Source organism: Cygnus olor, chromosome 1, assembly GCF_009769625.2.
Source record: "Cygnus olor isolate bCygOlo1 chromosome 1, bCygOlo1.pri.v2, whole genome shotgun sequence".
In the NCBI taxonomy this organism is placed as follows: Eukaryota; Metazoa; Chordata; class Aves; order Anseriformes; family Anatidae; genus Cygnus; species Cygnus olor.
Genome location: NC_049169.1, coordinates 174489730 through 174561818, shown reverse-complemented (window position 1 = coordinate 174561818; position 72089 = coordinate 174489730). Strand labels below are relative to the sequence as shown.

Below are 72089 nucleotides of genomic sequence, written 5' to 3'. Positions count from 1 at the left end.
GTTATCCAGAGAGGGGATTGCATGCTCTAGATTTATTTTTATACGATTAGTGTCCCAAGATGACTTTAGCAGTTTTCACAATGTTTTCAGTCTTGTATGAGATAGTTGACAGGGAAACAATCTTTTTCACAGAAATCCATTTCTGTATACAGGCAAGATTTTTTTTTTGACAAAATTGTTGTTATGTATTTTATATTGTAGAGGAAACTTCAGATGAAATCACAGTGATTTTACATTAGCTACACAATAAACACAAGTAAACTATTGATGTTGCATAACAACCTCTGCTATGTTTTAATGAACACAGCTGGAAAAACAAAAACAAACAAACAAAAACCCATTAGCTCCAAGCAAAAGAGTAAGAATGGTCAGTCAAAAACTGTTTTACAAACACTAGCATGGAGATTCTTAGGGTTACCTGGAAAGCTTACATCATTTTTAGCTGAATGTCTAGATTCTATGAATTCCATTGTTTTTGTTTGCTGATCTTGATGAGGTCATAATATCACATTTGTATTTTGCATAAACATATCATGGGTGTGTTTGTTCTAACTGAGCTAAAACAAATTTTATATGTGAGAAGGCACTTTCAGTTAAACGCGTATTTTTTGCAAACTGAATGACAAGTTCCAGCATTTAAGGAACAAGTTTTATAAGTTGAATTCAAGAAGAAATCTTACTCACTAGTATTCCAACTAAGTTCAGTTTTATTTCTGGTTAATATTGTATTGAAAAAGAAAAACGGAATACTGAGAGTCATTTAATGATTATGACGGATGTCACAGAACTGGAATATTTCTCCCAGAACGATCACCATGGCCTTGATTTATGATTTTCATTTAGATGGTCTCAATGGGAGTACCGAATTAAACTGCAATTTCAAATTCAATAACTTTAGATCTTTTCAGAAGATTTGCTAAGAACAGAAGTATTTCTGTGTTAGAGGGCAAACATCTTAGCCCTAATCAGCTCTTATCATATCTTTTCCTTCTCCTATCCTATCTGACTCAAGGCAGTTAGAAATTGAAGGATAGATACGGAAAAACTGAGGAAATAATTACCAGCAGCAGAATCTACAGCTTCTCTCTTCTCTGTGTTTTTATTATTTATTTTTACAAATTTAGTGATATATATCTCTAAGAAGAGATTTGAAGTATGGTTCAAGAAAGTAAACCCAGCTTTTAAATCTTGTGTCACTGATTATATCAAGAGTATCATTTCATTTTTCATGCATCATTTCAATTCAAAGGTGTTTCGATAGTGAATTACAATGATCACGTTTCAATTTGGATATGTGAACTTAATTTACCTGGAGAGGAGATAACCAGCAGCTGTGTGGACATGGAAGAATTTCAAAGGCTATATGTATACCTCTAGATTAAAGGAGATCATGGATGAATCCCTGGCCCATTCAGTGCTCTAGAAAAAATCATCCAAACTGCAGAATCAGATAATAAAAATAATTTGAAATAACTATAATCAGTCATTTGATAGAATCATAGAATTGTAGAATGGTTTGGATTGGAAGGGACCTTAAAGATCATCTAATTTCAACCGCCCTACCAAAGCATGGATGCCACCCACTGGATCAGGGTGGTCAAGGCCCCATCCAACCTGGCTTTGAACACCTCCAGGGATGGGGCATCCACAACTTCTCTGGGCAACCTGTTCCAGTTCCTCACCAACCTCACAGTGAAGAATTTCCTCCTAACATCTAACCTAAACTTCCCCTCTTTTAGTTTATAACCATTCCCTCTTGTCCTATCACTACCCTCCCTGACAAAGAGTCCCTCCTCAGCTTTCCCGTAGGCCCTCTTAGGTACTGGAAAGTCGCTATAAGGTCTCCCTGGAGCCTTCAGTTCTCCAGGATGAACAACCCCAACTCTCAGCCTTTCTTCATTGGAGAGGTGCTCCAGCCCTCTGATCATCCTCATGGCTCTTCTCTGGACTAATTCTAATACTTCTATTTCCTTCCTGTGCTGGGGGACCCAGAGCTGAACACAGCACTCCATGTGGAGTCTCACAGGAGCAGAGCAGAGAGGGACAATCACCTCCCTTGCCCTGCTGGCCATGCTTCTTTTGATGTAGCCCAGGATATGGTTGGCTTTCTGGGCTGAAAGCACACATTGCTGGCTTATGTCAAGCTTCTCATCAACCAACACCCCCAAACCCTTCTCCTGAGGGCTGCTTTCAATCTATTCTTCATCCAGCCTGTCTTTGTGCTTGGGATTGCCCTGGCCCAGATGCACAGTCTTGCACTTGGACTTGTTGAACTTCACAGGCCCATCTCTCAAGCCTGTCAAGGATGCCCTCCAGCATGTTGACTGCACCACACAGCTTGGTGTCATCAGAAAACTTGCTGAGGGCGCACTCAATCTCACTGTCCATGTCACCAACAAAGATGTTAAATAATGCCAGTCCCAATACTGACCCCTAAGGAACACCACTTGTTACTGATTTCCATTTGGACATTGAGCCATTGACTCCAACCCTTTTAGTGCAACCATCCAGCCAATTCCTTATGCACCAAGTGGTCCATCTGCCAAATCTGTGTCTTCAATTTAGGAACAAGGTTACCGTGGGGGACAGTGTCAAATGCTTTGTACAAGTTCAACTAGATGATGCCAGCTGCTCTTCCCCTATCCACCAGTGCTGTAACACGTTGTAGAAGGCCACCAGATTTGTCAGGCAAAATCCGCCCTTATTTAAGCTTTGTTGGCTGTCATCAAGCACCTCCTTATTTTCCATGTTCCTTAGCATAGTTTTCAGGAGGATATGCTCCATGATCTTGCCAGGCACAGAGGGGAAACTGACTGGCCTGCAGTTCCCTGGGTCTTCCTTTTCTCCCTTTTTAAAAATGGGGGTTACGTTTCCCTTCTTCCAGTCAGTGGACTGTCATGACTTCTCAAATATGATTGATAGTGGCTTAGCAACTACTTCTGTCTGTTCCCTCAGGATCCTCAGATATATCTCATCAGGTCCCATGGACGTGTGAACCTTTAGGTTCCTTAGCTGGTCCAGAACCTGATCTTCTCCTACAGTGGGCATGTCATCATTCTCCCAGTCCCTGCTTTTGCCTTCTGGGACTTGATCAGTGTGGCTAGAGCTCTTGCCAGTGAAGACAGGCAAAAAAAGTAATTGAGTACCTCACAGGTAAACAGGTCTCCCATTGCCTTCCAAATAGCGCCCACAATTTCCCTTGTCTTGCTTTTATCTCTGATGGACTTAGAGAAGCCTTTCTTGTTGCCCTTGACATCATTTGCCCTGAAAAGTCCTGGGTAGTGAGTTTGTTGTGCTCCCTCCTTGCTGCCCTCAGGATCCTAAACTGCACCACTTCATGGTCACTGCAGGCAAGGCTGCACTTGAGCTTCACATTCCTTCACATTCCTCACCAGCCCCTCCTTGTTGGTGAGAATGATATCTAGCATAGGACCTGTCTTTCTTGGCTTCTCTATCACTTGGAGAAATAATTTATCATCAGTGCATTCCAAGAACCTTCTGGATTGCCTATGCCTTTCTCTGCTGTCCCTCTAACAGATTTCAGGGTGGCTGAAGTTCCCCATGAAGACCAGAGCTTGTGAACATGAGACTGTTTTTATCTGTATATAGAGGGCCTCATCTTCTTGGTCTTCTTGATCAGGTGGCCTGTAGCAGACTCCCACTGTAATCTCACCTCTCCCTGCCCTCCCCTTAATCCTGACCCATAAATTCTCAATTGGCTCCTCATCCATCCCCGGATATAGCTCCATGTACTCCAGCTGCTCACTGACATAGAGGGTGATGCCCCCTCCTCACCTCCCCTGCCTGTCCTTCCTAAAGAACCTGTACCCTTCCATTCCAACACTCCAGTCATGGGAGTTATACCACCACATATCTGTAATAATAATGAAGTCATAGCCCTGCAGGCATGTGTACATCTTTGACTCCTCTTTCTTTATTCTCCATGCTACATGCACTAGAATAAAGACATTTAAGTTGGGCCCCTGATGAATCTGACTTACTGGCTGGAGCGTCTGGCATTCCTTTGTGCTGCTCTCCTGCTGACATGTGACCCTTCTCCAGGCTGGGTCATTTTAATGATATATAATATTTTGTATTGTCTTTTTATATATGTCATATTAAAGGACCTTAACCTGATTTAGAATCAGTATTAAATCTCATAGACTACCTTCATTTTGTAAAGTAAAATAAAATTATTTTAACTGGACCAACTTCAAAAGGGAAAATATGTCCTGTTACAGAGTAGACACTTTTTCACAGAATCACAAATGGTTAAGGTTGGAAAGGATCTCTGGAGGTCATCTTGTCCAACCCCCCTTCGTCAAGCAGGAACACCTACAGCAAGCTACTCAGGACCATGCCCAGACAGCTTTTGAAGATTTCAAAGTAGAGAGACCCCACAACCTCTATGGGCAACCTGTTCTGGTGCTTCATCACTGGCACAGTAAAAAAGTGCTTCTCAATGTTCAGACAGAACCTCTTGTGTTCCAGTTTGTGCCCATTGCCTTTTATCCTGGTGCTAGGCACCACTGAAAAGATCATGTCTCCATCTTCTTTGTACCTTTCCTTCAGGTATTGATATACATTGATAAGATCCACCCTCAGCCTCCTCTTTTCCAGGCTGAGCAGTCCCAACTCTCTCAGCTTCTCCTCATAAGAGAGTTGCTCCAGACCCTTGATCATCTTGGTGGCCTTCCACTGGACTTTTTCCAGTACATCCATAAGACTATAATCTTGCAGAAGAGTTTAACAGAGGAAATGAGGAATGCAGGTACTGTGAAATGTCAGCAAGTTGTGCATATAAAATATAGGAATCACGGTGACATTTTTTCTCCAAAATTCTTTTTATCTAAAATGAAAATCTGTGTTAAATAAATTCATAGACTCTTAATGTTGGACGTGACTATTAAAATAATGTCATCAAACCTCTTACATAAAACAGGTCATAGACTTTTGCATATGGTCTTTCCATCAAGCCCATAGTTCTGGTTTAGGTAGACTATTACTCAGGTAGACTTCAAGCATCTGAGCTTAATACAGAAATAAGGAATGGCAATGGAACTAGCTGAGTTTTTCAACAGTTTTGCCCATCATGCTAATTTGAATCTGTCTGACTCCAGCTTCTGTCTACCTGACCTCGCTACATGCATGTGAACAAGATTTAAAACTACTGCTTTCTGAAAATTCATCATGTAGACAATTGATGAGTAAAATCATGTAACTTTTTTTTTTGATAAACTATCTAGAAAGACAATGGAATGCACTTCACCTCACTTCTGACAAAACAGATATCTGGTTTCTTCTATGATCAAAGGAAATCATTACATATGCTAAGAAGGTATTTTGTCTCATCCTAAAATCAGTGTCAAAGGAAGTAACATTTTCACTAAAGTGGTAATCTGTAGGCCAGATGTTTAACTTTTAAAAGAGTAAAGATCAGTGAGACAATTTAAAACTGTTGGAAAATCGAAGATGTTTCAAAAACATCTGCACTATTATTCAGATCATATTTGAACTCCTACAAAATAAGCTTTTCTTGTTGATCAGTATCTTTAGAGTGACAACATCAAAATGGAAGATCCTTGTAATGAGCTCATTATCATGCTTTATTTGTAAGAACACCACCTGTTTTATTCGGTGTATTTGTTATGCATCAAAAGATCAGCTTACAGGCTTAGCCACCATATCTTATTTGGATCCTATTTTCTTGTAACAGAATAGTGATATTTCTACCATAAAAAAGGGTTTTGTAAGTGACTTAATCCTTGGGGTTCACTAGCCAAAGAGGAAGAAGAAATGTTGCCTTACAAATTAATCCCCTCCTGCAACAAAGGGAGAGGAGATCTCTAAAACAAACCCACATACACAAGTTACTTACTCAATTCTACTAAGCTTGTGACATTTGAAATGGTTTCAGCCTAAGGTGATCACACTGCCATGTTCCTGACGGGAGTGCTCTGTACATCTGGAAGGTATGTTGTCAGCCAGAAACAGAAAAAATCTAGCATTAAGACAACTGCTGTAAGCAAGAAGTTTCAGTTTCAGACTTAAGTCAGAGTGACAGAGTTAAGTCTGTGATGCCTACATTACACTTCCAAATATCAGTGTCTTACAGAAAGACTTCTACACCTTCATCCAGCAGTCCCCCTGTGCTGATATTCATTGACTCTTTCTAGCATATTTGTTTTCCATTAATCTGTCCAAACCAAAGAGAAAAAGGGCTACTAATTCTTTTTCTTTCTCTCCGTCCAGGATATGAATTTCAACATTTATCTTAATGACTCAACTCTTGTTTCTAGACTTCAATATTATAATGTCATATGCTTTCAAGAGAGATCAGATATTTTAATCAGATATTTAAATCAGACATTTTAACCACAGAGAGGTTTAAAAGTATGGAGTTAAAAAGGGGGAAAGTGAATGAAATCCAGATCCGTGAAAAAAATTAAAGAAGAACTTATCTTCAAGCACTTGAAAGGTTGTGGAATTATTAATTTACTTTATTAGCTTGTATTTCAGGTACCTAGGCACTTGAGTAAAGCCTTGGTGTGTCAGGATCTAATAATTTTGGTAAATAGCAGAATTTTGTCCCCAAAACACAAAATAACATGTGTTTGTAATTCAACTGTAATTCATACTTGCATTCCTAATTCAATACATATAGTGCCTCTAGAAGAAGGGTTCTCTTAGGGCTAATGCAACTTAGTATCTGCTAGGCAAATGATCACATGGCTTAATGACTGATATAGCAGTGAGAAGTTCACAATCTGTGTCTTTAGCAAAACATATGCACATATACATACATATTATGTATGGGATTATATCAATATACGTAATTGGACTTCATTTTCTAGCACAAGTATTTCTTACAGCAAAGTTTCTGTTGCTGAATATATTCAATTACTTCTTATACACCCTTTTTGCTTTAGCTTTCTTAATACATGGGATATATTTTATTCTAAAGTGAATGATATAAAGTGAATGAACATCATAAAGATGAGACATCCTTCATCCTGGAAGAAATGTGTGGATTTCAAGAGATGTCTATGAGATAAAAGTAATGGTTTCAAAATTCTAGATGTTCTCTACAGGAGGTAAGAGTCAGAATGTACAGCATTATAATTATATTCCCCAGGACAAGTAGGATTCACAAAAGTAGCCATCAGGTGGCTATTCTGAGAATGGCTTCTGTTTGCTGTGACATTTAACTTGGATGGTTAACACCATATAGCACACCTGTACAGAAGAGAAACCACCATATACTGTTTTCTTGAAAACAAGGCAAAAATTCTTAGAATGCTATAGTTTGCAGTTACAAGCTATAAAATATATTAAAAAGTCATAGAGCAACATTTCAAGTTTAGTAAAAACAAATGTAACAATTTATGGACAATTAGGAGCCAGTATACTAAGTTCTCGCCAAGTAGATCTAATTAATCCTTCTGGTAAGTATTTACAGATCTTCGTTAATATGTATATATTCAGGAGGGTACTATTCAAACAAGCATTTTGACATTTGTCTGTTGAAAATTCTTTTCAGAAAACATACAAAAATGCCTACAAGGACTTTTAAATACATATTTTCACACATAAGGGAAAACCTGACTGGCATTCTCTTAAAATAAATATTTAAAATAGTCTACAGGCATGAACATTCATGTCCCTTACTTTAGACTCTGACTGTATTTTTCTTTCCTAATTTATCCGTTTCTTTCTTCATTTGTCCCATCATTTGTCCTCAAATACAAAATAATATATATTTGCTCAACCCTGTGCTTCTCTTTTGCTTTACGTCGAGTATGAAATATTTTTCTTCATTTACTGTTTTCCTTTCAGTTTAAAGAGCAAATAAAAACATCACTATCAAAATGTTTGTTTCTCAAAATGTTTGTTTCTCAAAGCAAAATATTTAGACTCTTTTCACACTAAAGTTCTGTCAGAAAGTTTTGCTGAAACTGACACATTCTTGTAGACGTTAAAATTTCAGCTAAATTGCATTTTTGACAGCCCAAAAGAAAATATCCATTGTCTAGTATTTCTCAGCAGCTTGTATTTGTAACCCTGTATATAGAAGACATCACTGGAGATGGAGATCAAACCATATGATTAAGCGTCGTCAGAGATGTCCTTCTCACTATCAAATTTGCTTTTCTTTTGGCTATTTTTTTCTCTCTCTGATCTCAAAAATCTTTCATCCTAACTTCATCTTTCATCCCAACTGTGCCTCACTTCAGCAGAGTGGACAAGAGGACTGTCTGTTGCTTTGCTCCAGCATGTGTCGCATCCTGTAAAACGAAAACAAACAAAACCAAAACCAAACAAACAAAAAAAACAACAGAGCAACCTGTATAGATATAATATTATGTGGCACCAAGTCTTCTCAACTGATAAAAAAAGGATGGGCTCCTCTGTGTAGATCTGTATTAGTAAATTATGTCACAAACATTTGGGATATAGAGAAGATGATCGTCTGTCCATTTTATGTGTTAGTTATATGTCTAGAATTGTTTTGGCTTACACCAGTTCTTCCTCTCCCAAACTATTCCCAGGATGGTTGGCTGGTTCACATGGAAGGGGTGTGGCTATTCCACCTATGCATCCCATCTCCTGTTTCGGAAAAAAAAGAAGAAAAAAAAAAAAAAAGTAATAGTTTGGCATGTCCAGACAGGTTATGCCAGTTCATCTCTGGCACTGGTTAGTTATTAACTTCTGATTCGACCTCCTAGGACACCTAGGAGGTAGAAAAGTGTGTACTTTTTCTTTGGTATTTCACAGACTTAATTAGATATCATAGTTCATCTGCTCTGATGTTTGTAATTGTTTTCAGACCAACTCAAAGCCAGTAACTGGAGCTGCATCAAGGTACAGAGAGAGGTACAGAGATAAAGGAAAATTAGCCCACAGGAAGTGTTGGTCTGTTAGACAAAATGAGTTTTGGGAATCAGAAATATATGTATACCCAGCCGCATACCCAGTTCTTAGTTTTTGTTTATTTTTTCAAAGGTGTTTGTACTTCCAGAGCCCAAGTTTGGAGTAACTGTTTTTGTAGACTAATGAATTCAGTAGAAGTAGCATAAAATACAGGTGCTAAATCAGTCCTATTTCTGCAATATTGATGTGTTCCCTTAGAAAAAGAAAAAAAAATCAGCTTAAAAAATTACAGTTAGCAGTTGCACATTGTCTCACCCTTATTTATTTATTTATTTATTTATTTTATTTATTTATTTCAGAATATGACTGAGTTATATATAAATCTACAGCAAATGTCATTCTGGATCTTCATAATAAAATTTGAAAAGTCAAAATACAGACAAGCATCATGTTTTGTCTGTAATGGAAGAGAATACTTCATCAGCAACCTTTAAAGCAGCATACTAACAATATCTCATAAAATAACTTTAAAGATGCCTTTCTAAAGTATATTGCTTACTCTAAGCTAGACTCTCATTAGAACACATATGATCCTATGGAAAATAGATCTGCATTGCCCAAAGTGAGAAAAATTTGACTCTTTAGATTTCATTTCTTAGTACTAACAGTCTTACCTCATATATTAAACTTATTGTAAGATATAGTTTGTCCTGTTTTATTTTGTTTAAGCACATTCTAGCTACCTAAAGCTTTTAGCTTTATATGTTTATACATTAACCTTCAAATAAATAACCAACACAAGGGAAATTCACTCAGTCCTGCAAGAATGTCATTTTGCCTTACTTAAAATATTTTATAAACACTTTATTTTTTTCCTCCTCCTTTCTCTTGTCTTGTAAATATTTATCATCATGCTGTTTATTGCCAGATATTACAAGTAGTTCTTAGCAAACAAGGCTGTTAACATGTTAACAGCTGACATATACAAATATGTATGTATGTCTTTATCAAACGAGGTCCCTAATACACATACATTAACATTATTAGGGTCACTAGCACCAAGGAAATATGGGATCATTTAGGGAAACAAAACTGTTTTTTATTGAAATGTTCAAAATGTAATCAGAACATACAAATTTATTTTCTTAATATGAAGCAGATTAACTAAATATCATTTCAAATTTCTCTTCTGTCAGAGAAAAAAGTACAGCTGTTTTGTTTCCCCTCCTGCCAGCAATATACACAGAGTCTCAGCTACCCTCCAGATGTATAAGAAAAACACTAAGTCCAGTCCTCCACTCTCTAATGGGTACATTGCGATGAAAAATTATATGGAGAATTCATACCATCTTTATATATTCTTTATCCGTGCTAGTTATCTAAAGCCCTTTAATGAACTTCTTTACCGAAAGGGTTGTTAGGCATTGAAATGGGCTGCCCAGGGAAGTGGTTGAGTCATCATCCCTGGAGGTCTTTAAAAGACGTTTAGATGTAGAGCTTAGTGATATGCTTTAGTGGAGGACTTGTTAGTGTTAGGTCAGAGGTTGGACTAGGTGATCTTGGAGGTCTCTTCCAACCTAGACGATTCTGTGATTCTGTGATTCTGTCATTCTGTGATTCTGTGAAGAGAAATAGGCACTTATTTTCTTATGATGGCACAAATTGCATCTACAGGCACCTAATTCTGTGTGTTTTTTATAAAATTGCTCTCAATAACTAACTCCAGTATACATGTCTACACAACAGATGGTAAATGCCAGGTGAAATGAATCCCATTTGGGACATAAGACAGACATTTATGCCCAAAGTAAAAATGTGAACTTCTACAAAAAGTATTAATCCATATAAAATTTAACCTTTCTACAGTTATTACAATCTGAAGTAGAAATATGATTATCCAGCTGTGGTGGTTTTATCCTTCTGGGCAGCTGAACTCCACCACAACTGCTCTCTCACTCCCCCTTCTCATAGAAAAAAATGGGAGAAAATACGATGGAAAGGGCTCAAGGGTTGAGATAAGGACAGGAAGATTGCTCAACAATTATCATAATGGGCAAAACAGACTCAGCATAGGGAGATTAATAAAATTTATTGCATATTACTAGCAGATTAGAACAGTGAAAAACTAAAAGCAAACTAAAAACACCTTCCCCATCATCCACTCACTTCTACTTCCTACCCCCAAGCGGCACAGGGGAATGAGGTAATGGGGGCTGTGGTCAGTCCCTAACGTTTCGTCTCCGACGCCCCTACACAGTCACTCTCTGCCCTGCTCCATGTGGGGTCCCTCCCACGGGATGCCGTCCTTCCCAAAGTGATCCTGTGGGGGCTTCCCACAGGCAGCAGCTCTTCAGGAACTGATCCAACAAGGGTCCGTACCACAGGGTCCATCTGTCAGGAGCAAACTGCTTCAGCATGGGTCCCCCACGGGTGGCAGCTCCCCCCAGGCCCTCTGCTCCTATGTGGGCTCCTCTCCACGGGCTGCAGCTCCGGCTCGGGGCCTGCTCCTGCGGGGGCTCTCCATGGGCCGCAGCCTCCTCCAGGCCACATGCACCTGCTCCACCGGGGGCTCCTCCACGGGCTGCAGCGTGGAGATCTGCTCCATGTGGGACCCATGGGCTGCAGGGGGACAGCCTGCTCCACGAGGAGCCTCTCCACAGGCCGCAGGGGAACTGCTGCTGCGTGACTGGAGCACCTCCTGCCCTCCTTTTGCACTGACCCTGGGGTATGCAGGGCTGGTTCTCACTCCTCTCTCTCCCAGCTTCTGTTCCACCACAGTCTTTTTACCCCCTTTCTTAAATCTGCTCTCACAGAGGCACAGACAACATTGCTTATTGGCTCAGCTCTGGCCAGTTGTGGGCTCCTTATCTACAAGGGGCAGATGCTGGACTCTTCTCACAGAGGCCAGCTCTGCAGCCCCCCATTACTAAAACCTTGCCATATAAACCCAATACACGAGCTTTGAAATCACTGGTGTGCTGTTTTACCTCTGTAATTAGTATATAATTTTACCTCTTTACAATTAGTATATAATATATTTACCTCTACAATTAGTATATAAATAGCAGTCTGGAATGGGACTCAAGAAGCGTTTGGTGTGTTCCACTATTATATTCATTATTCTTTAATTTTACTTTTGTGCATTGTATAATGAGGAAGAAGTAAAGGACAACTCCTGACTTTTGCTATATCTTTAGAAGCCAAGCTTCTAAGGTATTTGGGTCAGGAACGTTCTTTGTCAGTGGAGTCTACTACCTAAATGCTACTAGTTACTAATTATACCCATTTTATTCCCCTTTCTCTTCTGACAACAGCAAATACATACCCGGAATTCAGCAAGGACTTGTTTCTGTTAAAAATGTCTTATAAATTAATTTTATTATTTTTATACTACAGTGAAGGAGAACAGATTTCTGTATTTTAAGTTTAGATAGACTATCCTTTTGAGACCTTAACTGCCTAAATCTCATCTTAGTTGCAATTATTTTATATGTCACAGATGTGTGAGTGTTAAGGCCTGCATTTATAACTGGGAATATCTAAGCAGAAACAGAATTAGTGTTGTTAAGTGCAAAACCCATGGTTGCTTCTGTGCTGAATTTTAATCTGGCCAAATTCATTGAAGAAGTGTATGAAAGGTACATGAAATGTCTTTTCCATAGGTGAAGCCTACCCAGTTTCCCTATTTTGTTCACATATGGTTACGATTTATATGAGAAAAAAAAAAAAAAAAAAAAAAAAAGAACCAAATTACCATCTTGTTGAAAACTAACATTTAACAGCACTGATGTAACAGGATTCCCAGACTGGAACAGAATATAATTTCTACCCCAAAATTAGATAAATAAACCACTTGTGTCTTAAAATTTACATCAGCTACAAACTCGTGTCTTTTGAAAATTGTCACTTCATTTGTTGCTAGTAGCAAAGTTTTCACTATTGTGCTTAATTTTCTCAGACATGAACACTCCTTTACTCTTCATATAGTTTTGTATTGTTCTCTTTCAAGTTAATTGTCTAATTTCTAGTTTGCATTTATATTAATAAGTGAACTATTTCTTGAAATGTATATGCCTTAGTTCAGTTTTCAATTTAAGGTCTGGTGTGGGAAAATATCTCAAAGGTTCTGAAATTAGATTGAGGAATCTGAGTCATAACAGTCAAAGAACACCCTTTTCATCATATCAATATTTTTCTTTGTTGCAGACAAAAATAAAATATTTAAGGGCTGAAAAAAGACAAAAAGACTAAGTGGAAATGATGATCATGGACATTACTTCCTGGTAGTTTTGTGGAAGACATGAAAAAAAAAAAAAAAAAAAAGGAAAACGAATGTTAATTTACAGATACTTCCATAGAGTTTCTTTTCATAATTAATATTAGGAGAATTTCACAATGAAAATAATGTGAATTTAGGTTATTATTATACTGAGAGTCCTACTTTATGGTTTGTTAGTTGAACATTCTCCTGGTCTTATGTGCAATAATATCAGAATAATTTCAATTTATTTGGCCTTGCACCCATCTTGATTTTAGTCTTATTTTCACTTGGTGATTCATTATGTTTATGCTGTTACCATAAAAACTTAACATCAATAAATTGCAATGGTGTCACTATGATATTTTATTTACATCAAGAAGTTTTCTACTACCTTTAGCTTTTGCTATCCTAAAATACCAAAAGTTTACATAATAGTTGATGATAAATATAACTTCTTTAGTATATATGTGTTGTAACTGCTTATATATCAATCTCATTAAAAAAATATCTTTTACTTATACCTATAATTAGAAATTCAAGGGAGGTTTAGGCCTACTTACACAAAGTAAGTCTGTTTACTTAGTAGAGACTACCTAGTATGTTGGTTCACATCTTTCAGTAGAAAGGGTATATTCCTGTCCTAACTAGAATCAGAACACATTGCTACTGTATCAAGACTTCTTCCCTTAGGACTCCTTCACATGACCACTTATAATTTTGTTGGTTTTGTTTTGTTTTGTTTTTGTCTTCAAGCCATTTATCTTCCTTTTTGATGTCGTTGTTGGTTGGTGTTTTTTTTTTGTTGGTTTGTTGGTTTGTCTTTTTTGTTTGTTTGTTTTTTGTTTTCTACTTTCTACCTTAAACTTATATTTGAAATTTTGTTGTTAGGGAACATATTTTTTTTCCTGTTTATACAGTACTCACCTGGTCCTTTCTCATGATTAGAGCTTTCAGGCACTTAGAGATAATGTCTCCTTTTAGCTGCCAGCAGAGCAATTTCTATGGTAAATATAATTTTTAGACATTGCTTAACAAGAAGACATCAGTTACATTTTGTTCTTCTAGCCTGTTATTAATGAGCAATTATTCACTTGCTATAGGATACAAATGGTAGAACATTCATACTGGAGATAAAAATTAAATCTATTTGAAAGCATCTAATACTAAAGAGAACTCTGTCTTTGCTGGAATATACAACTTAGGTCACAAATAACACTTTTGTGAGGGTGAAAAAATACCTTTTTTTTTTTTTTTTTTAATACATTTGCTTTTACCAAACTGTGTCAAGTACATACTCACCTATGAAGTTTTTGACAAAACTTGAGTCTGACTTCTGCAGTCCTGAAAAAGCACAGATTATTGAGTCTAAAGTAATTGTTCATAGATCCATCATGATAAGGTATGTCCTTGTCCAGTTGGAGAATAGATAACTTTTCTTTCTGTAAATGATATTTCATCACAGAAAAATAATCAGTAAATGCCCCATTTACAGGAGTTATTTTGTTTTATCCTCAGCTGACACTAGTACTCTCATTGGATTTGTATTTTGTTCTCCACAAATATAACTATAATGGACAGGCTTGGTTAAAAGTTTATATTCTGATTTTTTCAGACACCATGCCATTGGATTTCCAGTATCTTTCCAACAAAGCTAAAATGGGATATATTTATCTCCTTTTAATTTATTTTTCCTACATATCTCTCAGTCTTCATTGATATGACATTCTTTGAATGAAAAAGTCTATGATTGTTATCATGAGCTCCAGTGTAATTCAGGTAGAAATTAAAGCTTTCATATTTCTTTCATCACTTCCTTCCCAATTCAGACTCAGAACTGGATTTTAACGATCAGAAAAATGATCATGCATAAGGAAGAGAAATTTTGTTCGCATACCACTGAGTTGGACTAGATGGTCCATATCTTTGAAGGTCCCTTTCAACGGAACTATTCTATTCCTGAAGCTGAGACAAAAATGCAAAACATAAAGTTTCTATGTGTTTTATTCCTATGGAAATTTCTAGATATTATTTTAAAATCTCACTGTCTCCATTAGTGCTTCTCATCCTTCTGTCTCTATATGTCCATGTCTTCTTCTTGTTCAAATGCAAAAAAAGCATCTCACAGATTCAGAACAAATTTTATCTTTTCCTTCTATTGGTTAAAGTTAACTTAGAAATGAAGAGGAACTTCATCTGATTATGAATACTTCTAACTTAAAAAAAAAAAAAAGTGCTATTTTCTCTGCTACATACACATTCCAGAAGTCTTTCTTGAAAATAAGTAATGGTTCTAATTTAACAGTGTATTATTGAGCCAATATTGTTAAAGCAAAAGAAAAGTAGGATGAAGATTAAAAAAATAATAATTAATATTTTGAAGTAATTATAATAACAGCTTACTGGTAACATAGATTTCAGTTATATAAGTAAAACAGTTTCTTGCTAGGCAACAAACTACCCACAGAGCTCTAACTCATGAAAATTTCACAGAATACACACGGGTATTTTCAAATGCCTTATTGAAATGGAACTTTCTAACCACTTAAATGCCAGATGTGTCAGAGTGCACATAGTGAGAAAGAGAGAGAAATAATACACCTGGACAAGATTCTCTTATGCTTTGCACCTTGTTACAATCATCTACTTCATTGTAAATAGTATGTAAACTTCTGCCGATATGAATGGCAAAACCATTCTGGCTCATGCATGCACATTGAAAATACTGCATAAAAGAGCAAGGTACTAAAAAATTTAATTTCCAGTCATTTGGTGTTGATAGATTACATGCAGCAGAAAGAAAAACATTTCAGTGGAATTTAAGTATTGTACTCATGAACTGGGCCTGTGCTGAATAACAAATGCTAGTTCACATCTTAGCATTGCAGCAAGTTCTCTTAGTTTGCTATACAAGCCTGAGTGTCAGTAAACAATCATCTGTCTTCATGATTATGTGGTTCTTCATGGTTAACTGTATATATATAGCTACTAGTCTACAACACTTTTAAGTTGCATTAGCGCAGGGTTCACATTCTGATGCTGAACTTGAAGCCAGAGATGCTTATAGAATTATCCTCCATCAGATTTTACTATTATTACAAATCTGATCACTAATATGGGTGAAAAGGAACTTTTCTTTAGTGATATTTTGCACTCTGAGTCTATTTATGCGAATACCAGTGGCTACAGTCACTGATGAACCAGCTCCTCCGCATGAGTTCCTTAAACTAAAAGGGAAGAGAATTTACTCTTCCAAAACACATAAATTCTCACTATGTGTAAATAACTTAAAAATTAGCAAGTGCAAAGGATACAGAAAGATGAATACTAAAAGTTAAATCCTGTTAATTATCATTTCTTATGAACATCAGACTAGAGCTTGTTACTTGATCACTGTCAGAAGATATTTTATTACATACCATGACTAATACATGCTTTTATTTTCCTAAAAATATAGTTTGTGTGAAAATAGTACTTAATAGCAGAGATTATAATGACAGTAACTTTTTGTCCTCTCATATTGACTATTAAGGTTTCTTATCATTTAATGTTACCCTCCTCCCCTTGACTTCTGGACATCCTTGAGGAAAAAGAATGTTTCTTGTCATCTGTCATATAAACAAAATAAATCTTGAAGTTTTTGGGCACAAAGGGAGAAAAAAAAATACATTATATGTCTTAATACCTTTAAACCCTTTTTATCCTGGTGTTTTCCAAGTTAAATAGATAACACTAAAATAAGGTATCTATGTTCTTTTATTGATATTTAAATTTAGAATGTTAGAAATATATCAGATTCTTCATCAGATTAAATGAAACAATATATTTTCTAAGAAGAATCAAGCATATCTATGGAGATCTTTTCTTAACAAGCCAGAGATTTTTTTTTTCAATTGTTCTAATTGTTCTATTAAAATTCTACATGAGATTAAATATTTTCCAACATTTAATTAAACTGGCAGACCCTATCAGGCCAGTGTAGCAAGAAAGTACAGATATCTCAGTACACAAACTGCTTAATTCTGTGCTCCCCCCCCCCCCCCCCCCCCTCCACACACACTTTTATGCACTTAGAAAATTCTAGAGCATAAAACTGAGGTTTTATGCAGCCCCAGATGAGATTCCAGTTCCTAGGGAAGGATCTATGCCATCTATTAATATTGCCTGCTGTAATATGTAACAGAATAAATATACAGTCATTATGCTGTACAAGCATCCTTCCCGCTACAGAAACACAGAAAGGTTGAAGTTGGAAGGGACCTCCAGAGATCAACTTGTCCACCCCCCCTGCTCAAGCAGGGTCACCTAGAGCGTGTTACACAGGATCGCATCCAGGTGAGTTTTGAATATCTCCAAAGAGGAGACTCCACAACCTCTCTGTGCTACCTTCATAACGTGATTACAATAGAACAAAATTAGCATGTTCCTCCACACTGTCATTTTCATTACACAAAGCAGGTATTTCATATGTCAAACAGAGAAAACATGCAGTTTAGTGTCCTTTCCATATGCTTTAATCAATCTGAATTACAATTACTTGACTAAATCTCAAACTGTCTAGCATGGACTACTAATATAGACAAGAATATTCTTTCAACAGAGTGCTTAATGAATGTTGAGAATCTGATATACCTTAAATACTATCTCTCACCAGCTCTGAATGTAGGACTAAATAATGGACATTTAACACATTCACAGAAATTGGCTCAATGACATGATTGCCAGAGGTAAATGAAAGCTTCAGAATATGGCTTGCAGTAAACAGGGTAAGAAAGATCATTTTCCTCTCAGCAATGTTGAGGGAACAGCATTAAGGTAGCATTTCCAAGCTCCTAGGATTTTAAACCAGGCTCTTGGGTCTAAAGAAGAAGATTTATAACAATGACACATAAGGGACCTGAAAAGCTTATGATTCTAGCAGCCACTGAAACATTATGTTGCAGAATAGAGCCTGTAGAGACTTTTGTTCTCCTCCTCTTTAATCAGGTCTCTGTTTTTCTCTAATACAAAATAAATAAAGGAAGCACTTGCATTTCATTCTGTCCCTTCCAGGTAAGTCACATATGATATAAAAGTGGCAGAGGGACACTAAGAATTATTTTCTTCTTATAAGGAATATACTGGTCTAAGAAATTTACCAGAACAGGGTAAACAATATTATCCTCAAAGTTATATTTTCTTTCTCTCTACATCATGGCAACATGAATTCCATTGTCTTTAGTCTCTTTGTCTTCCACTGTAATATACTTTTAGAGGAACTGGGAAAAACATCTATTCTGAGACATAATACAGACTTACATGAATTAGCTGTAAACATGGTTCTTAGTCAGAGGACATAAAAAGAAATATCCTGTGAAGTTTTTTGCTGCTGTGGCTACTGTTTTCAGTGACTAAACTAGCTTATTTAGACTGTTTAAGTCTGATGAAAGGGACATTTTTCTGAATGATTACTAAGTTAGATGGCATTTGCAAATGAAGTGAAGGCAAAGGCCACTGAAGGGCCCATCACCCAATCACATGGAAGTCAGAAAGAAATCAGAAGTTGTTAATACAATCGACAACTAACAGAACAGACCAGTATTCATTTCCATGCTTGGGGACACTGACACTTGAAAAGACCAGTGATGTTGAACTCATGATAGGAAGCAAGTTTGGTCTGTGAAAAAGAAACAGTGCTGAAAGTTATAAAATGTGTACCGAAGAGATTATGTAGACTACTGCTAATCATCAGCCAGGTAGCACAGGCAACAGAAAATATCCATCACAAACAGAATTAGGGAGGGCAGCTCTTGTATATTAATAGATATTTATGACAAATGATATAATAATGTTGCATTGAGAGTGAATTTCACTGAGAGGTAATTAAAAATATATATGTTATATGAAGAAGTATACATGAACAATATTGAAATACTTCTAATGACTGGGTATGAGGAAATTAAGATTATTGTAATCATAAAGATATTTCCTATGGTTACTATATGAATGAATGAGATGAATTACTCCTCTTTCAACTAAGTATGATCAGAGAATCACAGAATCATCTAGGTTGGAAGAGACCTCCAAGATCACCTAGTCCAACCTCTGACCTAACACTAACAAGTCCTCCACTAAACCATATCACTAAGCTCTACATCTAAACGTCTTTTAAAGACCTCCGGGGATGGTGACTCAACCACTTCCCTGGGCAGCCCATTCCAATGCCTAACAACCCTTTTGGTAAAGAATTTCTTCCTAATATCCAACCTAAACCTCCCCTGGCGCAACTTTAGCCCATTCCCCCTTGTCCTGTCACTGGGCATGTGGGAGAATCCCCACCTCACTACAGCCTCCTTTAAGGTACCTGTAGAGTGCGATAAGGTCACCCCTGAGCCTCCTTTTCTCCAGGCTAAACAGCCCCAGCTCTCTCAGCAGCTCCTCGTAAGACTTGTTCTCCAGACCCCTCACCAGCTTGGTCGCCCTTCTCTGGACTCTCTCGAGCACCTCGACGTCCTTCCTGTAGTGAGGGGCCCAAAACTGAACACAGTACTCGAGGTGCGGCCTCACCAGAGATGAGTACAGGGGGACAATCACTTCCCTAGACCTGCTGGCCACACTGCTTCTTATACAAGCCAGGATGCTGTTGGCCTTCTTGGCCACCTGAGCACACTGTTGGCTCATATTCAGCCGACTATCAACCAATACCCCAAGGTCCTTCTCTGCCTTCTCTGCCAGGCAGCTTTCTAACCACTCATCTCCCAGCCTGTAGCTCTGCTTGTGGTTGTTGTGCCCCAGGTGCAGGACCTGGCACTTGGCCTTGCTGAACTTCATACAGTTGGCCTCAGCCCATTGGTCCAGCCTATCCAGATCATCCTGCAGAGCCTTTCTACCCTCGAGCAGATCGACACATGCACCTAACTTGGTGTCGTCTGCAAACTTACTGAGGGTGCACTTGATCCCCTCATCCAGATTATCGATAAAGATATTAAAGAGAACTGGCCCCAGTACTGAGCCCTGGGGGACTCCACTAATGACCGGCACCATTCACCATGGTTCCATTCATGGACCAGTTCCATTCACCACGACTCTTTGGACCCGGCTACCCAGCTGGTTTTTAACCCAATGAAGTGTACGCCAGTCCAAGCCATGAGCAGCCAGTTTCTTGAGGAGAATGTTGTGGGAAACAGTGTCAAAAGCCTTACTGAAATCAAGGTAGACCACATCCACAGCCTTTCCCTCATCCACTAAGTGTGTCACTTTGTCATAGAAGGAGATCAGGCTCGTCAAGCAGGCCCTGCCTTTCATAAACCCATGCTGACTGGGCCTGATCGCCTGGTTGCCCTGTAAGTGCCGCATGATGACACTCAAGATAATCTGCTCCATGAACTTCCCTGGCACTGAGGTCAAACTAACAAGCCTATAGTTTCCCGGGTTCTACCCTTCCAGGTTTCCTGGGTCTACCCTCCAGCCCAAATAATATGTAGAATTGTTGAATTGTTTGAAACCAGGAAAAAATAAAATAAATAAATATAATATAATATAACATAATATGATATAATATAATAATATAATATAATATAATATAATATAATATAATATAATATAATATAATATAACAAAATAAAATAAAATAAAATAAAATAAAATAAAATAAAATATTGGGGACTTTTGTTTCAACCTTGATGAAAACTGGATTTCTGTGTAAAAGCAACCAGTTTGATTGCACAAGATGTATAAGTAATTAGAAATAAGTTCATAGGATAGCGTCCAACGTTACTGATGCCTTTAAAACATCAGTAAACATTTGCTTTAACACTTTTGCTGATGTAACAATAAGTAGAGATTATGACAGGTAATGTAGCCTTTGATTTCTATCATTTTTCCCCACTATAAGCTTGAGAAAAATGTTTTTTAATGCATGGACTGTGCTCCTAGAGTATTTCTTTGAAGAAGCTGTCACTACATAGCATAATGGTAAAAAAGAAATTAATTACATTCTGAAAATTGACCCAGCTCAGTAATCTACATAATGTTTGAATGTCTCAATAGTAATTAAAAAATAAAGAAATCTAATGGTAAGTAAATAATTGTGCTGACTACAGAAAACTTCAGCCAATTGAAAGAAGCTATCCATTCTCACACTTAGCTGGTGAACTCGTTAAAGTGTCAGGAGAAAAATGTTTCAATAGTTTGGTTCTGGCATTTGGATGTCGCCAGATTAAAATAACACTTGCAGATGAAGAAAGAACTATTTTTGTGACACCCACAGGGGTTTCAGTTCCATGGAATACCTTTGTGACTCATGAGTGCCCTAGGGATGTTTCAGTAGGTAGTAAATGATCTTTTCCAAACTTTTGAGATGTGAAGATAACTTCACAACTTAGATGACTTCATTTGTTTCTATGAAACCTGGAAAGAACATCTGTTAGGAGTGAAAAGGAATTTTAAAGTGAAGAAAATTAGCTTTGTTTTGTAAGAAAGGTACTTCATTTTTTTCAGATACATAGCTGATGAAGATGGGCTTTTCAAACATCAGAAGGTCAGTATTATGAGAGCATGTGAATGGCAATGTGATTGCAACTTTCAGAGAATATCTGTGTGAAAAATTACGTTGCAAGCCAAAATTATTGTATTTACTGAATGACTCTGAGAACCATTTATACTTTCTGGAATCATTGAAAGAGAAAGAAAGTATCTGTAAGCCATACTGTGTCAGGTATTTCAGCTAGTTTAAGTTGGTCACCTACGCTATTTCTTTTATCAAGCAAGTGATAACTTGCAACAAGACTGCAAGCTCTTGTTTAGAAAGACACATGACTACCTGGAAGGAAAGATTTTCCTATTCCCTAATTTCAGATATCTATAGGTATTTTTGGACATCTAAATATTCACTTTCTAGAACGTAACTTCGGTCTCATGCCTTTCAACAGTGTTGTTTCTCTGTTTTCTCTACAGAGGGAGATGGAACTACTCAACTTTGCGTTTAACTTTTTGATGGTTAAATTTAGATGAGATGAATCTCACGCTTGTATTTCTTATTGTACATATGTATTAGGTATGGATTTGGATTCCACACAGTACTGAGACCATACTGAGATATTATAACTCCTTATGAAGTGATATTAAACTCTTTATTAAGTGATATTATCTGGGGTGATGTTGATATGGATTTTCTATTTTTCTGAATGTTCCATTCTTCATTAACTTGGCAGCCTGTTAAGAAAAGCAAGGTTGTTACAGTCCTCATTTAAAAGAGTGATAACATATTCAAATGATGCTTGTGAAACAGGAAACAGGAACATTACAAGGGCTTGGATTACTTGTAGTAGTTCTAAAAGTCTAGAGAATTTTGATACTGAAATATATCAGAAATGATAAACTCTGTAAATGAATGTCTGTTGCGCCAATGAACACCCCTCTTCAGAGAGCAGGTACCTTTTACCTTGCTGATGAGGACAGCGTGCTCAGCCATGACATCAAAGAGCCATAGGCAATCCTCCAGACTAACTGTGGAACATGAGGAGAGGCCATCTGACACCCATCTGGAAGCAGACGGCCTGCATTTGAATGAATTGCAGAATACATCTATTTCTAAAGCCCATTTGTGTGTTTTTAAAACTTACCTACGTTTCTAAAGCTTACTTATGTGTTAATGAATCTATCAGTGAATTTTGAAGTCTTGCACCCTGCTAAACCCTAGCAATTCATAAAAAGACTGCCATCATGAACATCATGACATCATTAAAAAGGCAAAAATGCTAGTTGTAAATCAGTATTTGTTGAGAATGTTCCTGAAAAATCTGGAATATGATGTAATATTTCCATCATCTTCATACAAGTAAAGTATGTCTGTGAATTGGTTTTGTATTGGTATCAAGTGTCTTCAAATGACTGCTGTTTTGCCATACAGTTATGCAGAATGTCACCAGAACTGGAGATAATTATATAGGCAAGACAGGTTCCCTTCCCATATAGATTTGGTATAATGCTCAGTAGAGAATAGTGAAGCAGTACAACTTTTTTAGTGCATATTCAGCTTTAGATTGTAAGATCATGGCCTTTTTTGGGAAAGGTTAGGTATGGATTGCTTCAATATATTATCATACCAAGAAACAGCAAATGTTCCAATGAATATTTAGGTGGTGGTATTTCAATAGCTTTGAATACTTTTTTTTTTTTCTTCTCTTTTAACCCACCATTTATCAAATGCAAGTCCTAGAAAAATGCAGCTGGACTTGTCGAAGCATCCTCCTTAATTCTGGTCCAGAAGCTTTTGTCACATTCAGAATTTGTTGTAAAAAATTGCTTGCTCTTTAAAATGTCATTCTTCTCACTCCCCTCCAGCCCTTGCAGTAGTTAACTTGCTTCACTTTAGAAGATTTCTGGGGCACTTGTAATACCAAGTGGGAGATCGCAAGAGGAGCATATTTCCAAGTGACATTTGTAAAAAAATGCCAGCCTGATGCTCTGAGAGCAGAGCAGGACATAAGTAAATCCACTGAAATCGTTATTATATCTCAGAAGGATAACATCATTAGAAACTGGGTTTCTCTGGTTTTGATATTGGGTATTATTACACTTCCCTGTTTTTATTGCTATATATGTAAATGCTAGAAAGTTCCCCAGAATTTAATAGGAAACACAAAGAGCCATAGGAGCAAATAGAAACCAGTGCAGCTTGTACTTTGTCAGTGCACCCTGTTAAAACATTAATTATCATGCTACCCATTTTTCTTACCCAGTCTCCTGTGCAGTTTTAGAGCTATAATTTCCATAGTTCTGTTACAAAACAACATTTTCTTTTCCTGATCTTTGCATTTCTCTAAATCCTCAATTTAGATAGCTACATTTTCCCCAATTTTGATTCTCACAAATATAGAAAATCTTCAGAAACTTCATGCATACTTACCTGTGCAAATGTATTTTTTTTTCTTTCTTTTGTTACACTTACAGAAAAGTTAGGCAAAACTATTACTGAAGTAATTTATAACCAGTTATTTTAAAATAAATTATTATTGCAATGAAATACATTATAGGGTAGTTTGGATTGGATTGGAAGGAACCTTAAAGATCATCTAATTCCAACCCCTCTGCCGTGGGCAGGGACAACTCCCACTAGATCAGGTTGCTCAAAGCCCCACCCGACCTGGCCTTCTACACTTCCAGGAATGGGGCATCCACAACTTCTCTGGGCAACCTGTTCCAGTGCCTCATCACTCTCTGAGTGAAGAATTTCTTCCTTATACCTAATCTAAATCTACCCTCTTTCAGTTTAAAACCATTACCCCTTGTCTAATCGCTCCACTCCCTGACAGAGTCCCTCCACAACTTTCCTGTAGGCCCCCTTTAGGTACTGGAAAGTCGCTATAAGGTCTCCCTGGAGCCTTCTCTTCTCCAGGCTGAACAACCCCAACTACCTCAACCTGTGTCCTTAGGAGAGGTGCTTCAGTCCTCTGATTATCTTTGTGGCCCTCTGGACTCACTCTAACAGGTCTATGTCCTTCTTGTGCTGGGGGACCCAGAGCTGAATGCAGCATTCCAGGTGGGGTCTCCCGAGAGCAGAGTAGAGGCGGACAATCACCTCCCTTGACCTGCTGGCCATGTTTCTTTTGATGCAGCCTGGGATACGGTTGGTTTCTGGGCTGCAAGCACACATTGGCGGCTCGTATTGAGCTTCTCATCAACCAACACCTTCTCCTTAGATCCTTCTCCTCAGGACTGCTCTCAGTGCATTCTCCACGCAGCCCGCATTTGTGCTTGGGATTGCCCCTGCCCAGATGCGCAATCTTGCATTTGGCCTTGTTGCACTTTATGAGGTTTGCACAGACCCACAAAGAAAATATTTTAAAGGGTGAATATTTGTGGTTTATTCTTAATCACAAATATCCTAGTTCACCTCATAAAGCTGTACCAAAATCAGTTATAAAAAAAAAAAAAAAAAAAAAAAGCATATATCTTTAATTCTGCTTTATTAGACTTTTGAAATTAAGTAATAAACATTAAGCGTCTTACAAAAATAATGCCTTTTAACAGTATATATTATAACACCTGTTGTGGTTTAGCCCGGCTGGCAGCCAAACACCACACAGCCGTTCGCTCACCCTCCCCCCTCCCTCTCAGGGATGGGGGAGAGAAACGGGAAAGTGAAGTCTGTGAGTTGAGATAAAGACAGTTTATTAAGACAGGGAAAAGAATAACAACAATAATAATAATAATAGTATTAATAGTAATAATGTGTACGAAATAAGTGATGCACAATGCAATTGCTCACCCCCCGTTGACCGATGCCCAGCCTATCCCCGAGCAGCCGGCCCCCCCCCTCCACCCCGGCTAGCCACCCCTATATATTGTTCAGCATGACGTCAGATGGTATGGAATACCCCTTTGGCCACTTTGGGTCAGCTGTCCTGGGTCTGTCCCCTCCCAGCTCCTGCTGCATCCCTAGCCTGCTCGCTAGCAGGACACAGCGAGAAGCTGAAAAGTCCTTGGCTTGGTGTAAGCACTGCTCTACAACAATTAAAACATCAGCATGTTATCAGTGCTCTTCTCATTCTAATCCAAAACATAGCACCCTGCCAGCTACTAGGAGGAAAATTAACTCTGTCCTACCTGAAACCAGGACAACACCTTACAAATATAATGCCCCAAAATAACTGCTTAAGGAAAGAACTTTGAATGTTTCTTGATTTATTATTTATTTATTTATTTATTTTTATTTGGGATGTAGCCAGATGCTGTCTTACAGAACAGCTGGAGCTATTCAGCAGACAGCAGCTCCATAGCTGTTAGCTATCACTCCATGCTTGAGATGTGATAACTGAATGCATGACTACTGCTGGCCCATTTCTGGCCATATAAACCAGATTGTTTTAAGGAAGCAGTACAAGTCATTTAGGCAAACTCAATTTAATTATACTGAATTGAACTAAGAATGAACCCAGAAACATACCCACATTTACCCTATCTAATTGCACTATAGTGCCAAAACAAGAGGCCCAGAACTCCTACACAGGCACTGAAGAGAAAGAGACAACTTTAGAAGGTGATTCTTTCCATCTGAATTACCACGTGGAAGTATTTCATTCTCTTTATCAACTATCAAGAAAGCCTGAGCTACTAATTTAGATTAAACTCCCCATTAGGGCACACAAGTTGATGTCTGTCGTTAGGCATAAATCAAAGTCTCCAAGAATGTGGGTGATGTGTGAGCTATTTAGTGGATGAGGACTAGTTCCTTCTTAAGCAACAGCAGCCGTTTTTTTTTTTTTTTGAACAGACATATTAACTTTTTGCAAGATCTCTAAGATAAAGTCATATTGTCACTGCTTGCAAGCCCTTTTAAGTGCTTTCTTTCAAAATACAATTTAAGCTTTACATCAAAGAGAATTTGTTAGTGACAACTTTTAGAAAGAATACCTATATGTAACAACGAGCTTTTGGGAGGAAATGTATGAACAGAGAGTATGTTTTTGCAGTTCTCCCATTTTGTAGTATGCTATTCTTTTCTTCTGTGTGGGCAATCAATCTTACAAACTAGTAAAAGAGAAAAGGTGAAACCCATGCTCCTTAATCCTGTTTACTTTCCTTTGATTACTATGGGAGGAGTGGGAGGATTCAATAATTCAGTAAAGTTGAAAGGAAGCAAGTTTTGAGCAACTGGATCACTCAGTTGTTTTTATATTATTATTTCACCTATATTAAGTATGAGTATCTCTTCATTGCAGAATTAGCCGAAGTGCTACAGGTATGAGCATCCAAGCCAGTTTAACTGTATTTATCAGTTACGTTCAGGCTATTTAAGACTTCTCTGTCTCTGTTGTGAGCAAATTATGTCCTACATGTCTTCTCTTGCAATACCTGTTGTTCTTTAGTCTTCTTCTAGAGAATATGGAAGAACTTTCATGTCTTTATAGGCTCAAGGGAAGAAAATGACTTCATTGTGAGGAAGCTGTGAGGCTGTTTGGCAGATATACTCAGTATAAAGTGGGCATCTTATTAACAGTCCCAATCAGTTAACCTCCAAAATGTCAACTGCCTTCCAAAATGAAAAGCCAAAGCCACTAGTCTACAGGGATGAACCTAAAATTGTGTTTCTATGAGTTGCTGAACTAATCTAATGGCTCACTGATACCAAAATGTATAGAGATCCTCTACCCATACTTGCTGCATTATGGGTACCTGTTGGATCCACAATTTCCCAGTCCAAAAGAAAAATATCTGCTATTTATTTGTTGGTTTAGTTTTCAGTAAAATAAGCCTGTTTAACTGGATCGTAATCTCTCAGGCACTTCCACCAGCACTGTGTAAATGGTAGAAGTACTGTGCCAGTATTGGAAAGAGAAAAGAAGATCAAGAAGAGTAAGAAAAGGAGGAAGAAAGGGAAAGATAATGATGCTGACTTGCAGCTGTACCAGTAAGAGTAGAGGTAACTGTAGCAGAATTGCTTTTAAGTTCTTTCCTGTTACCTGCAGGACTGTACATGGATGAGATAAAAAAGAGCTCTGGAAAAGAACAAGCGTAATTCTAGATGTCCCAAACCATTATGTGTTCTATATTTAAGTGTATTTTTTCTTATATCTCACATTTTATTTCTATTGGATTTTGCAACAGATAAACAGTCTTAATCTATTTTTTCTTTATATATATATATATATATCTTTCTATTACCACCTTCAACCCCCTTAAGAGTTCAGCATCTGCAAAGTACAGACCTCTTAGTAGAAGGACTTAGCCTCATCAGATATTCATCTGTGCCAAAATGGGGGACACTGACGATCATTACTTTTTAGGAAAATGACTTGAACATGAGACAGTGGAAGGGTCATGACTTTTTCTGTGTATTGACATTCTAACAAGTCTACAGACATATCATTTGTATTTGTAAAAGCAACCATAAATTTCAACCTTTCTTTCCCTCCTTCTCAGATCAACCATTTCAGTTCTGTCATGTAAGTATCAACTCATGTAATTAGGTGTAAAGAGGCATGTGGTGCCAATATGTAGTACTGGCACAGAATGAAAAAAGTGACATTTGCAGGGTAATGCCAACTGTCCGCATAAACATACCATTGCTTGACTTCTCTGCTGACTTGTGAGTAGGCAAAATGCCATCCCAACAGACGTTCATGACTTCAGAGAGGCAAAATACCATGTATGTAGCCTAATGTATTTGCAGGGAGCACAATTCCTACTAAGAATGTCAACTCATCCATCTGTCACAAAAATCCAGACCCACAGTTATGGGAATGAGCCACAAATGACCCATCTATAAATTGGATTAGTTTCTAACAAGATTCTTCTCCAATAGAGAGAAAAAAAAAATTGGCCTACTACCCCATTTTAATGTCTAGGATTACAGATAATCATTTTAACAAAGTCTAGTCTCTCATCTGCAAAGTCATACATGACGGAGCACAGTGTCTATGCACCTGCTTCAATGTCCTGCCAGCACGTTTTGTGCTTTGCTTTTCATATGAACTGGATTGATTCTAAAATGTCTAATGGAAGTAGAGCAGGAAATACCACGTCTGGAGAAAAAACAAACAAACAAACGAACAAAAAAACATAAATTATATTTTAACTAGGTTAAAAGACACATAGCAGCCAAGTTTTTTTCAAAACTGAAGAAAATACAACCTTCACGAAGGAGCTCCACCCAAGCTAATTAGCCCTGCTGAGAATTCAGCTCATTAAATTGGGCACAATGCCCTATTTAAGGAAGTTTATCCTATGTGTGTATGTTCTTAGGTTATAATTTTTTAAGAAGTTCCTGGGACACATGACGAACCTTCCAGAGGAAAAATAAATAAACAAATAAAACAAAGGAATGAGTGTATAAGATTAACTGAGCACACCCAAACAGAAAAGATTTGAAAGACTCACAGAAAGACTTGGAAATTCACATTTTATGCATGCGATGAGAAAATGCTTTGGAGAAGTGGTCAGCTAGAGAATGTGGAGAATTTCCCTGGAACTAGAAAGAAGTGAATATATTTTCTTATAATAATAATTTAAAAAAAAAAAAAAAAAAAAGAGTTTTGGTGGCTGGACTGAAAACCAGAACCTGTTTTTAAGGGCACAGCTGGCAAAGTAGTTTCTATTATTATTAATGTTAATAATAATTATTATTGTTTTATTCTGTTTTTCCTAATCACATTTACTCATTCAAACCAGCAAACAAAATATTCCCAAACTATTCTTCAGCATGGAATGATGCCTAACTATACTATTCCACTCTCTTAGCTTCCAAAACACGGTGGTTGAATCTATGCTACCTATTGAGAATGGAGTCTGGCTTGTACTAAATCCCAAACCTCACTAGGAACCTGGATATCTGCTTATTCTCCCAGGTTAAAAGCATGCTAGAAAGCATTTTAACAATTTAACAGCACAGGCAATGAAGTTCTGGTGCCCAGGAGATCTCTCTGGCAATGTTTATTTTACTACTGCAAGCATAACCGTAGGCTTTCTTTATTCAGACTTGCATATTCTAGTCTAACAGGCTAGAATATGTCTACGAAACGTAGTAGACATTACTTTTTAGTCTACTAAAACAAAACTAAAACTAAGTTTAAAAATCATCCTTTCTCTGGATTGGAGAAACCTAAACAGAACTACCTCAGAACTCTGGCAGATTTTGAGCCCTGTCACACCAAAGTCATACAACTATATTAATTTCAGCACCTGCAGAATAACATCTGGTTGTGCAGCTGGTGATGTTGAAAGGAATTTGGCTTTAACAACCAAGGGACCCACTTTAAGAATCGAGCACTGGAAGGTGGAGAGAAGATCTGCCTGACAAAGTGGCGCCAAGATCATCTTTGCAAAAGGCTAGCCAATGTGGTGAGGAGAGATTTAAACTAAGAATGACACAGATCATGGTAAAGTGCAACAGAAATCAGCAGTGGTGGAAGCACCTGATTTTCAGAATATTAAATACCCAGTTTTCCTAAAATGTACTTATTTTGCTTGAGTATTATAAAAGTTTGCTTACTTCTGGGAAAACAAAACAAAACAAAAAACAACAACAACAAAAAACTAGTTTTGGTGAACTGATGTTTCAAAAGAAAGTATTTTTGCCACATGAGCAATACATACACACACATGCAATGAATAAACTACTGATGGCAAAAACTATGGAAGAGAAAGAATTCCTTCAAGATGGCATGTAGACTTAGTTTACATCAGGCATGAGATTAAGCTGTCTGTCTGTGCATCTGCTGTGCAACTCAGTTGTCAGTCACATCCTGCTGAAAAGAGCAGAGTTCCAGCTGAGTTCCACAGAGGAACCCAACAAGATAAATTTCTTCAGCTTCTCTGTTTTTTTGTTTGTTTGTTTGTTTTATTTTGTTGTTTGTTTTGATGCTGTAAACAATAAACATATTAAGAGAGTCCTCTTGCATGGACAGACAGTGGAAAATAGCAATAACTGTACAAAACTGTATAATTGGTCATTATACAACATTAAACTAAATATGATATATTGGAGTGCATTTTTAAACCACTTTAAGTCAGCCAAAACTCACCCAGAAGAAAAACCTGGGAAAGAGGTTAGCTCTCTACTCTCTAACTTGGACTTAACACACTTGAAAATCAACAGATAAAAGGAAGCAAATTACTAGGGTACCACGGTGAAGCATTCTGAGAGGAAAGCAATTGGGGAATGAAAGTGTGACCTTTAATAGTAGTTTTTAACTTGGGTATGGGGGATTCGAGAGAGAGAGAAAAAAGCAATTTCTCAGGTATCTGAGACCCAATTATGTGACTGCAACTTGAACTGCATGTGTAAGTGGAAGGGAAAGGACTTTTGGCTTTAAAGAACTGGCATAATATTTTCTCTGTTGCCAATTTTGCTAAACAAGTGAGTGCTGTCGCATTTTGATGACAAACTGCATGTGTGCATTCTAGATGTTGCATAATGTGAAGGAAGAGAAAGCTAGTTTCAACAAAAAAAATATTTTGATAGAGCTATAATATTTTCATAGGATGTCAGGCTACTCCCAAATACTTTATATTCACAAGTAGTTTCTGTGAAAAATTACTGTTAAGACAGACATCTGAAAATGTAACATTTTTGCATTTCTTTCTGAAAAAGAGAGAAAATATGGGGAATAAATTAAAATATTTCCTAGTGTTAAAAATGGGTACTTTTGCATGAAAGAAAGCTGAGGTTTAGCCAAAATTTAAAGCTAAAGATTTGACTAAAAGCTAAATAAAAATAGTACAAGTTCCATGTATTTGTGTATGATTGCTATGTTTGCCATGTGAGTGTGTAAATACATACGATATGTTCAGAAAAAAAATAGATTTTTTTTTTCTTGACCTATCAAGTCTTCCTTATTTTATTTATTTATTTATTTTAACAAGGAATTAGAAAAAAATAGAAAAAAAAAAAAAGAAGAAGAAGCAGGCCAGTTATTTGCATCACTTCAGTCACTCAGTCACTTGACTGTTGCCCCTATAATTGTATTCTTACACATAAATTTGCTCTTGGCCAGTGCCAGAAACAAGATACCATGACAGATGGACCTTTGATTCAGTGGCATACTCCTCTTCTAAAATTCTTTTAATAGCCATGCATCTTAAGGTAACAGCCACCCTCTTCAGTGTATCGGGCACACTAATATTATTTAACTGACCTGTAATAGTTACTAAGGAGATGGTGATAAACATCAAATCTACACTGCAGGACAACTAGTGTTCAAAATTTTCATGCAGAATTTTAAGCAAAATCAAATTATTGATGCTAGCAAACAATGAGGAAAAAAGCCCACACTTTTACAGAAACACTCACTCAAGCTTAATCAAAATGTGATTGTATCCACTAGAACTTAGAAAAAGTCTTAATGTAAACTCATCTTAATAATTTATTGGAAAAAAAGGACATTTGTTGGATGATAAACATTGTCTTCGGGGAACATTAACTTATAGTTTTTATTGTTGTGACACAACAAATAAGTGCTTTCAAGTGAGCAACAAACTGGACTGAGTGTTATATTGTTACTATAACTTTTTGTAAAACTTTTAGTTAAGACAAACCATAGTAAAGTTTCTGCATTTAGTGAAGTATCTTACTTGATGTGTAGAACAGTAATAAAATTATAAGTTTTAAGAGTATCACCACAGGCTCCAAGCAAGGAAGTTAAGGAGGTGAGAGAAAGGGGTGTAAAAGAGATATGTCTTCAATTTCATGTTATTAAGTATAAAGGAATTATCAAAGCTATTTATTCATATTACCACTGGCAATTCTAGTGATTATTTTAGCTAGTGGGGATTTCAACAGAAAATTTTGGAGTAGATTTTTCTCTCTGTGCCCATGTTTATGTGTGTGATATGTAGGCAAATAACTCAGTGGAGGTCTAGGAGAACAATATTGTACTGAGCAAGAAATGTACTGGTTATTCATTATTAAAATAATGCTAACGAGACAAGAACATTTAGATGCCATAGGTTAGAAGACAGAAAAAAAAAGGCCATTAGTCTTGTACACTGCTTGCCGCAAGGGATTTTCAGTGGGGTGGCTGCAAGAACAGAACTATACCACTCAGTGACATGTAATCAAAAATGCATTTGCTCAGCAGGATGGATATAGTGAGTGGATAGCAATCTTATATTCTAAGATTTGTATTCTGAAATGGGCATACACACAGACATACACATATACATTGCACACTGATACCATTCAAGTTCCCAGCTCCTCTGAGCCCTTTTGTCATGAACTAAGGCAAACAGGATGCTCGATTCTGGCTGGCAAATGGGGAGATCCCCTCTGACAGCTACTATGCAGGCACAATAAGCATCCTGCTGGGGACAGTACCTACTGTTTCAGCATGTTGTGGTGTCAGGCTTGATGCATACCATCAGCACTTTCACAAGAGGAAAATACGACGCAGAAAGATTTTATTGAGCTTTATCAAGTTCTGGTGGGGATGGACCCCAATACCACCAAGATAAGAGCTGTTACTGCCAATTCCTAAATAGTGACAGTGAGCAAGCAATTTGTTATCAGCAATTTATCCAAGTTGATCTTCCCTTGATGACCTTCATAAATACATTTTCCAACAGGAACAGCTCATAGAAAATTCATTAAACATTTTACATTTTAACTTGGAAATTATGTTCATTAATATCACACAGTACAATTTTTATTTACTACTTGACTATTTCTGTAACTAATTTTTGTACTCTGCATTTGGATTAAGTATCAGATAAAGACTAAAATTTGATTCAAAAAAAAATCCTTACGCATTTTAATGTCAGTTTTCATTAAAATTCTTACTGTAGTGTTTGATCAGATGAACACAGTATTTTCAAATCAAACAAAGAATCACATATATTTATTCCCAGAAGGGACTCAGATCAATTTTAAAAGAAAATTATAATGTTGGAAACATCTTTAGAATTGAAAGAAGTAGGCTATCACTTGAGAAGTGTTAAATGACAAGACTCCTAAGGATATCAGAGGCAATTTAGCTCAAAATGTTAAATTACAGATGTAAATTCACATGTTTTAGGGGAGTCTGTGAGTGCAAACACACAAGGACATGCATTCATATTCACACTAATGAAATGCACTTTAGTGTTACTGTAGGATTTATATCACATTTTATTGCAATCAGTAACGTATTGAATGATTAACGAATTTCTAATAAATGGAAAAGGTGTTTGAAACTGAATGTCTGAAATTACTGTTCTGAATAAGTGCGGAATGTTTTGCTACCTTTTTTGTTCCTTTTCCCTGATAATGATTCTGATCTGAAATGGGTGGTATTTCAGTCTTACATGGAATCACATCATAGAATATCCTGAGTTGGAAGGGACCCACAAGGATCATTGAGTCCAACTTCTGGCTCCACACAAGACCACCCAAAAATCAAACCATATGCCTCAAAGCATTGTCCAAATGCTTCTTAAACTCCGGCAGGCTCAGTGCTGTGACCACTTCCCTGGGGAGCCTGTCCCAGTGCCCGACCACCCTCTCAGTGAAGAACCTTTTCCTAACACCCAGCCTGACCCTCCCCTGTCCCAGCTCCATGCTGTTCCCTTGGGTCCTGTCGCTGTTCCCAGGGAGCAGAGCTCAACACCTGCCCCTCCGCTCCCCTCGTGAGTGAGCTGCAGGCTGCCACGAGGCCCCCCCTCAGCCTGCTCTGCTCTGGGCTGAACAAACCAAGGGACCTCAGCCGCTCCCTCATACATCTTGCCCTCCAGACCCTTCACCATCTTTGTAGCCCTCCTTTGGACACTCTCTAATAGTTTTATGTCCTTCTTGTATTGTGGCACCCAAACCACATACAGTACTCAAGGTGAGGCTGTACCAGCACAGAGCAGAGTGGGACAATCACTTCTCTTGACCAGCTGGCAATGCTGTGCCTGATCCTCCCCAGGATACAGTTGGCCCTCCTGGTTGCCAGGGCACACTGTTGACTCATGTTCAACTTGCTGGCAACTAAAACCCCCAGATCCCTTTCTATGGTTCTGCTCTCCTCCAGCCTCTCATCAGCCCATCTGTACATATATCCGGAGTTGCCCCTTCTTGGGTGCAGAATACCTTACTCTGTTAAACGTTGTATTGTTGTTGGTTGCCCAGCTCTCTTATTCGTCAATCTCTCCACCCACAACATGTCAACAGTTCCTGATATACAGTAATTGTGTTTTTTGTTGTTGTTTTGTTTTGTTTAATTGCTGTATGAGAAAACTATTTTACGTTTTAATGTTTGGTGAAGTATGAACTCAAGTTAGTGATCTGATTAGATAGAGACAACTTACCACTCTACTGTGTTTTCCCCAAGCTAGTATTTATGATGGGGGATTCGGGGGATGTTAAAACTATGCTGTCCCCCTTTCTTTTTCTTCTGCAATTCGTTTTGGACTATGCAGAGACAAAACAGTTCAATTCCAATGGTTCCTGTGCTTAGCCATTAATTTTATTCTTTGTAAGTAATAATCCCATTCTGTTACTGTTTTAGTCACTGAATCCTCTAAGGCTAAACCCTATGCATATTACACTGAATCACAAAGTGATGTTTTGCCAGTACATAAAGTTGTTTCCTGGTATATTAAATCTTACTCTGTGTTGTGGACAAAGATGCAACAGAAGCGCTAGGGCTTAAGCTAGAAGGTGTGAAAAACACTGTGTTTCTAAATGTTATTTTCTGACTAAAAGTAGAAGTTAATGCCTGAAAAATTAGGACTATATTTTGGCAGAAATGAAAGCAAATACAAAAAAGATTGACTAAAATAACTGAAGATTTCTGAATGCAGTCCATTATTCCCCAAGTCATTCTGTGGCTGAAAAAATGTGCTTCACGCTCAAACCATTTATTTTTCATGTCTTGTAATAAGCAAGCTCTAAGCACAGTTCACCGTGAGATAGATTTCCTTCCACAAGGTTTAGCCTCCCTCAGTTCCAACCTGTTGACGGAGTTCATTCAAGAAATTTATCATCAAGGGCCAGCGACAGAGAGGTCACAACTACTGATACATCTCATACATTTTTATACAGAATAATTGCCCTCTGAAAAAGAATACATCTGCAAACATACAGGAAAGTCCAAGAAAATATTAATTTACCTGGAATAAAGAGTAAATGTTGACAGTCATATAGGAGTGCTATCACTTCATCATAATCCGGTTCTTAAATCTGTACAGAAAAAGAAAGTTAGAAAGTAATATTTTGCCAGGAGGTAATTTCGTGCAATTTATGGAAGTGTACTAACTTATCTGGTATGGGGAAAAATAAGGCTAATAACTCCCACTGTAAATCGTTATCAATGTATAGTTCATTTCACTGTCTAACCAAAATTTGTTTCACTGAATGGAAGAGAGAAGAATAACATAGAAAGATGTCTAGTGACACATTATTGGACTGATTTCTGGACAGCGTGACTAGCAGAGTAGCATTTTATTGCAGTTTCTGGAAAATGATTAATTAGATGGAAAGACCTGGAAAAAAAGTTATTGCAATATCATTCCCAATTTGGTTATTTCATGAGACTGATTAAAGAAAAGCTGTGTCACTGATACTTGCTTATAAATATTCAGGTTATTATTCATACAGCATTAACAAATTATTTTTGAAATCCCAGCAAATAATCTTTCACATAACAAAGTAAATGTCTGTTTATTGATAAACCACTGGGAACTTTTTACTGCCCCTCTGCTCTTGCCTCTCAGGTTTGTTGTATGTTGTCTTCCAACATCTAAGGAGGTACATGCATTACAGCACGCTGTTTACCTCCACCTGTGGACAGATTGCTAGCATGGCAGTTAGCTCAAGTTTATCTGTTTTGATAAATAATTGAAGCTCAAGTATTACCACCTGAAATCAAGGTCATATGATTAGATGTAGGTGTTTGCTAAGTGCACATCTACCTCTGAGCTGTTCATATTTCTCTGTCAGAATGACTAACTCAGATACAGGTGTAAGAACTTGTACTTCTATATTTCAGTTAAAGCAAAAGTAAGATTCAGTCCTTGGTATCCAAAGAATTATGTTATGAATAAACAGAATAAACAGCACCATGAGGGGGTAACCAAATTCATCTTAGAGGCAAAAGTATGCCAGAAGTCTCTGAAGTCAATAATTTAGTGTCCTTCTGTAGTGCCCTGATCATGTAATTTACCACATTGCTTGTGCTTTGATTTAAAGAAAAAAAATATTTTTTTTAATAGAAATTTATGCATATATACACATATATGTTTAGGCATATGTATGATAATATGACAGATATATGCACACAAACACACATATATATACAATATACATACAAAACATTTTTTTAAAGTGCAGGCCTCTTTGTTGTAGCTATTGTTAGTGCAGATAACAAAAAATGGCCTAAAACTTCCTGATACTATATAAATATAAAACGTGATGGATGGACCACTTGGTGCGTAAGGAATTGGCTGGATGGTTGAACTCAAAGAGTTACAGTCAATGGCTCAATGTCCAAGTGGAGATCAGTAATGAGTGGTGTTCTTTAGGGGTCAGTATTGGGACTGGCATTATTTAACATCTTTGCTGGTGACATGGACAGTGAGATTGAGTGCACCCTCAGCAAGTCTGCTGATTACACCAAACTGTGTGGTGTAGTCAACACAGTGGAGGGAAGGGATGCCATCCAGAGGGACCTAGACAAGCTTGAGAGAGAGACTTGTGCAAACCTTATGAGGTTCAACAAGGCTAAGTGCAAAGTCCTGCATTTGGGTAGGGGCAATCCTAAGCACAAAGACAGGCTGGGCAGAAAACGCAGTGAGAGCAGCCCTGAGGAGAAGAACCTGGGGTTGTTGGTTGATGAAAACTCAACATGAGCCGTCAATGTGTGCTTGCAGCCCAGAAAGCCATCTGTATCCTGGGCTGCATCAAAAGTGTGGCCAGCAGGCCAAGGGAGGTGATTCTGCCCCTCTGCTCTCATGAGACCCCGCTTGGAGTACTGCATTCATCTCTGGGGTCCTCAGCACAAGAAGGACATGGAAGTATTAGAAAGAGTCCAGAGGAAGGCCACAAAGATTATCAAGGGGCTGGAGCACCTCTCCTATGAGACAGGCTGAGGGAGTTGGGGTTGTTCATCCTAGAGAGGAGAGGCTCCGGGAAGACCTCATTGCAGCCTTTCAATACTTAAAGGAAACTTATAAAAAAGATGGAGATCAACTTCTTGCTCAGTGAGATAATGATAGTACAAAGAGTAATCATTTTAAACCATTTAGGGTTTAAAAGGTAGATTTAGATTAGGTATTTGAAAGAAATTCTTCACTATGTGAAGTGATGCACTGGAATAAGTTGCCCAAAGAAGTTGTGATTGCCCTGTCCCTGGAAGCATTTAAGGCCAGGTTGGACAGGGCTTTGAGCAACCTGATCTAGTGGGAGTTGTCCCTGCCCATGGCAGAGGGGTTGGAATTAGATGATCTTTAAGGTCCCTTCCAACCCAAACCATATGATTCTATGAGCCTTGTACTGCAGGACTGACTGAAAGAGGAGGAGGTAGAATTTACTTCAAGTTGTCTAGGCAGTGCCTGCTTCACTTTATCTCATTCTGATGGAGCATTTTTGCTGGGAATACATAAGGAAAAAGCAGAAGTCTTGGGGAGGAAGACAGCTTCCAAAAATTTCTTATAAAATGACTCAGACAATAGACAAAGGCTATCAGTTCCTAGGTTTTCCTAGTAACAGGCACAAAAGTAGCAGCAGTATGTCATTGTCAGATTATTTTCATTAAAAAGAAAATTCATTATATCATTGTTATTTCTGCTGAAATCTCCTTGTTCATGATAACTTAACTGACCTAACTATTCATATAATTGTCATAAACTTAGTCAGTTAGCTTCTAGACATCTATCTAAGTTCAGACAGCTGAGTACCACCTGTGGCTAGGAATCCCAGCTTTGTAGACAACAAACAGGTACTTTGGAATGTAGCTCTTCTTACCCATCTTACCTGAGATTTACTATCTATTTTTTTCATCCTTATTTACAGAAAGATCTGAGCAATTAATTTACACAAGATGTTCAAGTGCAAGATTGTGGAGTTAGCTGCAAATATGTTATTTTTATTTTATTCCTACAGAAAAGAAGTATTGTACAGTTCTTTCATTTAGACTCATTGAAGGTAGTTCATATATTAACTGTAACCAGATTTGTGATTGATGGCAGCCATTAATATCCTCTAATATAGTGCTATATACACAGATATATGCACATGTGTCCTGGTTTCAGGTAGGACAGAGTTAATTTTCCTCCTAGTAGCTGGCAGGGTGCTATGTTTTGGATTAGAATGAGAAGAGCGCTGATAACATGCTGATGTTTTAATTGTTGTAGAGCAGTGCTTACACCAAGCCAAGGACTTTTCAGCTTCTCGCTGTGTCCTGCTAGCGAGCAGGCTAGGGATGCAGCAGGAGCTGGGAGGGGACAGACCCAGGACAGCTGACCCAAAGTGGCCAAAGGGGTATTCCATACCATCTGACGTCATGCTGAACAATATATAGGGGTGGCTAGCTGGGGTGGAGGGGGGGCCGGCTGCTCGGGGATAGGCTGGGCATCGGTCAACGGGTGGTGAGCAATTGCATTGTGCATCACTTATTTCGTACACATTATTACTATTAATACTATTATTATTATTATTATTATTATTATTATTGTTATTCTTTCCCCTGTCTTAATAAACTGTCTTTATCTCAACTTCACTTTCCCGTTTCTCTCCCCCATCCCTGAGAGGGAGGGGGGAGGGTGAGCGAATGGCTGTGTGGTGTTTGGCTGCCAGCCGGGCTAAACCACAACAACATGTATTTAGGTTCATTAATCTAAGTGTTTCAGGAGAGCACTTCTTTATCAGGTTTTCATAAAACAATTAATTGATGCAAATTTGCCTTCTGTTCTGCACCATGTGGCTTTGAAGGTTCATAAGACTCAGTATTGGAACTCAATAATGAAATTTAATTTCACGATTTCAGCATCTATAACTGGGGATTGTATACTCATGAACCTAACTCTACAGTTTTCCTGACATTTTTTCCCCCCACTAATGTGGAAAAATCCCTCCTGTTCCAAGGACATTGTAATCAGAAGAGTTTAGAAATTCCTTCAGAAAGCTAACAACATGAACTTCAAATGCATGTGCCCCATCTGCTTTGCATTCTAGTTTTAACATGCAGTACAAAGTGCCTAATAGTTTGGCCATATCCTGTAGCATACATAATGGATCCACAGATACTGTACTTTGCAATACCCTCCTTCAAGCCTATTCAGGATTTTCACTGGTTATGGTATTGTGATTAATTCTTTTTACCTTCACAGAACATTTCTTCACCTTTGTGTGCTCCACCAATGCACTTCCCCAAAAGAGGTGTAAAACAGGACACACAAATATTTTAGGAAAGACATGTTTGGAATAAGATGCAATATTTGCACTATGATCAGTTATTTTGGCATGGACAGTTCAGAGGAGACTATTTCATCAATCATTGTTCAACTACACACATTTGTGACGATGAAAAGTTAGAGTGACTCTGACTTGGTTCTCTTGTAATTTGGTACAAATTTTTCTTCAGAGAAGCCAATGACACCTTGTCCTATTCTACAGTCTTTACAAAGAAGGTGCTGTCCTGAAGACTTAAATGAAAAACCCTGTGCAGATCTTTTCAAACTAGTTGTTATGAGAAGATGAATTGGCTGGTAGCAGCTATCAGCTTTCAACTCATCTACCCTGCAGGTTGCCTAGAACTCAGTATACAGGTAGAATTACTTCCCTCTCAGATTTCTATGAAATTAGAGGAAGATAACGCTCCCTCTCAAAACCACTTTCTGTCCTGCTATCACTCCAGTGTATGTGCTTCACCAAGCTCTCCTGAAACTGAATCCTTAGATGGCCTCCCTACAGAGAAGTCATTAAGAAACTGGTTCTGTTTCTTCTTGCCTCCCAAGGCTCATCTGGGTTTGCAAGTTTTGGTGGTTTTGTTGCTGTCGTTGTCATTGTTGTTTTGGTTTGGTTTGTTTAGTTTCGTTTTTTTTTTTTTGCTTTGTTTTGTTTTGTTGTTGTTGTTGTTGTTTTTGGTTTGGTTTGTTTAGTTTTGTGGGGTTTTTTTGTTTGTTTGTTTGCTTGCTTGCTTGCTTGCTTGGTTTTGATTTTTTTGCCTTGCTCCACAGTACTGTTCCCTTAATCTGGCTTCAGTTGTATTTGTACCTCCCTGGAAGACAGGGTGTATATTTCACATACACTTTTTCTGTCATTGTGAATATCTTGGAGGGACACAGTAGCTACCCAATTTGTGTGGTCCTGTCCTGTTCAAATGCAGAGCATGTGATATAAGCCTATGCTGATACAACTGGAGAATCTTTTCCAGTTGTGTTATTTTCATAGATTCCCTAATGTTCATCTTCAAGTTCATTTATAATGATTGAAGATATATATATATATATAATATATATATATTGAAACTCAGGAGCAAGCTCTATCTTGATTCCTGTAAGTATATATGGATACCTGGATACCTAGATATCTGGCTTCGGAGGGTGTATGAATAAGAGCTATTAAAAAAAAATGCAAAGTAATAAATTATCCATCCAGATACATAAACCCTAATGATAAATAACAAGGACTCTCTAAGGCCACTGATTGACAGGCTACTGAGATACTCAACTAGAATTTAAAACTGATATAGGGGAAGGTAATAAGACAATAGTGGATCTCATAGGAAAGAGCAAACCTACAATGGAGTATTTCCTGGGGTTTATGGGATTGTATAATCTCATGGAATGTTTTAAGGGGATTGCAGGTATATGTACTGTGGGATGTTTAGGAAAAGTGCCATGACTGGAGAAAGGTAGGGATCAAACTGTGACACCCACAAGCATGTGAAGATGGAGAGGAATGAGTGATTCTCTTCTGGCTAAACTCTGCAGCTTATCACTTATTATTAAATCCCATTCCTTGCTGTTTGCTGTGTGACCTTGCTGTCTGTTCTCTGTGTGATGTTTGTTGGGGTGTGATTCACTATTGAACATCAAGCTAGACTAACTGATGAGTAACCCGTATCTGGCCTGGACCCAAGGTCTGAGCTGGTGACTAGCTAAGGGTCTCAGGGTCCAGCATGGGTATCAGACTTAAAGCCCATGCTAATATTTGAGGTGGTTTTGTGAATGAGGAGAGTGAGGGTATGTGTATGTTTCAGTGGTTAACTTCAAATCTGATGAGATGGAAGAGGCCCAGGCTGTCTTTTTTTCAGGTTTATAGGAGCACTGCTGGTGTTTATGTGGGTGCAGGAAAAGACTGCTGTCTGTGTTGGCCTGTGTGGCCAGACATAATGAAGAGAGATAGAAAATATACTGTTTAAATATTTATTATCATAAATATTGTTTTTCTAACATTTTAACTCAACAGTTTTAACTCTACTTCACAAAGGATCAAATTGTCCCAATCACACAGTGACAAAAGCATTCACACAGGATTTACTAGTTAAACTTTACATTTCTACTTGACTTTTAATGACTGTTCATATTTGCAAATATACAGAATAAAAACTGCTTTTGGTTTGCCTGTCCTTAGGCTTTGCTGCCACTGTTCACCCTCTAAAATCTTCTTTCTGCAGAATGTGTAATTACATCACGTATTGAGGAGTATTAAATGTGAACATGCGTACACCTTTGCATCGAAAAACATAACAGTCCCCAAAGTATCTGTTTTTACATTTGACCTTAACAATGTGATCAGGTTAACAGTACAGTTAAGGTTAATGAACCAATTATTTTTAGACTAAACAGGAAACACATGCACTAATTTTACTGTGTAAATAACTGCTCACTGTCAGTGGTCTTTGTATTGCTGTTTGCACCTCTAAACTAATATTGAACAATTATTAAAAAGATCTCAAGGAAAGAAGCCATTGATGGTTTCTAAAACTGAATGGCACTCTAAGTGAAAGGTTTTGCTGAAATGTTTTTATTCTTTTGACATATATGTGTTTGTAACATGATATTACAGACTTCTCAGCAACCTAATAGTATTATATGGAAATTTCTGCAAAAACTAAACTAAATGCTAGTGCTTGTCTAATAGTCTATACTTTAATCTGGGTAAATACAGAAAGTCTTAGCATGATGACAATACCAGTGCAAGATTGACAGCTAAATTCTTGGTTTGGTGAAGATGAAAAAAGCCACAGGTAAGAGGATATGAACTGCACCACAAATACATCTTTCAGAAACATTTTACAGCCTAGCATTATAAAAAGAACTTGACAAAAAGGCTTTTTTTTTTTTTTCTTCTTTTTTTTTATTGTACAGGAAGGAAATTATGGTATCTTTTTCACCTGAGTCAACTGTGCCATTCCTGACTTTCCCAACTGAAAGGAGACAGAGCACCCTTGGTATTGGAAAGTGAACTCAGTAGCCAAAGTTTTTTAAGCAGCAATACAAAGATTATTGTGAATAACCAACTCTATATGCCATGTAACGTGTTGCATAAGTAACAGGTATTTGCTCCTGTGAGCAATGAGGTAATCAGATACTACTCACATAAGAATTGTACCTGTGTTCATGACAGAGGTATTCAAATCTATCTGGGGCACTGTTGCATCCCACACATCAACATGTTCCTGGTTTTATAGAGAACAAAACTTTGAGATACAAAACTTGTCAAATGCCAACCAGAAATGGATTCCAAGGTGGACACATGTTTTATGCAGATGGAGTATTGCTCTCCCATAAACACCAAGCCACTGTCCAAGTCAGGACTTTTTCATTAAATATGTGCTAAAAATTATCAGTGTAGAGGTACCTGTGATAATTATGCAAGAAAAAGTGTTGAGGAACATGAAATCACACAAGAGGCTTGCTTTAAAGCTAACAGTCATTATAGAGGACAGTCATTATATGTGTTCTAGCCTATAGCTCTAGGCTACCACCAGAGCTCACCTGAATTTGAGCACTGCCATTCGTCTGTTAGAGGTCGCCTTCCTTCAGTGCCTGATTCTGAAGACACTTTAATCAAAACAAATTGGGTTACTTTAAACAGTGCAAATAGCAGGTCTTCTTTGTTCCAGGTCATTTTGACTGATGCAAACTACAGAGTACTAGTAACAGCACTTCTGTAAGGAGATCTAATGGGGAGAATAATCTCAGGCAGAAGAAAAAGGGACAACAGGGCTAAAATGGCAACGGTAGCCTTTTCTCTTGATACAGCTGAGTCACAAAGAGGCTGTTTATTCACAGTATAGAGGTACTAATGGTAGGTATGCAGCCCCAGTGATACTAGTTGTGACAGGCTAGGAATAAACATCAGCAGCAATGTGATCTAGGGATTAGCAGTGCTATAAAGCTGAACAATGAGATTCAAGCAGAGGCCGATTCAAGAAGAGTTTCAGTATTTTTAGCCAGAATCCATATTCCCTTGCTATGAGCATATATCACATTATCAGATACAGCCAGCTCAGCAGAGTCAAGGGTGGAGAAAGTCATTGCTGCATTTAGTGTGGAATTGACAGCCATAGGTTTAACTATACCAGATGGACAAACCTGTGGCATCTGAACAGTTCAAGTGTGGATCCATTGCAAAAACTGTGATGTGAATTGCTGCGGGCGAGCTCTCCTGGTGGAAAGCCTTCTGGATTTGCACCAGAAGTGAGGAAATGAGCCAGCACTGACTGTTTAAGCCAACACCAGCAGGTCTCTCAGGACTCAGCTGTCTGCTCATCCCACTCTCAGTCCACAGTAAAGTGTTACATAAATAACTGTCTAAGGAGAATGAATATTTTCTGACTGTGAACTGCTCTTGACTCCACCATAGGACATAGGTTTTTGATGAAGGTAAGATTTTTGTTTGTTGAGATACTTGCAATAAAAGATCAGACATGCCTGAACTATACAAATACAGAACCTACTCTTGACCATTTAAAAATATATAAACATCTCATATTGTGCTGTAATAATCAGCGTCCAACTGAAAGTAGAAATTGATTTTTTTTTTTTTGTATTGTCAGTGGTACAAATCTGTTTCACTGAATGAAGGTAACAATAGACATAAATCACTGTCACAGAAAATTCAGGTCAAGAAGTTCTTAAGAACTTCTTGCTTCCTTGTTCCCTGCCTCTGGTGTTCTCTTGAAAGTCAAGCTGACCTCAGCAGGTAACAGCACCAGAACTTCGCACTGCAGCAACATTCACCTCAGTGATGCTGAGTCAAAGTGCTACACTCCGCAAGAGTCAAAAACGGACATTGCACTAATCAAGCCTGTTGAGATATTTTTTCTTCTGTTTTTTTTTTTTTTTTTTTTTCCCCTGGAAAATGTTTTTTGTTCCTTTCTTTGTTTTTGGTGCTTGCTTTATTATTATTATTATTATTAATGGGAAAATAAAGGCACAAAAGCACTTTTACTTCGAACTACACCAACCCCAAAACTACTGGTGAGTCAATTTGACAAGAAAGACACTTTTAATTGTTTTTATGGAAGAAATCATCAATCTAAACCCAATTTTGAGATAATAGAATGTGCCAAGAAAAAACGTCAGAACATTCTTATAACTCAGAGTGCTTAGACTCCTGAACAAGGCATGAAGCTGTGTGCAATGCATTACCATTTGATTCCAGGAGTTATTTGAGTGTTCTTAAATTAGTGACTCCTTAAACTTCTCTGTTTTACCTTTTAGCTCTGGTGTTTATTGCACTTAAATGTATGAAGACCAGTGATTACCTATTGATGTATAATGCCTTCTTTGTGTTCTCCTAATGATAAAGCATTACCAAGTGTTTGTAGCCAAATAAGGCAGATTTATTTCTGCCTTTGTGCTTGTGAGGTTGAAAGCAGCTGGATTATATCACCAAAACTTGTTTTCAATTTCTCCTCTAGAGAACTAGTCAAAATTCTACAGAAAAAGCAGCTGCACAGAATGGCTGGGAATTACAGTTTGCACAAATTTTACTGTTTGGCTTCTTTATTACTGTTAGCATTTAGTTTGGTTTTTAAATTCTTCAGTGCTGCATACTGATATCTGAATGGCTGTTAGAAAAATCTGTGGAACACAATAAAATTTTAAGGTGCCTGGCTCAACTAGAGGTTTTTGTTTGTTTGGCTGGTTGGTTTGGGTTTTTTATTTTAAGTCATTTGTATTTATACTAGCCAAGAACCCAGCAAATTCTCAGAATAGCCTGCATGGACCTTACCACAAACAACTGGCCATGGCTTAAGCAATGTGTTACAGCCTTTCACTGGCATCCATAGCTGCCAGAAAATGATGGTACACTGCCAGTATAATGTGCAGATGTTAGTAATCATGAATTCAGTGTTGGGCATAAAGGAATGTGGACTGAGGAATGCCAGAGAGTGGCCGGCAACACTGTGTGTGGCCAGAATTTTTCATGGAGTTCACATGTGCTGTGTTACTGTTTGTGTACCTTCTGTCCAGATACATTTGAACACACTAGGGAGTAACTTCCTAATCAGCTGTTACCTGATGTCCATCTGCTATTCCAAATACCATGTGTCCTCTGTACAATTTAGTAATGTTTGTTTGTCACTCATTACTTTTATGGTATACAGGATATGCTGTTTTATAAAATAATAGACATCCATTAAAGGTGGTATTCATACCACCTAACCGCTTTGAGAGCTCAGGCCTCTGAAAATCTGATGCTTAGTCTAGATTGTAATATTGGTTTCCGCTATAGTTAGATGTATGCTAGGCATCTTTAAAGGGAATTTCATACCGTGCTAAGTCTATCCAAAATCTAGAACAGTGACAGTGAGCTCTTCTCTGAAGGTAATTTTCTCTTTCCTCTGAATACAGAGAGGATGAAATACCACTTTTTTAGATGCTGAAGTTAGATAGCAACCTACAAGACAGGTTAATATCAATTTGGCTAATGCAGCTGTCTATAACGTCAGGCTTTTTTTTTTATAATCTTTGGAGAGAAGTATGTACAACGTTCATGTGCAGTGTATGTTCTACAGTCAGATGTCTAAACAGGTGAGCTAAATCACACACTAGAGCTATATCTTCTTCTGTATTGACTATGGTCAGGAACCTCAAGTCACTAAGCCAGATGTTGTTGAGATGTATTGTACAGTAACAGCTTTTAGAAAAGGTTTAATAACGTCTTTGGTCTTTGTATAAAGACCATTTAGCAGTTAAACTTTTATGCTGTGAATACAATTGCTATTCCCTGTACTGGACGGATATTACATGAAGAAATACTATTCATGGGCAAATGCTTAATCCCTAAATTCTTTTTATTGCGTTAGACTGGTTGTTCAGGTTCTACTTAGCTTGAAGTTCCTTGAAAATTCTCATTGACATAAATCATGCTAGGAAAGAAGTTACAACTGGGTGTTGTGTGTTTTTTTCTTTTCCAAAAAATAAATACCTGTTGCTGTCAGGAATCATCACATCTTAAATATATGAAGACCAACATTCAAGTGCACCGTAGCTTCTTTGTGTTTCTGTACTTTCTGCACCTTTACCTTGATCTTGAGAAGAGAAGCAGGAGCAGGAAAATCATCAGTAAATCAGAAAGGGAAAGCAGACTACATATGGGGAAGGGTGTATTTCAGCCCCTGTCTCTTCCCCCCAGTCCCAAGAAACAGTATCTAACCTTAAGGCAGCAATAGTCCCCAAAAGTCAACGTGTCATAAGCAATTCTATCTAAAGAAAAGCAGACATTACTTTTTCCTGTAGAAAATGCGTTTTTTCTTGGTAAGTCAAGTGTGAATGCCTTACACATTCTCTCTGCATGCATCCCCGGGGTATATGAACTTTTAGACCCCACCAGCTACACCACACTGCTATGTACCTCACCTTACTGCATCTCATGCATTTAGCCCTCAAAATCCTCTAGGAGAAAGCCAAGAGGTACTGCTGGAGGTGTAATAAATCCATGAAAGATTCTCGCTGTCTGTAAAACTCATTGAATTAGATCCTGTATTAGCTCATGTACCAAAAATTATAAAACTTACAAAGACTGGTACATATTTCGTGTTAAACTCATTGGGATAAGATATCTGTTACTTATAAGGACTGAAGGTAAAATGAAATAATAACATCTCTCCTCCCTCTCCCCCTCTCCCCCTTAACTTTGTCTCTAAGCTTACCTCTCCCCTCAAATCAAAATGGAATAAAATGAAGGGAAACTTTCTGTAGCCCGAGCATTAGGGGGGATAAAAGCTAATATGTCTGTCAGTCTGGCAAGTAATAGCAGCTGCATTAGAGACAGTTGACCACCAAATGGTATCCTAGCAACATACAGTAGCATCGTTATACATAGTACTATCAAGCCAAATTTATCCTTTTCAATATCTTAGCTTCAAGAGAGCAGGGATGAATACAGAGCAAAGGATGAAAATGGTGCCGATGAGAAAGACAACTTTTTTTTTTTTTTTTAATTTAAGCAGAGGTTATATAGAATGTCTGTGTAAAATGAATAAAAACCATTGCATTTTTGCTACAAGGAAAGATACCTACCAGGGGTAAGGCACTCTCAAACAATTATGATTCAATTTGCTTTCAGAATACTAATCCTGTGTATATTTTAGCTTGGAACAAAATTTGCAGTGCAGCTTCTCTTTAACTCCATTTAAATATTTCTACTTAACTAGGGAGGGGCAAAGGGACATATGTTTTCATTAATCAACATTTCTAAGTCTTTAAAAAAATCTCTAGGCAAATTCACCTATAAATTGTGGTTTTCAAAAACAATTATAGCTTTCATTGTTTCTAATATTAAATTGGATAATTACAGCTCTGTTGAAAAACTCTTGAAATTGAGCAGTTTCCTCTTTTTAGACCATAAATTGTCTTTTATTCTCCTGTTATATTTAGAGCCATTGATCCTGCAATATCCACATAATTTGCCAATGTGCATAATGATCATGACTGTAAATAGCCTTGTCAGAGAGAGTACAAATGAACCTACATGCAGATTAGTTACAGGAAAGAATCCTTTCTTCAGTTTTGAGCAAAGATTAGAGGAACCTGTTAGGAATCTAGACCTTAGAAATGAGAAGATTTGGACTCTCCTGTCCAGCATAAGCTAGGATGATTTCACTGATCCTAGTTGAAAGGGAGCCACCTAACCTCAGCTGGGGGTTTGTCCAAAAGCAAAAAAAGACTACTGATAACACAGACAGAATTGAAGTTAGGTAGAGCAGTAGTTTTAGTAAAATTTACTCCTGCTGACGTGACCTCAAGCAGAAGGTAAAACTTCAGTAGCAGATGTACTGCCAAGTACATTGCAAATATTAATATTTAGTATTAATATAAGTAGTGCCAACTACTGATCACTGACCATTTTTAACTTATAGTCCAAACATTATCCTTGCAGAGGATACACACCACCAGGAATGGATTTACAAAACTATGTTATATGATATACTAAGCATTTTTGTACACACAGGAAAATATGTGTGAAAAAGTTTTCCATGTGACAGTCTGCAGCAGAGGATTGATTAGAGACTTTACTGAAAAAAATATGTAAATAAATAACATAAAAAGTGTATATATTAACATATAAATATATATTAAATGACATAATAAAAACAAAATTTTAATCCAACGTTCAATCTTTTCCTTAATTTGTTTTTCTAATTCTTTTCAAAGACCATTTTTTAGAACAGTCTATTTAGCTTCTTGTCTTTTGTTATTTATGCAGATCACAGAAACCCACTCTCCTCTCCAGCTATTCTGACAATCTCTGGTGCTCAGTGGTAGTAATTCTTCTTTACATCAGTTGCTATCTTTCTAGCTTCCAAGGAATGTCTGCCCATAGTAGACTCTACTTTAACTTAGTAGAGTAATTTATCTATCCAGTTCCAAGGGTACCTGCTACTCTGTCCCCAAATATTTGTGCATCATATAGCCAATCACAAGAAAAAATAAAAAATTTAAAAAAAAATAAAAATTACCCAAACAATTGACACATTTGCTTGTAATCTTGCTGCCACCATTCAGACTGTATGCTTGTGATTAGCATTCCCTAAGCAATCTATCAAAACAGGCCTGGACAGGGAAGAGCCCGACAGTTGACAGGAGAGATGTCCTCTGTTAGCTGGCAGCCACATTGACAGAGACCCATGACATATGTGCTGAATATTTGCCTATGAAACAAATACATCTTCAGCAGTGTAGGCTGTATCAGAAGGACGACAGGCCAGTCCTATTCTAAAAATGCCTTATATATAGTTAATAAAGCAAGTTATAACTTGTTGTATACACATGAATACCTATGAACAGATATTTCAAGTTGCTGTAGTCTACCAAAGCAAGCATGTATTTCAGAAGGTCTGTAGATTTTCAATGCATTCAATTTCTGGTCTAATTTCTTTACTTAGTCTGATCTTTGATAAGAGAGAAGCTAAGGACAGAGCAGCCCTATTCATAAGAAAGGGAATGCCATAATCATTAAGAAGCTAAAGCAACTCTCACTTTTGCCTTCTTCATTATACAATAGAGGAAACAGCTAAGTCTTTGGGGTAATACATGGAGCACGGGGCAATACAAATGCAGAGTGACTAAACAGAATTCATAGAAAGGAGTTAGAGTAAGCTTCTGAGATTTTATGTGACAATAAATTAAAGTTCCAGTGATATTAACAACTTGGCAGCTAAGTGAGCAGAGCTATTTAGAGAAATCATATCCAAAAAGTGCTGGAGCAATCCAGCTTGGTCGATTAGTGTAGGAATTTATGAAGTCATTATATGACATGTTTTCTTGTAATTGTAGAAACTGGACTTAGTGACTTGGGAAATCACTTCCATTTTTAGGATTCTGTGTTCACCCGACTTTCTTTTAAATTTTGAAGACATTAGTGACACAAGCGGAATTGCTGTAAGAATTTGTTGCCAATTGTTACGCACTTTCGCCTTAAGGATTTTTAAGGTGTAATAGAAACAAATCTCCTTCAAGACTTTTATCTGTATCACGCATTATGAAGAGTCTGTACTGTGTAAATCAGACAAAGCAAATGTCCTAGCTTTTATGGGCAGTGTGGCATATATATATATATACATGTAATAATATATATATATATGTAATAATAATAATAAATAGGCAAACAAAACCAAGACAATTTTAGCTAGTGTTCTAGATTGCTTGGCAAAGGAAGTTACACTTATAACCAGTGCAACAGGCATGCCTCCTGCCATCTGTGTTAAGTGTGTGCATTGCAAGCACCTGGAGCTATAAGGAACAGTTCTTGTAAAACAGATGGGCAAAAGTACATCGAGTAGTGGGTTATGCTGTGTTTAAATCTGAGAAGACCATCACCCAGTCTAACTGCTGCCATTCAGACAGATGCATATATATTTGGAGTCCCAGATTTTAATCAGCATAAACATGTCAGTGCTCAGGAGACTACACTGTTGTGAGCTTCTAGCAAAAAAAAGGGAGAGACCACAATGACCTAGTACTTAGGCAATGGTACAATATTGATTAGAGGAGATTATAGCTTTCTGAATGCAAAGCTCTAGTTTAATGAGCATTTTAAGAGCAATGCAAGAAATCATGTTATGTCTAAGCCCTATGAAGGTATGGAACAAATTGGAGGATTCACAGATGCACAAACTCAAATGTCAAAAGGGACAACTATAGACTTGCAAAGCTGTTTCTTATACACATGGTTGTAGGATTGCTACAAAAAAAAAAAAAAAAAAAAAAAAGTTTATAAAGCCCCATTTTCACAAAGGCTTGAAGGAGAATAAAGTGCCTTTGAAGTGGAATTACAAGCCTTAAACTAAGAAGAGCAATCCACGAAAAACCTGTCTAACACATTTAAGCACTTGAAATTCTGTAGGAGTATAAGAGTCTTTGCCCAAAAGTTCCTAATTCAGCTAACATTTTGATATTGTGCGTATGTAGTAGGTTGAGTGCTTCTTCTGAAATAACAATAATCAGTTTGGGACATAAAACACTGGCACTCTTGTGGTTAGCAATGTTGAACAGACAAAATAAATGGATATGCTGTAATCAAGCTCAACAGAGTTGAAATATTGAAGCTCATATTTCACAAAAATGGAAAGGTGTGACCTCAAAGTGATTTGGAAGTTCAAGGAAGAAGTAGCCTGGTCTAAAAATGATGGCTGGAGTACTCAGCTGAGGGGAGATCAGGCAGCTTGTGCTTCCTTGGTTATTTCCAGCTTTGCTATCCAGTAACAGTCTAAACTAAAATGCAGAAGGAACACTGCTTGTACTACAGCTATTATGGCTAAGGCATACAGCTGAGATGTAAGTTTTGAAATTTTACAGTATGATGATGGCCTAAACCATAGTTCTTGATGATCCATCCACCTGTAAGTGCAAAATGGTGCTGTCGCCCAGAAAAAGGCTTCAGGCTCTGAACTGTTTACATCCAGGCAACAAACAGTATCAGATACATCTCACTGTTTCTTATTGGCTTGATTAAGCACCTCACCAGTTAGCTATTTAAAACTCATTTCAAGAGTAATGGTACTCCTCCCATTCTAACCACATTGTGCTTTTCACTGCTGACCACCTAAACTTTATTGGCCACAACACTGAAGTCGTTGGTTCCTCTTATGTCACTGATATGAAGACCAACCTTCCAACCCCAAAGCAAGTTTTGTTGGTTTTTTTTTATCTCCTTCTTTGAACTTACTATTCGTTCTTTTCTTTGATAAGAAGAATAAATTGAGCTCTGTAAATTTCAGTTTGCTTTTCATCGTCTTGATTATGTTGTGTGGACATCAATAGAGAAAACAGTATTCTAAGAGTTATCTTATTTGTGTAGAATAGTGAGCCAAAGTTACAAAATCACTCCTTTTATGTTAATGAGTCTTTTGGTCATAGAACTGTATTATATGTTTCTACCGAGGGAAAAAAATCAGTCTGAAATTTTGACTGACTGTTGTCTTCCTTGCATCTGGATGTATTAGGGTATGTTTTGATGAATTACAATTGTTACAGCAAACAGTTCTGATCTTGCTGTAACAATTACCTGAACTCTTTGTTATTTACTCTTTAAGCCATTTTTGCACCTCTGCATAGTTCATCTGCCTAAGACTTTATAGTTGATATTAACAGAGCCCAATTTGTGATCTGAAGACTTTGAACTATTGTGCAGAACTATACCTGTTTTTTTTGTGGTTTTTTTTTGTTTTTTTTAATATTGATTATTTAAACTTAGATGTGAAGAATGCATTAGATCTCACAATAAATGTTAAAATGTTAATGGAGCCTATCTGTAGCAATAAAAAAAAAAAAAGAAAAAAAAAAAAACAACGAATGACTGCTTCAGATCTTCAGATAATTTGTAAAATGTATCAACAATTCTAGATCAGAAAAGAATCCCTGGAAAGCCTAATAAGAACTGACCTGTAATAAATTAACATATATATTAATAAGCCAATTGTAGGAAGCTGGAATATTTCTGATTTGTTCCAAGTAAGCTGGACAGTATCATGGACTCACCGAATCACAGAATCACGGACTCATAGAATGGTTTGTGTTGGAAAGGACCTTTAAAGATCATCTAGTCCAACCCTTTGTGATGGGTTCCATGCCACATCTTCCACTAGGCTAGGTTGCTCAAAGCCCCATCCAACCTTGCCTTGAACACTTCCAGGGATGGGGCATCCACAACTTCTCTGGGCAACCTGTTCCAGTGCCTCACCACCCTCATAGTGAATAATTTCTTCCTTATGTCTTATCTAAATCTACCCTATTTCTGTTTAAAACCATTACCCCTTGTCCTATTACTACAAACCCTTGTCTCTTTCAAACAAGTTTCTTTCCATCTTTCTCACAAGCCACCTTTAAGTATTGGAAGGCTGCAAAAAGGTCTCCCTGGTGCCCTCTCTTCTTCAGGTTAAACAATCCCGGCTTTCTTAGACTTTCTTTGTAAGAGAGGTAACAGCAGTTACAGTAGGTGACTTTCATCCAGCTGGTATTCCTTCTAGCTACCTCAGCTTTTTTTTTTTTTCCTTTCTTTTACCCAGAATGTCCAAATTAAAGCACTTTTTCATACTTAAAATCTGCTAATAATCAAGAGCTATTGAGTGAAATACCCTGATACATCTTCTAACTCATGTATTTCCCCAAAATGTTGAGTTAACAGGCTGGAAAGCTTAAATAAAACTGTCTTCGCTTGGATTCTCTTCCAACCCAATTTTCTGGAACCAGAGATAAACACAACATCAATTAAAATTCGTAAAGATTATAAAGGTAATCTGAAACATTTTACATTATTTTGTATTCAGTTTTCCCACTACTGGAAGAAGTAGTACCTGTAATTTTAAAAGCTAATAAATTTCTTAATAAATAAGATATCCAGTTATAGATGTATTTGAGAAAGTTGGTCTGTTTTCTTACTTTTGTCTCTAGGCTCTTACAAGCATTTTTTTTCAAAATATTATAGCCTATGTTTGGAAAATGTCTAGACTATATCATGGATGACAAATAGATTTAATAAAATATGATTTCTAAATGAAAAAAAAAAAGATTTTTTATATCAGAAGTATGCTAATTGACAGCTATAACATTATTTTAAAGAAGAAATATGCAATATGCATGTAAAATGATAGAAAGCCATTAAGTAATGGAACCATTAGGTCTGGGGTTAATTAGTGAAACTAGTGTGGTGATTTACTTACGGGAATTTCATTTTTCCAAAGCACTGAATTCAGCTTTTGAAAGGATATTTCATAATCAGTGTGGTTGTGAAAGAAGATTTTCATAAAACAACATCAGAAGCCAGCTGATCTGAAAAGAAATCATTTCTCTAAATCAACAGTTTCATAAGTTTTATAACCCATCTGTTTTTATATAGTTAAGAAAACCTGAGATTCAGTATTCTTCCTGTGCAAAGAAAAAAAGATTAATATTTATGAATTATGACTCAGATTAAGATTTATGTATTCCTTCCAAATAAGTAGGCTTACTGAATCACCATTTCTCCCCACCTGAATTGTGGGTACCTTTTGCTTGGAAGGAAAGTGAATTTATAAATATATATTGTGCAGTGGGCATACTAAGGTTTGAAACACACTTGCTGATGGCTGAGTGGCAGTGAATGGCAATTACCATATTTGTAAGTAGATTTTCTCTCAGGAATAATTTCCCTTCCAAAACTTGAATTTGAAATAACAATGAAAATAAAATTTTAGAAAGTTTCATGTAATTTTATAATTTTCCTTCTTCTAGAGGACAGCATGTTCTCATTTATTACTGTTGTTGTTGTTGTTATCATTACAATTATTATTATTAAATAATTGTGTAAAAATATGAGCTAAAGCCAGGGGACAAGATAAAATAATTAACTGCTTGTTCTAAAACAGCCTGTTACTTTTTTCTTTTTGTTTGTGTTTTGCATGACTTCCTATGCTTTCTTTAGTGTTTTGAAATCATCAACAATTGCTATCTAAATGCCTGAGTTGGTTTGTACTACAATGACTTAGTAAAACACCTCTGATTTCAAGAAGAGTGTTAGTGCATGATAATAACCATTTACCACATCACATCTTGGTTCACAGTTCTTGAATTTATAAAGCTCATAACCTGATTTAGGTTTTAGTAGTTTTCATTATTTACCATGCATATATACCCCTCAAAAAATCAAGAATAGAACTAGGAAAGGCTCTGCGGTGCATTGTTTACTTGTTTGTTGTATTTGGGTTTGGTTTAGTTCTTTTTTCTTTTTTTTTCTTTTTTCTTTTTTTAAATATAAATGTTTCACAGGGTTTAGATATTATACATCAATATTTATTAGTGAAAGTGGGGCATGGTATTCCATTTTCATGGACAGTAGTTTAATCAATGTTCCTTCACTTTGAGTAAATACAAGTGAATATAAAATAGAAATATTTGCAGTGACAATAATCACAATATAGTTAGGTACTTGAAAAATATTGCTCTTTCTTTTCCTTTTTTTTGATGAACATTGTAGATTTGAAATTCCTGATACCTTTTCAGGCAGTAATCATGGCCAACTGGTAGGAACAGAGAGTAAGAAGGAATTGAAGTTATCATCCTAAACACCATGTCAGTATTTCAATACCTCTGAAAACTCGAGAGTGAGGATGCATGCTGTCGTTAATTAGTAGTGTATTTAGAATAGGCCATGAGCTAAACTCTTTTCAAAATGTCATTATCCCTTCCCTTCCCTTCCCTTCCCTTCCCTTCCCGTACCTTCCCGTTCCCTTCCCTTTCCCTTGTCCCTTTTCCTTTTTCCCTTTTCCCCTCCTTTCTTCCATCATTCAGACATTTAAATAATGTCAATAAAATAACACTATTGTCTTATCATGCATAGCGAAAAATGAGAGGAAAAATAGAGCTCATTAAGAAAAGTTAGGCAACAAATTAAAATGTGTTATCAAAGTATTTTGCCTTAGGGAATACAACAAGAAGGCAAAGCATCTCTGGAATCTTTTATACACCGATTACATGTTACATCTTTTCTTGTCAGAAGCATAGCATTAAGCCATGTTCAGAATGTTTTACTTTGAAAAGGCTTGAGTTTTAATAAGAATGTTCTGGGGTGGGTTACCCAGATTCAGGGGTCTGAAAGGTTTCCTTGAACAACAGAATGTATCAGGTATGAATTAAGTATTTTCAGCTGCTGACATGTCACTTGATTTTTGGCACAGCTGTATAATTGAAACATGGTAAAAAATACTCTTCAAAACAATTTTAAGAGAAAATAAAATCTATAAAGTTACACAATATTAAACTAAAAAACAAACAAACAAACAAACAAAAAATACCAAAACCCACAAAACAAAAGTACACAAGCAACCCCCGAAACAACTTTTTCACTAGACTTTTCCTCATTAATCCACAGGAAATTCAAGCTTTTTTTCTTTCTCATTTCTGGTAAGATTAACTGGAAAACAAGACTTCCATTTGCATAATAATTTCAAGGTTTAGGATTTTTTTTTTTTTAATTTTACATTTAAATAAAAATGAGACTTCTAAATTTTGCATGATTTTTTTTTTTTTTGATAAACCATAAAGAGAAGTTTAAAGTGGATAGTTTAGCTACACAGAGTTCTGTAACTGTTTCACCCTATAAATTAATATTCCATTAAAGATACTAGTAATCAGGCTCCCATCCGAGATGTGGAAACTGAATTTGTTGTAAAAAATGTAATCATGGGTTTCTTCTATGCTGAGACTTTAGTTACTCTAATATATTTTTTTCTTTTCCTTCTGAATTTATAACATATTTCAGTTTAAAACATATTGATAAAACTAGTCATGAGTTGGGGGAAAAACAACATTTTGCAGTGAAAAGAATTGTTTTGATGTTGATGGTAATCAGTCATAAGCCTGAATTGCTAAGAAAGTTTGCATTTTCAATACAAAAGCCAAGCCACTTCCTAAAGTATGAACCTGGAATTGCAAAGTTAGACCAGTAGGAGGATGCTATTTTGGGAATGACAGCTGGCCAAAGTCTGATGATAATAAGGTGACCATGGAAATATAGGAGACAGTGTCATTATTTAAAAAAATAAAATTGATTTATGATAATTTGAAATTCTTCAGGGTTGTGTGTCTGTGGAATTGCCTTTGCAATTCATTTCCATTATAAAATTCAGCTTCATAATGTAGTCCCTCACAGTCACATCCCTTTGTATATATGTATTGGGTTTATGTGGCAAGGCTTTTGTAGCAAGGTGCTGCATGGGTGGCCTCTGTGAGAAGAGTCCAGCAGCTGCCCCATGTTAGACAAAGGACAGTTTCAGACGGCTCCAAAGGAAACCATCACTGGCCAGAGCCAAGCCAATAAGCAATGTTGTTTGCGCCTCTGTGAGAGTAGATTTAAGAAAGGGAAACAAACAAACAAACAAACAAGCAAACAAAAAACTGCTGCACAGCAGCAGCTATGAAGCAAGGAGTGAGAACCAGCCCTGCAGACACCAAGGTTAGTGCAGAAGGAGGGCAAGAGGTGCTACAGGAGCCAGAGCAGAAGTTCCCTTGCAGCCTGTGGAGAGGCCCCTGGTGGAGCAGGCTGTCCCCCTGCAGCCCATGGGTCCCACATGGAGCAGATCTCCACACTGCAGCCAGTGGAGGAGCCCCCGGTGGAGCAGGTGGATGTGGCCTGGAGGTCGCTGCAGCCCATGGAGATCCCCGCAGGAGCAGGCCCCAGGCCAGAGCTGCAGCCCATGGAGAGGAGCCCACGCAGGAGCAGAGGGTCTGGGGGGAGCTGCCACCTGTGGGGACCCGTGCTGGAGCTGTTTGCTCCTGACAGATGGACCCCGTGCTAAGAACCCATGTTGGAGCGGTTCTTGAGCTGCTGCCTATGGGCAGCCCCCACAGGCTCAGTCAGGAAGGACGGCATCCTGTGGGAGGGACCCCACATGGAGCAGGGGCAGAGGGTGACTGTGAAGGAGCAGCAGAGATGAAGTGTCAGGGACTGACCAATGCCCCCATTCCCCATGACGAGTCTGGGGATGAGTCGACTCATTCCCTATGCTGAGTCTGTTTTGCGCATGACGATAACTGTTGAGCCATCTCCCTGTCCTTATCGTAACCCTTGAGACCTTTCATCGTATTTTCTCGCCCTTTCCCTTTGAGGAGGGGGAGTGAGAGAGCAGTTGTGGTGGAGCTCAGCTGCCCAGCTGAGTAAAACCACAGCAATACATGAAATACAGTAAAGAATTTCAGTTTTTAAACTCTCTGGAAAACATACATTATTTTTTGCATGTGAAAAGCTATCTCTGCTATCTCTGACTATCAAAATGGACATTTTTAGTTTGATTATCATTGATTATCATCATTGATATCTGATCAATATTTAGCTTTTATTTTTTTCTTTTCACTGTCTTTTTTTTTTTCTTTTCACTGTTTTTTTTTTTTTTTTTTTCTTTTCACTGTTGTTTTGCAATACATTGGGCATGGAATTCCTCTAGATGAAAGATTAAATAATCTGATGGCTGTTGTATCAGATAAATATACAGTTTTTAATCCTCCTTGGCAGAAGACTGAGCAGAGGAGCAGCAGCAACACCATTTTGAGGGAATCAGGGTCATCTTAATTCATAACAGATACACTCTTAGAAAGCCTAGCAGATTGGATTCAAAAGAGTAATTAGAGAAATCCATAGTTTCAAGGCACCAGTGAATTCTATGGGTAAGGTAATTTTAAATATTTTTAGTGTTACAACTTAACGTTTAAATGTCTTTTAACACCTACTGTTTCTGCATGCATTCCAAAGCCCTTTTCTGAATTTAGTTTACAGAAATTTATGCAACGTGTTTCAGGTGACATAGTGTGGTAGTGCACATCTGGATCCACTGTTTTCTAGTCCTGTATATTACCTTCAATGCTATGGCAGAGAGGAGAAGGAATGTGAAGATGTGAAGGAGTGTTTTTTGTTTGTTTGTTCGTTTTCCTGTTTCTCCTTAAAATACTATACTTCTTGATATTATGGCTATACCAATTCATATAAATGAAAGTCACAATAAATTGCTAGGATTTCAAATTTGTTCTTGGATCACTAAAGTGCATGAACCTGTCTAGTGTAGACAATCATTATATTTATCCTTAAACTTCTTGATAGATAAGAACTGAAAAGATGTGGTGTATCTTCAACAGCTAGTAAAAAGGCACTTGCCATACATTTGGACATGTATTAAGCCTAAATGGTTTCAATTTAGAAGAATTCCTTAACTAGGACAGTCTTGTCCTGTCATGCACCTTAGTCATAATGAACAGTAAGTAGAACGTTGCACAGATTCATATGAAAGCAACTGTTTGTTGTTCTTTTTGGTGTGTATGTGTGTTTGTAGTACAGACTCTACAAACACCCAAAGAGGAGTCAAACTATTCCTACTTCTTGCTATTAGTAATTAGGTATATTGTCCACTTAATCCAAACCATACTTAAGTGTATGAACTGGAAATAAATAGTCAAGTTAATCAGTTTTCAAACCTGTCTAAAGGTGAATTTGTCTTTTATTTATTCAATACAGGAGGTTAAAGAAATGCCACTCTCTTACTTAGGACTTGCCTATTAAAACATTATGCAAACATCTTTTATTTAGCCTCTTTTTTTTCCCTCAGCCTCATTAATAAGGTCATCACTCTTCCTCTACAAGGCTGGCATGTCTTCAAACACAGCAAAGTTTACTTTTTCCAGCATTTAAATTCTTAACCCCGTTTTAGAAAGCATAAATTCACAGAAGAGTTGGAAGTCCACTATTCTGACTAGGTAAAGAAGTTACCTTTACCCTCAGATTAAAAAAGCCAACAAACAAACAAAAAAGTAAATACTAACAAATATCAAAAACATAGAACATTTTTTGTAGAACTTTTTAGTAGTCCTCATTATTCAAGCAGTAAGTAAAGTGGATCCATACCTTGCTCAAGACTTCTGGCTCTGGAAATGTGAGTGGAGCTTGATTCTGCTGTATGCTATTTTTTGACATTTATAAGAAAAGTATAATGGACCCTCTATTCTTTCCCGTGCCACATAAGCCACAGTTTTCTATGGCTACATGGAGAGGCTACAAAGTAAGAAGCTGTGGAAACCACATGTCCCAAAGTAAAATGTCCATTTCGTTCACAAAGCCTTTCATTATGATAAGGAAAGTGCTGTGTGCTACTTTCACCTTCTTAGGAAATTTTACCTATTAAAAACAAGGTCTTAGATTCTGGTTTTATCTATAGCAGTTCTGTTGTAAAAAGCTACAAGACATCATAGCTTACAAATACATCACAGCTTTTACAAATTATGTTTGTAGCAGTACTCTAAAAACACCAGTATGGCTCTACACTAGCTGAAACTCCTATTACTCATTATTTTGGGAGGACATATAATATAGCTGAACACAAGCTCAGGCTATTCCCAGTTGCCAGACTCATCCCTCATTGGTTCCAGAATATGAAGACTATCCATGTAGCATATTGCCATTATTTCTCTCCCTCTCAGTGACCTGTCCAAAGTACAAATTGAATAAAGATCAGAATACAGCTGAGGCACACTTTAGCAATCCAGCTGTATTTAGTGTTCTTGACATGCACTATGACCATAACAATCTTAAATTAAGCATTCACTGGCTCTTGCCAATCTTTGTAATTCAAAAGTAACTGGAGAATTGGTCTTTAAGTCAAGAAGATAAATTCTACTTCTTTTGTTTCCTTCAAATTAAGCTCTAATAATTACTGCAAGTTACTCAGGGATACTCTATCATATTGATCCCACAGTTTTATAACAGTATTTTGCACTGACTATAGTACACTGATTGTAAGAGGATTTTTATTTGTCAGTCTTTCTTTTTTTATATATATATAATTAGAAACAATACACACACAAAAAACAGTAAAATTCTCAGTGGCAACATGGCAACATTAAGGAAAAATTAAACGCATGCAAAATGAGTATGAGTACACATCAAATTGTTTATGAATGTATACATGTAACGCACACAACGAAAATTACTTTACTCCCTGCAACAAGGATTTATTTTTTTTCTGGCATCTCTTACATTTAAGTATTGTTCCATAACTAAACCAAGTACTATAATAGTGAAATATTGTAGCCTCTAAGGATTATCCTGGCGTATTCTTCCCAAAACAAATACCCAAACTCAATAGCCTAGTTATAGGTAGCTAATTAAAGCAATGAATTTAGCAGTGTACGTGCCGTCTACAGTCAGTGGAGACAGAAAGGAGATCATGGTGGGCTGAGTAACCTCTGCAAGGGACATATTTTCTTTCTCCATTAATTATATTGAGCACAGGATGAGAACATTCCTTTCTTAACCTATTATTTTGAGTACTTAATGTTAGCCATGGTATCTTCACATAGGAAATAAGTCATGAGCATGGTATGAAGATCCACTCTCATCAGAAAGTTCCTAGACTATTTCATCTCACTTATCTTCCTTTAAAAAATAAAACAAATGAAAACATATTTTTCCTACCTGCTGAGAAGTCTTTCTTATCATGTGCATGTACAAATTTTAGGGACAGTTAAAACCTAAAGAAAAGATTATTAGAATCATGCTACAGTTGCCTTGGTGACATCAGAAATAAAGAAATAAAGAAAAACTTTTTACAGCATCTACCTGTACAGCCCACTTAAACAATGCTTCTAGGTGTTTTTATCACTACAGAGCTTTTTGCCTGTTTAACAGTCTTGTTAAATAAACCTCTTACTATACAAAAGTAGTTAGTGACTTTGTTGCCACATAGAAAAATATATTCCCACTTTTCCTTAGGAAAAGCAACAAAAACATGATTTTTCATAACAAAAATATATTAACAGTTGAATAGCATTACCTAAGTGTCAGTGTTGTATTAAACAATAATAATTTATTATTGATTGATTAATTATAAAAGAAATATTGAAATCTATGTGCAAAGACACTATCACATCCTTTATGTTATGTAGAAAAAAGAAACATATAAATAAAAAGTCTGCAGTTTCATCACGGTGTCACTGTTTTGGCTGGAACAGAGTTAATTTTCTTCATAGAAGCTCACGCAATGCTGTGTTTTGGATTTTTGATTAATATAGTGGTGATAACACACCAATGTTTTTAGTTGTTGCAGAGCAGTGCTTACACAAAGACTTTTTTTTTTTGCTTGTGGTGCTGCCCTTCCAGTGAGCAGATTGGGGGTGCACCAGGAGCTGGGAGGGGACACAGCCAGGACAGCTGGCCCCAGTTGGTCAAAGAGATATTCCATACGATGTGGCATCATGTTCAGCAATAAAAGATGGGGTAAAGAAGGAGGAAGGCAGGAACATTTGGAGTGATGGTGTTTGTCTTCCCAAGAAACTGTTACACGTGGTGAGCCCTGCTTTGCTGGAAGTGGCTGAACACCTGCCTGCTGATGGGAAGCAGCAAATGTATTCCTTACTTTGCTTTGCTTGTGCACGGCTTTTGCTTTCCCTAGTAAACTGTCTTTATCTCAACACATGTGCTCTTGCATTTTACCTGTCTGATTCTCTCCCCCTATCCCACCTGTGGAGAGCGAGTGAGCAGCTGTGTGGGGCTGAGCTGCCTGCCGGGTGAAACCGCAAGACACAGATAAAATACGGACTGTTGAAAAGAGTGGCTGGTGGTGAAAGAAGCCTCAAAGTCAGTGATATCTTCTGAGTTTAAGCTTGTGGTTGAAGTAACATATAGTCATTTCTTAAGTTTTCCATTAAAAAATAAATAAAAAATAAAAGGTGCAAGTCTTTAATATTTGTGCCTTGTTTTAGGTAAGAAAACCTAATGATAAGAAGCAGCATATTTAAACAGATGTACTTACATTCACATGAATCTGTGTTATGCAGTTTAGTTGCTCTTCTTAGATGCCTAAAAAAGAAATATTTTGAAAAGTTCAGAAAAATCTTTATAGATTCTGTTATTGAGGCAAAAGATCCTTAACCATTGGAAAACGAAGAGATCATAGTAGCAGGGCTTTTTTAATATGTGATTATATGGTTAAGGTCATTAGCTATTTAAATGTGCTGCTTCTTATCATTGTGTTTTCTAACCTAAAATGACATAAGCTAGAGTACATACTTAGGAGGCTGTAAGCCAATACAGTAGGTCCAAGTCTGACACAGCAGATTTGAATTTATGATTTTATGACATCCCATCTTTTGGATAGGTTACAAAACATTCCAAGTAAAATTATTTAAAACGCTTTTTTAATTCCCATTTTTCTGTTGAAACTGAAACATTTTCCTTCAAGAAAGTTCACAGAACAAAAAGTATGGCCAGGAAAAGGCCTCCTGGCTCTCAAGCCCAATTTTTATCACACTTAGCTGAAAGGAGAGACCTGAGATCCTTTTCCCCTGTATATTGGTTGTGCCTATGTTTGTGAGCAGTGTAGACTAATACAAGTAGAGCAAAACAGTTCCCCAAACTATATACATTTCAATGTATTACATCAGACAGGATCCAGATAGAACACATTTCTGTAATATAGCCTACAGGTCACAACGATATTGAATATGAACAGAGCCTATTAGTTGAGGTTTCATGTTTTGTAAATTATTCATATTTCAATTTTAAGATAATTTTTTTAATGGTATGGAAATCTTCCTGCCCTGGAGCAAGTTTCATAATACCATAAGTTAATATACTTGCCTGTCACCTTCATAAGGCCTGGGTTTAAATCTGGCTTGGGTAATAAGTGAAATTAGCTTAATGGTCCCAAATTAGTCCTTAGTAGGCATTTGTCCATATCACAAAACTACTATTGTACATAATTTGGCAGTAGGGTACAATTGGCAGTCTATTCTCCAAGGAACCCAAAAATGGAATGGAGGGGACATTGCAGAGCAGGTTTAATTTTGGCAATGGTATTTGGATCAAGCCAATGCAAATGATTTCTTACTTTCATGAGAATCATCATTCAGCAAATTAGTTAATGCAATGAGAAAAAAAAGAGGAAAGAGGAAAGAGGAAAGAGAAAAGAGAAAAGAGAAAAGAGAAAAGAGAAAAGAGAAAAGAGAAAAAAAGAAATAAAAAAGAGAAGAGAAGAGAAGAGAAGAGAAGAGAAGAGAAGAGAAGAGAAGAGAAGAGAAGAGAAGAGAAGAGAAGAGAAGAGAAGAGAAGAGAAGAGAAGAGAAGAGAAGAAGAGAAAGGCGAAGAGAAAAGAGAAGAGAAAAGAGAAGAGAAGAGAAGAGAAGAGAAGAGAAAGAGATGGAAAGAGAAGAGAAGAGAAAGAGAGAGAAGAGAAGAGAAGAGAAAGAAGAAGAGAAGAAAGAGAAGAAGAAGAAGGAAAGAGAAGAAGAGAAGAGAAAGAGAAGAGAGAGAGAGAAGAGAGAAGAAGAGGAAAAAGAAGAAAAAGCAGAAAAAGAGAAAATAGGAAAAGGGAGAAAAAGAAGAAAAAGAGAAGGAGAAGAGAAGAGAAGAGGAGAAAGAGAAGAGAAGAGAGAGAAGAGGAAGAGAAAGACAGAGAAAGAGAGAGAAGCAAGAAGAGAAAGAAGAGAAGAGAAGAGAAGAGACAAGAACAGAAAAGAAAAGAAAAGAAAAGAAAAGGAAAAGAAAAGAAAAGGAAAAAAAGAAAGAAACAGAAAAGAGAAAAGAAAAGAAAAAAAGAAAAGGAAACAAATGTACAACAAAAGAGCAAAAAGAAGAAAAAAAGGAAAAGAAAAAAGAAAAAGAAAAAGAAAACAGAAAAAGAAAAAGAAAAAAGAAAGAAAGAAAAAGAAAAAGAAAAAAAGAAAAAAGAAAAGAAAAAAGAAGAAAAGAAAAGAAAAGAAAAAGAAAAAAAGAAAAAGAAAAAGAAAAAAGAAAAAAGAGAAAAAAATAGAAAAAGAAAAAAAGAAAGAAAAGGGGAAACATAGCAAGAAAAAGTAAAGAAAGCAACATAGTGGAACACAAAGAAGTAACCACAAGCACCGAATAATTAAGAAATCAATAAACAATTCAGCATTTCTTTGATGTTCAAATGACCTTTGTAAATTGGAAGCTAAGACAGTGTATGCAATATGAAGTCTTTTGCTAGCTAATGTACCAAGTAAATTTGAGTAGGCTGGTAAATTTTGATTTAACTATCTTAACTGTTTTGATAGGTTAACTGTAAAGATCATTGAATCAGTCAGATATTAGTTTAGCAAAAGCCAAATAAAAGACAGTGCTTAGAAAGGAATAGACTTGTAGAGAAAATACCAGCAACTTGTGGGAGGTAGGTGGTAAAATGACACTCTGTAATGATGCTCCTTCTTTCCAAAATCCATGATATAACCTCCCACTGTTGAAGACTGAGGTTACACAAAACCTAAGGAAAGCCAACAATACTTTTTTGATTAATAGAAATATCAGAGTTCATTGAGCAGCTAGAAACATCTTACATGCCTGGGCCTGAGAAAGGCAGGAAGGAATATGGAAATCCCACCTTTGGCACCACAGCATGAATGGAGCAGTCTCACTGGATTGAGGCAGCTGAGCCAGGGTCTGATGAGGGCTTCAACACAGAGATACTGTTGGGGAGGGCAAAATGAGAGGTTACAAGTCCTTTTTCTGTGCGTCAAACCACAAGTCTTTTTATCAGAGATCTGCTTTATGTGCAGCAGTATGTTGTAGATGGGTAAATATACAATGGTTGGAAGGTGATTTTTCTGCCTGAGGTCAAAAAACACCTGACTCTACTGAATGAATCTTCTCTTACACCACCTACCTGCAACAGTCTTGTTAGGGTCACTCTGTGGATCAGCTTTTCTTCTTCTTCACTTATGTATTCCAGCCCAAATCCAGCCCAGATATTTCTCTGCAACTGGCATAATATTAGGGATTCAGCTCAAGGACTCTGAGGCTCTACAAATTGCTGAATGCCTTTGGCATGAGGGCACACAGCTCTTCATAGAACAAATCCAGCTCCCCCAGGAGTATAAATGAAATCGCCCCAAATGTCTCACCATGTATACAAAGTCTGTAATTCACTCTGTGTGTCAGCTCTTTAAATGAGTCGATGCTCCTCATACACAAAAATAATCTTTCTGAGATGGTGGCAATAGATTTTTCCAAGATAAAGGGTAGCACTGAGAATCTGTGTTCACCTTTTATCTGCCCTCTTCGTGCTGGTTGTGTTGATGAAGTCTACAAAGCAGCCTGAATTGGAAGTCAGCTTGATAATTTGTATCTTGCTCTCTTACCTATCATTATAGTCCATCATTGTCTTCTAAAAGATTTTCCATTGCTTCTGAAACAAGTGAAGTCAGCATTCTCTCTCTCTCCTTGGGAAGCAGTACAGCTGTCATTTTGCCAATCTACCCACAAAATGTTACATCCATTTAGCAGTTCTGAGGAAGAACTAAATGGATTTAGCCATATTTGATCAATTTTAAGTTTATTTTTATGTTAGTTCAAATCATTAAGAACTCGAGCAATAAATGAGTAAATGGAAAATATCACTAAGAGTGATGTTATATGAAATTAATCATGAGGATTATCAGGATTTCTCAGGACATTACTTTCATTATCAACTCTAGAAGTATTGAAGATTAGCCTTTTCTTTTCTTTATTTATTTATTTATTTTTCTGTCTCAAACCAATCACATTTGTTAGCATACAAACAAAAGAGTAAACAGAGACAAAAATGAACTGTGATGTACCTGTTTGGACCAGGAAGTCTGAGCACAAACCATGGCTGTGAGCTACTCATTACTGAGAACTCCCTAATAGTTCATTGATTATATAATCAATTTCAATAGAGATTGATTGTATAAGGAATATACCCCCAAACCTACATGCCATTTACACATTTTATTCAGTACTTCTTAAAATTGAATCAAATAATAATATGTCATAAATCAAGAACTCAGAGGTCAATAAGAGTTCTCTGCTCATCACAAAGAAATTGATAGAAGCCCTTAGAAACTTAACACAAATTTACTTAAGCTATCATTTAACTCTACAAAATCTTGAAGCTTGTCTAAGAATTATTGTGAACTTATTTAAAATCAGAGCTGGGATTATTGGTACATATTGGTCTACAGGGTGAAGAAAAACTAGTTTTTATGTTTGTCCCCCAAAAGATGTTTCAGCAACATATCAAAATAAACCCATGTGTAAATGGCACAGTCTGAGTCATGTATCAGATGCAGTAACTGGAGGGACATGATTGTGAAAAGTAGCCAACAGTTTTTTCCAACTATTCATAAAATAAAATGAAATAAAATGAAATGAAATGAAATGAAATGAAATGAAATAATAAATAAAATAAAATAAAATAAAATAAAATAAAATAAAATAAAATAAAATAAAATAAAAATATAATATAATATAATAATAATAAAAAAGCAGTAGTGCAAGTGTATCAGCTGTGTACACTGGCAGACAGTTTATAAGCAATCTGCTTTGTTGTCACTATAAGACTATGCTAACTATAACAATAATGATAATTAAAAAAAAGTATATAAAAAGCAGATTGCAGTAGAAGATGAGCTTCTGACTTTCCAGCATTTGGACAGAACAGTGTGAACACAAAAGCTCCAGCCTCTGCTCAGTGTCAGAAATTTCTATCCTTGTCCCTGCCTTATATTTCCACCTTTTGACAACATAATGAGGTTGACTGGAGCAATTAAATTTCACAGTGAATTTTCTCTGATGTTGGAAAACACAGGAAAGGTTATGTTATCCACTGTGACCCTAGAAATCTTTGATTTTGGCTTTTGACCTAAACATTTTGATACCAAAGAAAACATTATGAACAGTGATGAATATGAAAATAATGGTATAGGTTAGTACTGCTATTAAGTAAGATACTGGCTCATGGTAAATGTGATGACATTTTCTATACTGATATGTTCCAACTACCAGGAAACAAACGTCCATGGATTTCATTAGAGTACTTATAGTCAGTGTGCAACTCTCTCCCCTTGATTGTCAAGGCAGTCAACATATTTTCTGCTGCAGGTCAGCGTGTGAACAGACCACTGTTTATTGCTTTCCCAACAGGTGACTGAACCTGGAAGCTCCAAATCAAAAATTTACTTGGATTCTGATTCAAACACTTCCAGGGATGGGGCAGCTACAACTTCTCTGGGCAACTTCTTCCTTACCACCCTCACAGTAAAGAAATTCTTCCTTATATCTGATCTAAATCTACCCTCTTTTAGTTTAAAGCCATTCCCCCTTGTCCTATCACTCCACTCCCTGACAATGATTCCCTCCCCAGCTTTTTTGTAGGCACCATTAAGTACTGGAAGGCTGCTACAAGATCTCCCCAGAGCCTTCTCTTCTCCCAGCTGAACAACCTCAACTCCCTCAGCCTGTCTTCATAGGAGAGATGCTCCAGCCATTTGATCAACCTCATGGCCCTCCTCTGGACTTGTTCTAATATGTCCATCTCCTTCTTGTTCTGGGAGCTCCACAGCTGATCACAGCACTCCAGGTGGAGTCTCCCGAGATCAGAGTAGAGGTGAAAAATCACCTCCCTCACCCTGCTGGTCATGCTTCTTTTTATGCAGCCCAGATGGTTGGCTTTCTGAGCTGCGTGTGCACATTGCCATCTCACGGTGAGCTTCTTGTCAACCAACACCCCAAGGTCCTTCCCCTCAGGGCTGCTCTCAATGTGTTCTCCACCCAGCCTGCATCTGTGCTTGGGGTTGCCCCTGCCCAGATACAGGACAAATACCCAGCTCTGCATTGCAACTTCCACTCAGATGGTATGAGTTGTGAGCCAAAATTGACTTTGTAACACTTGTTTTCATTAAAGAAGGCATAAAGGTGAATGGTGTAGATATGCAGTATTCTTTCTTCTCTGAGTCACTGTTCCTACTGCTTTAATTAAAGTGCAAGAGGTTACACGAAAATATACTGACAGTCTAGTAATGAAATTGTAAAAAGACAGAATCAATTTACATTTTAAGAAATAAATTGTGACATAGATTGTCATTAACAATATTACAAAGTTTTTGAGGAATTTCCAATATCTGGTAGGGGTTTTTTTTACACATTTTCAGTAAATAATCATAAATATTTTTTAGGTTGAAAGTATCAGACTGAAGGGTCACAAATAATAATAATAATAATAATAATAATAATAATAATAATAATAATAAAATCCTGAATAAGCAGTCAGCTGACATACAGGATGTTATTCCCTCCTGAAGAAAGTGTTCAGAGGTACAACAGCAGAAACCCCATTGTCTATGAAACAATGTGATTTTTTTCAGACATGCAGCTTACAGCAGACAGTATCTTTGTCATCAGATATTTAGACTAGCCCTTCTGCCGTACACCTTTATCAGAATAGCCTACTTGATGTAAGAGGATTAAAGACAGATTTTTCTGTGCTTGTGGTATTCAACATGTTTAGTACACGTAACATTTAGGTATTCTAAATCTGAACTCCAGTGCATCAAGATGATGGACATCTTTTATTAGGTGGCTCGAAATTTCTAGGAGACAGTATAATTTCAGTGAACTTAGTGCTCATCCTTATGTTGAGAATTTTAGCATAATTCACAACCATCTTTAGACACAAACCAGGGTTTAAATAATGAAAAGTCAAAGAGAAACATGATCTGTTAATAGCAACAAAATGAATTTGCCATCTCTCTTCATGAAAATGAAGAAAAACTGCAAACTGTTTTCTGGTCTATTCAACAAACTCATTATAATCAACCATACTACTCGCTTCTGGCAGGCAACAAGAAAGTCTAACAAAATATTATGCCTCACACAGACAGAACTTTCATAGAAACCCAGCTGAGAGAAGGGAGAGTGGAGGGACATCATTGATAGATGTCAGGACTACTGGCTCTTCCATAAGATTGGAGAACAAAGAAGAGGCAAGAAGCATTTTCATTATCAGATACTCGTTTAACAATCCTAGGAAAGAGCATTTCTCATGCACGTCATCCGCTTCTGCTGGGAGAGTGGCTCTGAGAATGCAGCCATGGGGAGGCATGTTTTGATCAAGTCCGCTGCTTTCCCTTTCAAAGTGAATGAGATAATGTGGCTGTGGAACAGCACCTTTTAATCAGATCAGCAGGATCCCATTGAAATGAAGTACAATGCAGCTGCAAGTTAGTATTCCCTAAAACAGGTGTACACTTCTCCCTTTGAAATTGTGAACACAGCTCTTATCCCTGTATCCCAAACTAAGCTTCAGTGGAACTGTGCTCAGCATTGCATTTTACTTTTTGCCCTTTTGTCCCATTTTCTTTCTGTCCAAAGTAGATTTACATATGTGCCAAAAATACATTTAACTAGCATAAGTCAATGAGTTTGGGGTATTTTTTTGCAAAAGGGGAAAGCAGACTGAAAGTTAAATCACTTTCTTACCTCATTTACCCTCCTAGTTAGTTCATCTTTATGCCTGGACTTAAAAGAAACATGGCAGAGGATTGTGTTACGAGTTGAAGAAGATGATCAGAAGTCAGTATTTTGGGGAATAAAATGGGCTGATGTTACACAACCCCTACACAGCCCTAAACTCTGTTGCTAGTTAGTAAATACAGTACTGTCAAACAAGTTCCTCCCCTTCCTTTCATGTACATTGCATAACAGATTAATTAGCCATAACTGATGCAGTTGTGAACAGTATAATGATCACAGAGTGCAGCATACAGCTCCTGGAACTCTGCCTAGGAATAAGAAAGTTACTGAGAGAAAACAGAAAAAAAATCCAGAGATGTTTACGAGGTTCAACACAACCAGGGGAAAAAGGAAGGATAGTCACTTTATCGTGGTCTCCTTTAGAGCTGATTTTCAAGACTCCCTTTTAGGGAATGGAAACAGGATGGACCTTGTAGATGTTATGGGGCTAAACTTGGGTGATGTGAAAACCTTTTCTACTGATTAGTCTTGTGCAAGGGAGTTTTGCATGATGCATCTCTGTGTGCAGAGGATGACTTACTGCACAGCTGGTGGTTTCTGTCCAGTGATCTTTCCAGCTCTTCAGGTATAAAACCCGAGACTAACACCATTGACACAGGCTGAGGCTTGGAACTGCAGAAATAAAGGAGTGGGAACCAGTGTGGGCAATTTCTATTGTTGTATGAAGGGCAGAGCAGTAATTTTTTCATCTCTGTAGAATGACAAATGCCCTGTGACAGCCTTGCCTGAGTTTCACACCCCCAGCTGCAGAAAATGGTTCCTCACCTGAGAAATTTAACAGCACGAGAGTTTTATCTTGAAAGCTATAAACTCTAGTTGTGCTTCCACTTAAATTTATGGTTGAAAGTTTAGAGACTAATAGAATGGAAAACATGAGTGTCTCAAACTTAAATTAGAGAGCTGGCCTTTGCAGCTGGGAGTTCAGAAAAATCTCTATTCAACAGGCACAGCAATGACATATAACATACTCCTGTACTGGGTACTCATCATCTCATTAAACAGAAACTTAAAATGAGCAAGCTAATGAAAAAAATAAAAAATAAAAAATCAGTGGTGTGTAGTCATTGTAGGTTTTTTTTTTTTTCAATTCCCCACTGAGATTATTGAAAAATAGGAAAATAGACTAAGCTCAAAGAAAGCATGAATGTCTGTTTCCTCCTTTCTTTATCACTCTTAAGTGAAGGAACTTCAGAGGTGGAATTTGGTGAGATCTTCTTGAGAAATAAGTGGATTATAAAATCTTTGGAGCCAGGTAAGCTGATACATTAACTATCACCCATAAACCTGTTTTCAGTTAAATGGAAGGATCTGTTGAACATAATTTATTAAAAGGAGCAAGAGTGTATGAAAGTAGGTATGTATTAAAAACTAAAATGGCCTCTAGTGAAAAGGCAGAGTCTGGACCTTCCTTATGTGCACATAAGAGCTTAGAAACTTTTACTAGGCAGTGTTTGCTTCAGCCCACACATGGGGTCTTAGCCTCATCCAGATATTCCACAAAGTGGGATACTTAACTTGAGATAAAAGCTCAGTATATCCACAACAGACCCACAGGTAATAGCTGTCAGCTTAAAAGTTCTGTTTGCCTTGAAGCAGGGTTTAGAAAATAATACTTATTTCTTATGAAGATTGTATTTGAATTTTGTAAGTTAAATTAACATTATTCCTTGGGGATTTTTAATTTAAGATCCTACCTCTTCTGTATTTTTTTTTCATAGACTCCTGGTTTTCTTTGCTTTTACAGTGCCTCTGAGGCTTAAATAC

General features: G+C 37.1%; 1 long non-coding RNA gene across 1 annotated transcript; it reads right to left on the bottom strand.

Annotated features, from left to right (window-relative positions):
• Positions 1-35677: 35677 nt before the first annotated feature.
• Positions 35678-47788, bottom strand: LOC121063580. Its single transcript, XR_005816074.1, has 4 exons — positions 47677-47788; positions 46953-47055; positions 43508-43573; positions 35678-35747 (listed from the first exon to the last, which is right to left on the bottom strand). It is a non-coding gene; the product is annotated as an uncharacterized LOC121063580 (long non-coding RNA).
• Between the last annotated feature and the right edge of the window lie 24301 nt (positions 47789-72089).